Source organism: Pleurodeles waltl, chromosome 4_1 (genome assembly GCF_031143425.1).
Source record: "Pleurodeles waltl isolate 20211129_DDA chromosome 4_1, aPleWal1.hap1.20221129, whole genome shotgun sequence".
Lineage (NCBI taxonomy): Eukaryota > Metazoa > Chordata > Amphibia > Caudata > Salamandridae > Pleurodeles > Pleurodeles waltl.
The window spans coordinates 213,503,638-213,569,226 of record NC_090442.1 but is presented as its reverse complement, the minus strand read 5'-3'; the positions used below and the strand labels follow the sequence as shown (position 1 = coordinate 213,569,226).

General features: G+C 46.5%; 1 long non-coding RNA gene across 1 annotated transcript; it reads right to left on the bottom strand.

Annotated features, from left to right (window-relative positions):
* Window positions 1–32,960: 32,960 nt before the first annotated feature.
* On the bottom strand, window positions 32,961–43,707 carry LOC138287592 (uncharacterized). Its single transcript, XR_011202241.1, has 2 exons — window positions 42,807–43,707; window positions 32,961–36,810 (listed from the first exon to the last, which is right to left on the bottom strand). It is a non-coding gene; the product is annotated as an uncharacterized lncRNA (long non-coding RNA).
* Between the last annotated feature and the right edge of the window lie 21,882 nt (window positions 43,708–65,589).

The following is a 65,589-nucleotide window of genomic DNA, read 5'->3' as shown; positions in this document are numbered from 1 at the left end:
ATGTTCCCAGTAAGCCTTGTGTAACCAGACAGCTGCACTATCTGGCAGGCTTCGACCTAAAAGTGAGAGCTTTAAGGCAGCATTTAACTAAGGTCAAAGACTCTTGAGTTTTTAAAATTTCATTACAACCTCTTTCAGATTGTAACTATTTGATCCAAAAAGAAATGCTATTAGAATTGGATCTAAAGTAAGGTACTGGAAAGACAGATGAAGACCTTTTTGTGAAGTCATTTGTAAGCCAGGTCATAAAGTGGATCCTGTAGGAATGGGACAGCCACTAAGGCTAAAAAGATCAGTTCATGCTTTATTTTCATTAAGCTGTAGCTAGCTCCCCTTTATTTAGGTTTGTACTGCCATTTGCTGGAGTTCCACAACAGAGTTGGTATCTATCTATCTATCTATCTATCTATCTATCTATCTATCTATCTATCTATCTATCTATCTATCTATCTATCTATCTATCTATCTTATTTCTTATTTGTTTTGGTGCTTTTACTGCACAAAATGCAGTGCTAATGTACGGCATGGTCCTATATCACCATCTTGTCATTGCAACATTTATATTTTATATATATAATTCACTGAAATAAAACAAAGGCTAGAGGGACATTATAGTTAAGTGAAAATGTAAGTTAAAATGTATTATTTTAAACCAACTAAACCACTGAAACTCACCAAACGGTGCCAAAGTTATACATGTGGCCCTAACTAATTACTGGCTTCTTAGAAGAACATAAGCTCCTACATCCCACTCAGATGGGTTTCAGACCGCAACATAGCACGGAAACCGCCCTCTTGGGAGTGACAGAAGAAACTCTACAATAGCTAGATACCGGTGGCTATGCAGCAATTATCTTATTAGACTTAAGTGCAGCATTTGACACAGTTGATCATAAAATCCTTCTTCAAAGAATTGAGAAGGTAGGTCTTTTCATGTTTTGGATAGGTCTTTTTTTTCTGATATCCATTCCTTTAGCTGCGGTTCCACAGGGCTCCTCTCTAAGCCGCGCTCTTTTTAACATTTATATGTCCCCTTTAGCTAAAATTGTGGAACCCTACGGTCTCTCCGTAATATCTTATGCTGATGATACCCAGCTGGTTTATTCTTTTAGCACCAGTGTAAACTCTGATCAAGAAGCGCTATCCTCCTGTCTCACAGACATCGCTAGGTGGATTTCAGACAGTAAGCTTAAACTAAATGATGAAAAAATTGAAGTAATGTTGGTTGGCAACTTTACCCTGTTTAAATCTCCCATCTCAATTCAAGATGAACTGAAAAAACTTCCTCCCCAAAAGGAAACTATAAAAAGCCTAGGAGTATGACTGGACTTCCATTTATCGATGGAACAGCATGCAAAAAAATGAGCGGCTTCTTGCTTCAATCTTCTAAGAATGCTCAGAAAAATCTTAAAATTTCTCCCTTTTCCTGCCAAAAGACTTATTATTCAAGCCCTTATATTATCCCATCTAGACTATGGGAATGTTATGTTCCTGAGTTCACCCATCTGTGTATTAAGGAGACTGCAGATAGTGCAGAATGCGGCAGCCCGGCTACTCATGGCCATCCCCAGAACTGCATTGGCAAAACCAGCCTTAGCCTCCCTTCATTGGCTTCTTATCCAGCAAAGGATTAATTTTAAAGCTTTGTGTATGGTGCATCGTGCTCTTCATGATAGGGTACCTTCTCTTATCAAGCGTATGATCACACCCTGCCAAGCGTATGATCACACCCTGCACTCCCCAGAGATCCCTTTGATCTTCATCTGCTGCTCTAATTAACACCTGCCGTGTTTAAAAAACAAGATTGGGAGGTAGGTCCTTCACATTCAGCGCAGCTAATCTATGGATCTCCTTCCCCTTGTCACTCCAAATGGACAATTCCAAACTCTCTTTCTAAGGTAAATTGAAGACTTTACTCTTTCCATCATAAATTTCCACTGTGGTGCCTTTGTTCTCTTTTAGTGCTGGGAGACCTTCGGGTAGCCATGCGCTTTATAAATCTATTAAACTAAACTAACCTATAACTTCCCAGTGGCGACTGTCGGTGGGTAATAATATAGTGAAAGCCCTTGCTGCTCAGTTCTGTAGTAGGTACAACTTTTAAATATTTCTTTTGTTTGCCAATGAAGAGTGCATTCCAATACTCAATCTACAGCAGTTGTTTGTGCTGGCAATGGTATCCCTAGTATATTTTGAAAGAAACAATCGTATAACATGTAACTATTTCCGGCACTATGTATTTGTTGCAACTTGTACATTCATGAGTAGATGGAGCATTTTATGGGTCAGAGCAGCTTCTGAAAGTAGCTGAGGAATGGCTCAAAACTGGGCTTGTAAGAGGTTAGTGCGAGCACCTGTTTCTAAATATTAAAATAATGTACTTCAGGCAAAGAGAAAACATGGCATTTGATACCATCTACTGGTCTGACCATGCAAGCTGACTCATTACTAATGAAGATGGCAGGATTACTTGCCCTTACAAATCTATAAATACATGTCGCTGAAGGAGAGCGGGCCCTGGACTATGCCCTCACTTCACCTGCTTGTGACAGCTCTTCTCTAAACACACTATGCTGAAGTCATATTATTTCAGATCTATTGCTCACTCGGGCAAGGGTAAAGGCCAGAAGGCCAGAACTAGCTGGATCAATGGGAGTGATGGCCAAGGCCTACAAACTGGGCTGAACTTTGAGTGTGTAGAGCTTGAATAATCTAAAATCAGCCTTAAGTATCCTCTCTTTCAAAAAGAAATTAAAAGAGGTCAATAAAAACATGAATGAGTATAAAGAATACCTTACTCAACAAAAAATCTCAAAATTTCAAAAGGATCTAAATCGGTTCTCACAGGAGAAAGTGTATCCTTACACTAGACCAGATTACATGGCTAAGACCAGTAACATGTCGGACACTTCAGCAGGCAGTAACACCAGTTCGGATAGTGACAGTGACTCAACAGGTATTACATGACAACGTCGTGGATGTCACAGACAGCGTCTGGGAAGGTGGAATTATCCACCACAGATCCCTACCTACCCCCTGTATAACAACCAGCAATGGGGATGGCCAAGTCAGTATGGACCCCCACCCCAATATCAGGCACCCTTCTTCCAACACCCAGCACAATGGTCATTGCCCGAACCACCTCCGCCTTTTTTAGACAGAGGCCAAGGAAGGGGCAAAGGGAAAAGGAAAGGGGTACATTGGCGTCCAAGAGAGAATTTCCCAGAGACGGAGGTACAGCGAGAAAATGCCCCTGGGACAAGCAAAATGTAGTGACCACTAATGTGGCAGGCCCTAATGACAACATCATCAACTTGAGCGACAGAATAATTGACACTTTTGAATCCAAAGCATTGAACAAAGGTCTCAGCTTTGTCCCCACACCCAAAATAGACCTGTTTAAAACGTGGACAGAGCTGGCAGATCTGTTTCGCAAAATCCGCCTCAAAACCTTTTTCCTAGACAGAAACTTTGTTGAACCAGAGCGAAATACAGGACTATGCCCGAAATCTACCTTCTGCCCTACCACAGGACAGATGCCACCCGAAGTCCTAGCCTTTGAAAAATCAGTGTCCCGCAAAATCAACGGGCTTGCGGAGACATTGAATAAACCATTTAACAACATGAGTTCGGGCGAACTGCCTGCCCTGAAACGTCTAACAGCCAACCCCTCAATCTTAATCAAACCAGCAGACAAAGGTGGGGCTACGGTTATTCTACCTCACAAAATGTGCAGAGAGGAATGCCTCCGCCTGCTTGAAAATACCCAACACTTGTCCCGCGATCCAACATCAGATATCCAGGAAGAAATCTCCTTCCTGGTGACAAAAGGAGTGAACAATGATTGGCTCACTAAACACGAAGCAGCCTTTTTGATACAATCTAATCCCAAAATACCTTATTTGTACATACTCCCCAAAGTACATAAAAGAAAGATCCCGCCTCCAGGGAGGCCCTTAGTGTCTGGGATTGGCTCGATTCTTGAACCACTTTCTAAATTCTGTGACTTCTTCCTGCAACCGCTAGTGAAACAAATTCCCACCTACTTGAAAGATACTACCGATGTCCTGGTCCTGCTAAACTCTGTGGCCTTTGATAAAACTAGGGCACTCTTGATTACACTAGACATTGAATCCCTATATACGAATATCCCCCAGGAAGCAACCCTGGGTGTCATATGCGACCTCCTGGAAGCCAACAGAGGGGTATCACACACACCCCCTGAATTTGTACTTGATCTGGCCCACCTTGCACTAACAAGGAAGTACTTCAAATTTGAAAATACCTTCTATCTACAAATTCAGGGGACTTCAATGGGTAGCACCTTTGCCACGAGCTTGGCCTGTCTGTATGTAGACAGTTTTGAGAAACAAGTGGTTCTCAATGATGACAATCCGTTCCTTCAACAGATCAAATTATGGAAACGATATGTAGACGACATCTTACTGGTTTGGACAGGTACCAGAGAAGAAGCCTTATCCTTCTCAGACTGGCTAAATACGGCTAACCCTTTCCTGAAATTCACCATGACTATAGGCGATAACCAACTGCCATTCCTGGATCTACTTATTTATGAGAATAATGGATCCTTAGCTACTGAGGTCTACTACAAACCCACGGACCGTAACAACCTTCTTCATTTTCAGAGCTGTCACCCTAGGTCTCTTAAGGAAAACCTCCCTGTGGGACAGTTCTTACGCCTGAGACGGAATTGCTCGAATCTTACAGACTATGCAAAACATGCCAACAAACTTTCTACCAAAATGCAAGAAAAAGATTACCCCACACACCTCGTCAGAAGAGCCAACAAAAGAGCTCGCAATAATAACAGAGATCAATTGTTGCAACCACGCCTCAACAAACCCAACTCGGAACAGATAGTGTGTGTAACTACATTCAACCCCTTGTCCAACAGGATCCAAAAAATCATCAGAGATGACTGGAAGTTCCTGGCATCTGGAGGCCTCCCTTTTCAACAACCGTTGCAAGCCTATAAAAGAGCCACAAACATACGTGACATGGTGGTCCATACTAGACCCACTGTTAAACCATCCGATAAACAGACAACACTGTTGCATCTACCACCCCCTACTGGACACTATCCATGTGGTAAGTGTAGTATATGCCGGTTTACACAGAAATCTACAACGGTGAACCTCGGTCTAAAAACCCTGTGGGTTCTTAAGTCACTTACTAACTGCAACAGTAAAAATGTGGTTTATTTGATCAAGTGCCCCTGCCAGCTAAAATACATTGAAATGACAACGAGGAAAGTGGGCACCAGAATCTGCAAGCACAGGAGCACTATCCGCTGCAAGCGCGACGCAACTAAACTCACAAGTCATTTCATTTTGAACAACCACTCACAGGATGATTTATCTTGGACTGTTCTAGAACAATTACCACCCACGACCATCAATATGACACAGAAATTATTTTTCTACGAACAACGTTGGGTCTGGAGACTACACTCAGAGACACTGATGGCCTGAATGATGAGATTCCATAGTTTTCACTTAACAAATAATTTGGTCCGCTATAATTTTGACAGACAGCAATACTTTGCCTGATAACCAACCTGCAGTGCGGAAAAGTCGCCCACCGCCTTCTTCACCCTCTGCACACTCTTTGGTGCTTTTTTTTTCTCCCCCTCTATCCTTCTCTTTCCCCTGTTGCTCTGTTTTCCCCTCCATCTCTCTCCGTCACCGCTGCCCCCCTTATACCTCTCCCTGGCCCTCCTTTTTTCTGTGCCTCTCTTTGCTTTTCTTCCCCCCTTTTCATTTCTTTCATCCTTTTCCTTCGCTTTTTTCTTTTCTCTTTTCTCTTTCTCTTCCCCTCCCCCTCTTCTCCCGCCCCCCATCTACCTTCATACCTTTCTGCCCCAATCCGTTCTTACCAAACCCCTGGGCTTACCCTTTCCATTTCTATTTCCCCTTCTCTCTCTTCGTTCTGTCTTGTTCTTGCCCTTCCCCCTAGTCCTTTTTGTTTCCCCTTTCCCGTTCTTCTTCTTCTTTTCATCTTTCTTTTTTCCTTTTTTCTCCTTCCTCCCCCCCTTTTGTTAGCGCCTCCCCCCTTCTCTCCTTCCACATTATTTTCTTCCAGTTGCCCCTCCCAAAAAAACGCAAGAGGGTAGACTCTACCGCCGGGAATGCTGGGAACTACATTCCCCAGCATTCCGTTGGTGGTGCAGCATCGTGTGACGTGCTGTCACGCGACGTCGCTCTCCCGATGCCGCGCACCGCATCCGGCTACACAGCCGGGGCCGGCGGCAGTGATTGCGCATCTCGGCGCGCTGGCCCATATTATCTTAAATTGATACACCTGGGCCCTTAACGGTGATTGCGCGATTTGACGCGCTGGGGCCAATTATCTCTTCCCTTCAAAACCGCCTTTCCCCTGGACACTTCACACAAGCGGTCCATCGAGGGGACGGTATAGGCGCAGAGTGAGCGCCCCCTTTGGAGTTGTGAGTCGTCGGCCCCCGTGGCACAGATAAAATCTCTCCTGGTTATCTTTAATTTTTAATTTTTAATTTCTTATTTCCTCTGCTGCTGTGCATTTCATTACTATTAGGCTGATTTAATCGTATTTCATTGCTTGGTCTTCCTGAGACAATATGTACCCCATGGTGGGACCCATCACCTTTTTTCCTAATTGCCTTGGTCAGATAGAAAGCTATGTAGTTTATATATTGCCATTCCTTTTTACCATATTTCATTACTCTATCCATATAGTGTGTGACAATAAGGGAACTCTCCCCCTCCTGGACACCTGGGGCTAGTTGCCTCCAGGTTTAGGGTAAGAATATGTTTCTCCCCGTTTTTAGTTTTGTTTCACACACGTGTGCTATGCATGTATTCTGCTTTCTATGTCACGTGTGTGTTTGCTTTGCTCTGGAGTGTTGTTTCACAACTCTGATGTGTGCTTTATTCCCCCCAGGCCTACCCAAGATAATTCCTTGCGTAAGGTAGGCCCCTGACGTTCATTGCACATTCTTCCACCTACTCTCTCATTGCACGGAGTATGTTCTTGTTCCCTCATATTATATGAGACTCAGGGATCCTCGGCCCTGACGAATGCCCGAGACCTTCCTTGGATCAATAGAAAGGGCAGAAACATGTTGGCCATTGAATCTTAGCTAGGCGACCCTGTGAGTCTCTGCTCTCACAGAGGTGTCCCCATTTTTGTTTTTAATCACACCAACAGTCTCCGACATTAAAGTGTACTCTCACATAGGTGACTGTTTAGGTGTTTTTAAGTATACCCCTAGGTTAGCTGGATCCCACACTCTTCCAGAACAGTGATAATTTACGCACTCCCTCCTGTTCTTTTAACAGTGAGGTTGAGTCCGCCCAGGTGGCACTGTCCTACCTGGGTGGGGCTAGGTGGTCATATGATGAAGCATGACACTATATAGTGTGTGAGACCACCTAGTCCGTAAAGGAAACTTTCCTCCCCCCCCCTGCTTCTCCACAGTAACCACCAGTATCAACTTACCTAATAGGGTGTAAGACCTACTAGGAAACTTTCCACAGCTTAGAGCTCTCTTTGAACCCCATACTTCCTTGTGTGATTTTGGTTTGGAATTTTGGGAGATCAGTACGGTGTCGTTCCCCTTTGGGGATATATATATATAGAGGTTTTTTTAATATCCTCGAATCTCCCTTACTCTCCAGTTGTGTTACGAGAGCTTGAATCTCCAACAGGGGAGTAGCTTGGTCAATATTGTTAGGGGGGAGTAAGTCTGAGATTTCCCAACAAACAATTAAGTGCCCCCAACTAAAAAGAATAGGGTGGGCTTATGTCACAGGACAGTGGTAATTCACAAGGTCAGGGGCATTACTTTTCAGCTATTTGGAAAAATGATGTCATCCAGTGTGGGACTTCTGTGGGATAGTTTGGATTATGTTGTCTGCTTTAGTCCAGTTCATCCTCCTCCTCCTCCTCCTCCTCCTCCTCCTCCTCAGGAGAGCAGGCTAGCATAAGCCAATACCAGGCCTTTCAGTAGCGCAGATTGCATGTGCATGAATGATGAACACTTTTGTGATACACTAACAGGCACTTTGAAAAATCTACACTACCTTCGGACTTAGCTCCAGAGGTCCAACTCGTGTCCCATCATGAACACTCGCCCACCAATAGAACTCACCCTCACACCTGCAAGTGACTGGGTTCACATAAGAGTCATATGTTGCATGAAAAATCTACAGAAACACAGCATGTGGAAAACACAAATACTCTTATGGAATGAGGGAATGCAAGTAGAAGTTAAAATGTAGTGCAAACAGGGGCTGCATCGCTGTTCTGGATTACATCAGCCCTTCCACAGTCATTGTTGGGAATCTGAGCATTGTTTTTGCCTATAAGGGACATGAATTTAGGACCTGATAGGGATTCATTCAAAATTTTTCAATTACTTCTGCATTTGCAAACAGGCAGGACCCGACTCACTTAAAGCTGTGCAGGTGGTACGGTGGTATTGAGGTGAAGTGAGTGCCGGGCAGTGGGAAAGTCAGGTTGACCCTGCCTGCGCATCACACACATCTTCGTGAGACACTCTGCAATCCCAGGTCTAGTCTTAGAGGTGTGCAAGCTACTCAAATCTCAAGGCAGATGTCTAGCTCTGAACCACCTCAAAGTCTTTCTTGGACCCTTGAACCCAAAATGAGCTAAACTTTAATGTGGCATCTGCCTGCCCCAACATTCCAACCTTAATGACAATGTAGTGCCTTTGATGTAAAATGAGTGAAAGAAAGCGATACCCATCTAGTAACTGAATTGCACAATGTGAGAATTTTGTGCAGATGCCGGCTTCCCCGCTTGAGCAAATTGTATGATCCTAGGCAAATATTTGATGTCACCGAACCGCCTTTTTCTTCATTATCACAAACGAATCCCTTCAAGTGGATAAGTTCAAGAAGTGTGCTGTATAAAAACCTCTTATGTTTAAAGGGCTATAATATTGCTCAAGCTAGAATAAGAATCTATGCCTCATAAGGGGCACACATGAGAAATGACCTGCCTCCCATTCAGTAGTGGAATTGTCGTCACGGCGGGAGAAGGCATGAATATTTCTGAGTCTTTTAAAACTGCTACTTTTAATAAATGTCTCTTGATACTTAGGTGAAACACATCTGTATCTTAAGGAAAAACACTTTTTTAAAGTTCATTTATCTTATTTTTACATGATGTTTGTTTAATTACTTACACGCCAAATAATTTCATGTCTTTTAGAGCCAAGCCAGACCATTCGCTCAGTTCTGGCTCGACTCTCCCTGTTAATGTGTTGGCTGACTCTCCTCTGCCCAGTCTGCAGCAACAGTAACTCAATGTCACTGTTGTTGCAGACCTTCAATCTGATTGACACTGCAAGCCCAAAACCAACTTGGTAATTATAAGAGAGGGCCCCACCCATACATCCCTACAGCATAGACCCCCACTCCTCTGAAGCAACATCCCTTAGCACATATGTGACCATCGATGTGTGCGTTCTAAAGAGACGCCAAGGATTGGATGTATGAACAGCCCCTATGATACACTGATGGCACATCGAGAATCTTGCACCGCCTTCAACCTCTTCTCCAGAGCTCTTAATTGTGCCCAACACATCCACCCCGCTTGCAACATGAGCACACCTAGATACCTAGAAGTAACTCATTTCACAGTGCATGTTATAGAAGAATAATATGTTCCATGAAAAAACTACTGAAACACATCAGGAAAACGAAAATAGTCATAGGGAAGGTAAGATGAAATAAAACATGCAAAATATATACAGGGACAGGTTCCCTGACATGGATTACCATAAGGGTTTTTACAGTTTATGTTGCATGTAAAGTCAAGGACAGGTTTAAAGGGCCTGGTAGGACCTGTTTAAAAGTCCGTTTTTAGGTCACAGCCTACCAGACAGCACAGATGTCTGTTTTGCTAAATACATCTTAGGGACATTCAGAAAGCTAATGTGGGAATGCATTCTGCCAGTTGCTTGCCATTGGCTTTGTGGTTTGTAACTCACGTTTTCTGCTTTCCATTTGCTGGCTTTATTTGTTTTAGGCTGCCAGCTTGAGTTTGTACCTTATCTTGCCCAAACCTTATTTACAGTGTCCTTCCGATAGCTCCCTTTCTGTAAACAGGCCTGTAAATCTTGTTCTTATCTCGTCATATTTGCTGTGCATTCACGAGGTCAAATGACAGGTGCAGTGTGAGAGGGTGCGTGTTTCTTTTCTTTCTCTGACTTCAAAGTGAGAGGATTTATATGACAATCTTGCTGGATACTGGGGCTAAGAAAGAGGTTTTTTTTTCTAGCACATGACAGCATTCAAATTAACTGTGTGTAAGTATTTTGATATATATCAGAATTAAGAACACAAATAAGGCACATCTTTTATTATTTCTGAAGTGAGTTGGAAACAAATAGTTTAATAAGATCAAAACAAATTACACAAGGTGCTGCAATTTCCACACCTTTTCGTCTGTGCACTGTGCATGTTTATTATTAACACTGTGTGTCTGTGCAAATGTAACATATGGGAAACTCTCAAGGTAAATTTTGAAAAATATTGGAGCAACTCCAGGCAAGTATTACACCCCACCACTTTCAATCATTATCAGCCACCACTGGTGGGATGTATGGTTGTGGACATAGTCGCCCCTGTAAATGGTTTTCTGCTTATTTCTTTTTACATTCCTGGCAAGCATTAAAAATGGTAAATTTGGTTGTAAGCTTATGCTGCCAAACCCATACCGCACACAGCCTTCGGCCCTGCAGCGAACCCCCGTGTGCTGCCAACCCCATGCGAGGTTGGTTGAGTGTGTGTAATTATTTTTTCATTGGGCTCTGGATCCGCGGATCTCCCAGGGATTTAGACTGGGGGTCATGCTGAGCCCCAAAGTGGATCAGCGGATCGGCCACGAACACTTTGTGGCAATTTTGTGCCCATGAGGGGTCCCTGAGGGACCCCTCCATCTATCCTATGGGGGTAGCATACCCCTCTCCTGACCCCTTATCTCACATTTCACTTTTATTCCCCCCCGCACCAAACTGATAAACAAAATGGCAGCCACAAATTTCTCTCATGTTGCAGCCAGCTAGTCAGAGCCTTGCTTTGGCATGAGGATCTGCTACAGTGGATCAGCATCCCTAGATGTCTATATTTCTTTTCCCTTTAATATCTTCAAAACTACTGAATGGATTTACACAAAATCTAAAATAGGGCTCTTTCTGAACCAAGAGCTAGCTTTCTGCCAAATTTGGTATAATTTAGTCCAGCGGTTTGGGCTATAGTCATGCCTAAAATCCCTATGGGAAATTGCATGGGGAAACACGTTTTGGGGCCCCCCCACACCTGTTTTCTCGGCCCCCAGTTGACGAATCACCCAAAAACTCTCAAGTCAGCAGCTGAAGTGAGTTGCAAGCTAGTTTTGAAAATTTTATGAAGATTCATCAAATGACGCAAAAGTCACTGGAAAAAACAAAGGCTGTGGTGATATTATAGTTAGGAAATAGAATTAAAAAAACGTAGAAATTCGCTAAAAACCAAAGGTTAGAGGAATGTTATAGCTAGGTTCATATTTTTCATGCACAAAATCATAGAAATTTAACAGTTATAGATATACTTGTCTCAAGACACTATAACTTGTGGTCCAAGGTAACCGTAACTTGATATATATATATATATATATATATATATACATATATATATATATATGTATATATATATATAGTAAGAATTCCTCAGAATTTTGCTTGCTTTGCTTTGATGAATCTCCAGGAAACTTTGCACACCTATTGTTTTTCTACATTGGCTGATGATGCAAAGGTTCATTGTGATTAGTTAAGGGGATGCAAAGAAACAAAGGGGTCCCAAAACATGTTTTTCCACCAATGCATTTTCCATAGACTTTCTAAACAGACACAGCAGCAACATGGCTGAATGGATTTACATGAAATTTGCCAGGAATATAGCTTATAGTGTGCAAAGGACCTTTTCTGTTGTTTGTGTCACGGTTTTCGGCGGGTCTGATCAGGACTCTGGTTGGGACACCCCTTGAGGTCACTGAATATCCTAAAGAGGTAGTATACTGGGGAAGAAGAGCAGCTAAAGGCATACACGGAAAGGACAGCTATGAACAGGCACAGGAAAATAAAAGCAGAGCAACCCTTGTGTGAACAAACAGGAAACAGATTACTAATGGACAAACACTTTGGGGTTGTACACAGAGTAAGGCGCAGAACCTCCCACAGTGACAGGGAATCTCAATGCCTCTGTGCAGTTTGCTCTTACAGATAGTAACCCTGCCAGCCCCATAGAAAGGAGGCAGCAGAAGTGATTCTGTCTCTGGACCCTAGAGCACAGACAAGGAAAGTACTTACATACACAAGACACGCTCTTGTGGGTCCAGCTGGAAACACAGTGGCGATTCCTGAGAAAACAGCAATAGCACACTGTCACTATTAGGCACGAAAGACAACGTATAACACTGGACAAGGATGGGGGCTGGAATTGCCTCCTGGAAACCAGGAGCAACCCTAGAACAAAGGAGGACACTTATACACTGATGAAGACTGATAGAACACTTACCAGACACAAATAACCAAGAAGAAACAGAAACAGAAGGGAACAAACTAAGAGGCAGAGGCAAGAACTAGGAACAGGCTCAGGCTGAAGCAGGACTTGAAAACAGGGCGCAAACTTCTGGCTGGGACAAACAGAGACAGGACTGGGAAACCGAGAGCAGGCTCTGGCTGGAACAGGCAAGGACAGGGCTGGAATACAGGGAGTAGGAAATGAGCAGTAAACAGGACTGGGAAACAGAGAGAAGGTTCGGGCATAAACAAGGCAGGAGCAGGGCAGAGAAACAGGGAGCAGGCTCTGGAAGAAACAAACAGGTACAAGGCTAAAAGATAGGGGGCAGACTCTGGCTGGAACAATCAGGAAGTGGGCAGAGAAACAGGAAACAGGATCAAGCTGGAACAGCACAGGAACAAAACTGGAACACCATCCGAAAAGGGGTCTGTAACACAAAGGAATCAAACTCCAATGCACAACGAGGTTCTTGAGGAAATGGCTGCTTATAAGCAGTTCCAAGCTGGGCTGCACAGGAGAGGTCTCAGGTGTGTGTAGTTTCAGACCCTTGCAAGTCCTGAAAGGGGGAGGATCCAGTGAAAAGGAGCAACTGGACTTCATCCATAGAAAACAATGGGAAACAGAATCCGGGCTTTCCTGACTACCAGGCTGTGCATTATGGGATTTGCAGTCCCAGGAAGCAAATGTAGTACTACACAAGTGTACCATAGAGAAAAGAGAAACAAACAGGAGTCAGCAAGGGACTCTAGATAAGTGTTTAAGGTGATTCCCAGGCTTCTCACAGTCCCCTTACAGCGCCCCCTAGAAATGGGACGACAGAGTCGTAACAGTTTGATCTGAATTTGTTTAAAATCAATCAATCAAACATGATTTATAAAGTGCAGGTAATCACCTGGATGGTATCCAGGTGCTGACAGCATTGTTGCTTCAGGTGGATTCAGTTGAACAGCTATGCCTTGAGTCCGTTCCTGAATTCCAAGAAAGTGGGTGAGGTCCGGCGGTAAAGGAGGAGGCTGTTCCAGGACTTTGCAGGGAGGTAAGAGAAGTAGCATCCTCCTCTGTTGCTTCGGTGGATGCAGGGGTGTGTGAGATGGAGAGGGAGGTGGAGCACAGGTGTCTGGAGGGCTGGTGGAAGTTCAAGCAGTGGTTAGTGTATACAGGTCCTTGATTGTGAAGGGCTTTGAAGGTGTGGGTCAGCATCTTGAATTGACATCTCTTCTGAATGGGCAGCTAGTTGAGCTTCTTGAGGTGTGGGATGATGTGGGTCAGTTTGAGGAGTTTGAGAATGAGTCTGGCCACTGAGTTCTGTATGGTCTGCAGTCTCTTGAAGAGGTGTAGATTCCTATGTAGAGGGCGTTGCTGTAGTCCAGACGGCTGGTGACTAGGGCTTGAATGACGGTTCATCTGGTGCTGACGGGAAGCCATTTGAAGACTTTATATAGTATGCGAAGAGTGAGAAAGGAGGTGGAGAAGTCTGCGTTGATCTGGCATTTCATGGAAAACTTTATGTCCAGGATAATTCCGAGGTTGCGAGCATGGTCTATCAGAGTGTGTGAGAGTCCTAGTTCAGAAGGCCACCAGGAGTCGATCCAAGGGGAGGTGTTGTTCCCGACGATCAGTACTTCCGTTTGTCTGTGTTGAGTTTAAGGCAGTTATTTTGCATTCAGCTTGTGATGGTGGTCGTGCACAGGAGGAAGTTGGCCCTTGTGGTGGAGGGGTCTTCGGATAGAAAGAGGATGAGCTGGGTTTCTGCATAGGATATGATGTCTGGTCCATGTGTTTTGGTGTTGTTGGCCAGGGGGATCATGTAAGTGTTGAAGAGAGTAGGGCTGAGGGACAAACTTTGAGGGACGTCACAGATGATGTTCTTGGGTTCTGAGGTAAAGGTGGAAGGTGGATTTTCTGGGTTCTTTCAGTGAGGAAGGAGGCAGTCAGTTTGGGGGTGAGTTCTTGAGTTTCCTGGGGCCGACAAATGTTTTTTTGAGGTTTTACTTCTGCATGTTCCCACTTTTGAGGGAAGGTGGCCATAGGGATTGAAGTGTTAAAAATGGTGATGAGCTTGTTGGTGATCATCTTTCTCCCGAGGTTGAACATGTGGTGGGGACGGAGTGCATGATGCCTGAGGTGCTTTGTGTAGTGAGCTGGTCCCAGGTGGTGATCAGCTGGTCAAGGTTTGTATCTGTGCGAGTGAGGACGCTGAGGATTTTGGAAGCGATGGGTTGGGGTTAAAAGTGTTGTAAATCTTGTTGTGGAAGAAGTCTGTCAGGGTGTTGCAGAGTTCTTGGAAAGGGGTGATGTTGTTTTCAGTGGGAGAAGGTTTGGAGAACTCCCTGACAACACTAAAGAGTTATTTGCTGTGGTTGAAGGTGGCTTCATTGCGGTCAGCTAGGGTGTTCCTTTTTGTCTCTGTCAGGAGTTGGTGTTAGTGGTTGAGGGATGTCTTGAGGGTAGTACGGTCTGTGATCTCCTTGCTGGTGCATCATTTTCTTTCTAGTCACTCGCAGTTGCCTTTCATTGTTCTCAGTTCCATGGTGTACTAACTGGTCTGTTTGGTGGATCTCCTGAGTTTGATAGGGCAACTCTTTTAGCACAGTCAGTGATCCAGGTGGAGAAGTTCTTGACAGCCTGTTCTACATTGGTTGCGGTGTCAGGGTGGGAGGTAGTAAGGGCATCCGTCCATTAGCTCTCTGATACTTTGTTCCATTTGTAGTGTGTGGTGCTCCACAAGCTTAGAGATGGTGCTGGGGGATACTGTGATTATGAAGTGGATGATGTGATGGTGAAGTGGATGATGGAGTGGTCTGTTCAGGTGACCTCGGTGCCATGGCTGTACTTGATTCTGTTGTTGGCTGTGAAGATGGGGTCAAGTGTGTGTCCTGTGTTGTGTGTCAGATTGGTGACTAGTTGGATGAGGCCGATGTTGTTCATGCTTTCAAGGAGGTTGGCTGTGTTGGTCATCGTGGGGAAAATTGAGGTCCCTGAGAAAGATGTAGTGTTTAGAGTCAATGGCAAGTGGTGCATGAAATCAGGGATGGCGTCGCAGAACTGGCATGGTCCTGGAGGTCTGTAGATGAGGGTGCCTTTGGCGGTTTTGCTATCGGTTTTGAGATGTTCCATGACCGTGGTGGTGTCATCTGTTGCAGTGGGTGGTTTTATTGTGGATGATGGCAATTCCACCTCTGAGTTTGTTGATGCGGTCCTATCTGGTAGCCATTTCAGAAAGAATAGATGATGGATGCTGAACAAATCAAACATTTCCCCCAATCACAGATCTGGACCTAAATCCATTGTTTTTTTGCTCGCCATCAGGGCCGTAGGCACAGGGGGTGGGCCTATCAGAGCCAGGCCAGCCTCTATTTTCTGCTGCCCCCCTCGAATTCAAGGGCTCAAGCCAATTAGTTTTTATAATTGCACTGTTGTGTTTTTTTCAGATGCATAGTTGCACTACAGTGCGTGGTCTCCCTGCCTGCATGAGAATTGAACATCATGTTTCAGCCTTCTCTTTGACCTGGTACTAAAAAGCAGAGGTCTACACTCAGGATTGCTTTTCCTGGGGTGCGTGCACAGAGTGCTGTGGCAGACAGCAGTTGCACAGCGCATACTTGCTGATTTTTAAGTTTGATCCCTCCACCACACACTGTTGTCTGCTTGTTGAGATGAGCAAGGAAAATGAGAGTCTGAGCAGAGATGTTGGCCAGACTGTGGGGAGAGAAAGGGAAACAGTAACTTGGACAAGGAGAACTTTAAAGCACGTGAAGTACCTCCTTGTTTCTCAACAAGAGTAGTCAGAAACAGGCATGTTTAAAAGAAACTGCCTAATGTGGATGTAGTGAAGTAGAAGTAGGACATGGCTATACTGTATTGCACAGTACATACAGCTGTTAAGGTTGAGAGCAGAGTGAAGGTAAAGCGTGCTGCTGCCTTGGCACAGTTTAGACCAAGATGGGAAAATGCCTCTGCTAGGCATATTATAGAGCCCAAGGAAAAATTGTTTGTCCCTGCAGCGTACTGGTGCTGTATTTATCGGTTTGGACAGTGCAGATTACCTCAGCGCACTGGACGTAGAGAGCATGGCATGCTCCTGCAGTGCAGTGCACATTACTTCAACTGGAGGCAGAAATTACTTGATATGCAGGAGCAAAGGCCTGGTGTGCTCCTGTAGTGTAAAAACACTTTGATGCCATTCATAGTTCTGCAGTACACAGGTGACAAGACAGGCATTGGTGACTGGCCATGCTTCTGCTGTGCCTTTACATTTGTACTTGATTGTGTTTATGCAATGCCATCATCTATGAATAAGAGGCAAGTCCTGTAAAGTACCCATATTTAATTCAATTGTAACCTCCTACTCCATCATGTCCTGCTACATACCTTTTCACCAGATTTCCAGACAGCTTTTGGACTGCAGAAACACAGGCTCTGTTGCCTAGTCACTTTCATCAGCAGCACAAGTATGACAGCACCAAGGCACAATGTTCAGACAATTCCTACTCCAATGTTCTCACACAGGTTAGTAGCTACCAGTGGTGCAGCAGGCGCAGTGGACTGGGGCCCAGAGTTGTGAGCAGTCAACTGGACCCCATTTGTCCATTTATTCTATCCTACAATGCACAATGAGGGGCTGTTTCCATGCTTTCATTAGTGCCAATATTACACTTGCTACACCACTGAGCTACTACACATAGCATGTTGCCGAAAAAAGTGCACAGGCTCCTGAACATCATTCAGTGATACACATCTCAATAAAGTTCAACTGTCATTACTTCCATTAGGCTAGCAGCTCTCACATTTGTCACAATAATACCAGAAGTCCAGAATCATTTAAGTAATGGACAACCTTCCAAGGCACCCCTTGCAAAGCGACCATGTCCTCATCGGTCAGACATCCTACAGGTCTGCATAGAAATAGAGTATTATTTTCATAAAGTTGACTTCAGGGCATGAGCATTCTTAATTTATTCCATGATGTCTGTCTTCTTATGTCACCAAACTTCTTCTATCTCACCCCATTCCCTTTATCCCACTCTATCTAATTCTACATGTTCCTCTTACTGTCTCAGCTGTTACTTCCCCACCTGTTTACCTCACATCTCTCAATTCTATATCAGGACCGGAGGCGAGGATTATGCAGATCTTTCTTCACTTTTTATTAAAGAGCAAGTTCAAAGTTAAACAAAGAATACACAAAAAAACTACAAGTTCCATGAGGCCGCCGCCATGTTAACCAGTGTCCAATGAGGATCCGTTCTCAATGCCGGTATAAATATCCCCGAGTGCGTCATTCTTCCTCTTTCTTCACTGCTTCAGTCAGATAAGTGCCTCTCTGCCTCCCAGTTATTACGCTTCTATTTTGTAACAGTATTGTTTGTTGCTTAAACGCACGTTTCTCCTTAGGTTTATTCTGTTGTAGCAACAGGTGTTGCTACGAGTGTGTCTCCCGCGCGGGAGGCGTTCCACCCGAGCGCTTTCAAATTTCTTGTGGAGACATGTCGGGCCCGACAGAGGACGCGCGCTTGCATTTTAACGCGCGTTGAGAGCTCGTGTGTTTTTCTAAACACTCGGTGCTCGGTTTCAGTTTCTTTTTGGGCATTTTTGCTTTTTTCAAATTTGTTTCCCTACCCTGTGACACCATTTTGGTAGGAATTAACCCCTTTTGGGAAGACTTTTTCACAGCATTTGCTGCCTATTTATTTTGACAGAGGGGGTAGGGAATACCCTTTGTATAATTTTATAGGGTGTTCTCTGTCACAATAATTTCTCTGAGTCTCAAGATGCAGTCCTCTCAGGACCATGAGCCTTTTGCTAACATGTCCCCAGGTGAGGGACCCTCTCACCGTACCCACCCCCCTGGGGTGGATGCCCTGTTCTCGCAGGCTATTTCTCACGCCCTTGCCCATCTTAAAGAAAGCGTGGCTAGGCTCACAGAACAGGTGTCCAAAGGGACGGGCATGTTTGGCGTGACGGGAGCGGAGGGTGGAAACTCTACCCTATCAGCCCTCAAGAAATCGCACAAGCATGACGCGGGGCACCTGGACGATGTTGAATTTTTGTCAAGTACCTTCTCCAAGAGTGCGCACGCGCATAAGCGTTTACCCTCCCGGGAGGGCTTGCTACCCGGTGCAATTGGTGACAGGTTTCACCACATATGGAATCCTGATATTGGGTCACCTAAAGGCATCACTGGAGACTCAGATGATGATTCCTCATCTTTGGATGATAAGTCCGGTCGCCCTTGGCGCCCCGGAGCTGCCATACCAGATCCTTCTGATCCGGGAGATTCTGACTCCGATATGTTTGAACCGGATGATATTTACCATCCGCGTTCCTCGGAGTGGCGTCCAGACCACAAGGTGGCTGAATATGTCGCCAGTAAAATTAGACAACCTCTTGACAAAGAGGTGCGTGCCCGTTTACGGGCGGAATGCCCACGCCCGTCTTTGTTGGATAAAGTCGCTTTCACGCCTGATATAGACCCCAAAATGTGTACCTTTTTTGCCAAGTACACTAAGGACCCCAAGAAGTGGATTGACCAATCCTGGAGGGCATGCCAGGATAAACTCCTCGATGTCTTGGGACCCCTCACACAGATAATTAAATTGGCGGAACGTGCCAAGCAATCAAACACACCCCTTCAGACAGACATTGTAGCAGGATGGGCCCAGAGAGCTGTCCGTCTCCTGGGCAACGCAAACTGTGCCATTTCGTCTGAAAGTCGCAGGTCTTTCTCATCAAAATAGACCCCAAATTAGGGGAGCTTTCTAACTCGGAGGCAGGGGCTATTGCCCAAGGCAATTTAATTAGCGACCCTTTTGTTAAAGAATTGGGAAAATTCATTGCCACTTTTTCTGCTCTCGACAAGGCCCAATCATCCATCAAAAAGATCTTCACCAATAAGGTTTTTGGCGGGGCCGGACGAGGCTGGGGTCGCTCTTCCGGCCGCCACTACCAACAAGGCCCTGGTTCCTTCCGGAACAACGGTTGGCGAGATGGCGGACAGGGAACTTTCTTCCCCAACAGAGGCCGGGGGAAAGGTAGAGCTAAAAGGAGTGCACGAGGAGCAACTAATGACCCCGGAGGACCTTCTGGTAAGGCTTATCCCTTTTTCGCCTCAAAACTTTGGAGGGAAATTACGTTTTTTCAAGAACAATTGGAGTCGCATCACCTCCGACGCCTGGGTTCTGCAGACTGTTTCCGGTTTTCAGATCGAATTCTGGGGTACCCCATCCCAGGAGACGCTACCCGCGCCCATAGTATTTTCAAAGGTGGATTCCGAGCTCATAAATTTAGAAGTTCAGGCTCTCCTTCACAAGGATGCCATATCCTTCGCATCTCTTCATCCCAGAGGTTTCGTAAGCAACATCTTCTTGGTAGAAAAGAAGGACAAGGGTTTTTTGCCTGTTATCAATCTCTGTGCCTTCAACGAATGGGTAGTTTACAGGCATTTCAAGATGGAGGGTATTCATACGCTCCGCGATCTCCTCTTACAAGGGGACTGGATGGTTCGTCTAGATCTCAAGGACGCATATCTCACCGTCCCTATTTTTCCTCCCCATCGCAGATTTCTGAATTTTCGCTGGAACGATCAAGTTTTCGAATTCACCACTCTCCCCTTTGGTCTCTCTTCAGCACCATGGTGCTTTACCAAACTCCTCAAACCCGTGGTGGAAGTACTGCGGTTACAAGGCATTCGTCTCATCATCTATCTGGACGATCTTCTTCTGATGGATCAATCCAGGTCTCAACTCTTATCCAATATGAACACAACTATTGCTCTTTTGCAGGATCTGGGGTTCGTGATCAACCAACAAAATTCAGAACTTACTCCGGCCCAATCGTTGGTCTTCCTGGGTTTCCTCATAGATTCCCGGTCAGCATCCTTCAGTCTTCTGACCCCAAAGATATCCAGGATAAAGAAGGAACTAAGAAAGGTCCTTCGGCGCGACAGGATTTCGCTACGTCAGTTAGCCAGAGTAGTGGGCCTGCTTTTCTCCTCAATTCAGGCCATTTTTCCAGGCCCCCTCCACTACAGAGCCCTTCAACGTCTGAAGGCTTTTCACCTTCGACGGGGGGTGACATATTCCGAACTAATCTCCCTTTCTCAGGAGGCAAAGACGGAATTACATTGGTGGCTAGACCACATGGAAGCGTGGAATGGCAGAGCCATTTTCGGGGCCGCCCCAGACCTGGTGATAGAATCGGACGCCAGTCGCCAGGGATGGGGAGCACGATGCGGGGACATCTCGTTTGGGGGACGCTGGACCCCGCAGGAGCTCACCATGCATATCAATTGTCTGGAACTTCTGGCGGGGTCTTTTGCGATCAGATCTCTGACGAGAAACCAGATCTCATGTGTAGTGCTACTACGGATGGACAATGTGTCTGCGGTGCAGTACATAAATCGTTTGGGACACACACGATCAAGGGCCCTAGCGGAGCTAGCGAAGGACTTTTGGCATTTTTGCCTACGGCATCAAATCTCAGTCACGGCAGATTATCTTTCGGGGTCCCAGAATACCTGGGCAGAGTGGAATTCCCGGTTTCTCACAGATTCCAGCGACTGGCAACTAGATCAATCGATTTTTCAGGCGATCATGGCTCGTTGGGGTCCTTGCTCAGTGGACCTTTTTGCGTCCAGGTGGAATGCTCATCTACCCCTATACTTCAGTTGGCGCCCGGATCCGGGAGCTGCGGCAGTGGATGCATTTCTCCAGAACTGGGGGCAACTTCAAGGGTATGCTTTTCCCCCCTTCCTTCTTATCCCACGAGTTGCAGCCCAGGTTCGCCGTCAGGAAGCAACAGTGGTCCTGATAACCCCCTGGTGGAGGTCCCAAGCGTGGTTCCCGACTCTGCTGGAACTCTCTTGCGAGTGTCCTATTTGTCTCCCGGTCTTTCCCTCGATTCTCCGGGACCCGTCAGGCCTTTCTCACCCCCTGGTCCTTCAAGGCCATCTAATTCTCATGGCATGGAAGATTTCAGGTCTGGTTGGCAGGACGGCCGACTTTCGCAAGAAGCTAAAAAGTTAATTGCACAGGCCTGGGCTCCTGGAACATGCAAACGATATAGATCCGCGTGGAATAGATGGTCTCGTTGGTGTGTGGGCAAACATTGCGATCCCATGGGGGCCAGTATTACCGACATCATCAATTTCCTTGCAGAATTAGCTGAGTCCGACCTGGCTTATTGTACGATCAATTCTTTTCGATCAGCTATTTCAGCGGGTCATCCCCCTCTTGATAACCGCCAGATCGGCGAACATCCTTGGATATGTAAACTTCTCAAGGGTATTAGACTCTCCAGACCTCCACAACCTAGGTATGCAGAGCTCTGGGATGTAAACATAGTTCTTAATCTATTATCCTTGTGGCAGGATAATCAGTATCTGTCAAGGAAAGAGTTGTCGGCCAAGCTAGCCATGCTTTTGTGCCTCATCTCATGTAAGAGGGTGTCGGATGTCAGAGCCCTGGATATATCGGCTCGAGTGTTTACGGCCAGAAGGAGTCACTTTTACTATTTCACTGAGAACGAAGAATAAAACCAGGTCAGTATCCTATCCAGCTTTTCCTAATTCCCCAAAATTATGCGTGATTAGATGTCTCAAAGTCTATGAAGAGGTGACAGTGGAACTTAGACCTCCAGGTGAAAATCAATTGTTGATTTCCTTAAAGAAACCGTTTAAGGCAGTTTCTTCTCCTTCCATTGCCAGGTGGGTCAGATGGATTTGAACCAAAGCAGGTATCAATATTCAGGTGTTTGGCGCTCACTCTACCCGAGGGGCCATGGCTTCAAAAGCCATTCAAGTGAGGGGTAGATTAGAGGACATCATGCATGCGGCTGATTGGTCTTCTGAATCTACTTTTAAAAGGTTTTATTTTAAACCAATTCATTAAGCAGCCTCATTGGTGGTGGGTAAGCTTTGAACTTGCATAATCCTCGCATCCGGTCCTGATATAGAATGCAAAATTTCCTAGCTATCGTGAAGGAAAGTTTAAATTCTATTAAGGACACGGAGGCGAAGATTATCCCACCCAATACTACTCACGAGTTTCCCACCCGAAGAATTATAACTTCGTATTACGGTGGTATGCTTGTGTTAATGCTCTTATTTATTTGTTTCCTTGATCAAATTTCTGGTTAACATTAAGCTGAGTTAGTTACTATTATAACTTTATTTTTTCCGATTCAAATATCTACGACTTGTAAGAACTATTCAATTTTTGTTGCTTGAATACAACATTGCCATCTCATTTTCAGTTTTTAATTACAACATTTTTTTCGTAGGATCCGAAACTGCAACCAATTGAGACTTCTAGGATTCCTTTCGCAGTGAAGTCGAGGAAGAATGACGCACTCGGGGATATTTATACCGGCATTGAGAACGGATCCTCATTGGACACTGGTTACCATGGCGGCGGCCTCATGGAACTTGTAGTTTTTTTGTGTATTCTTTGTTTAACTTTGAACTTGCTCTTTAATAAAAAGTGAAGAAAGATCTGCATAATCCTCGCCTCCGTGTCCTTAATAGAATTGAAACTTTCCTTCACGATAGCTAGGAAATTTCGCATTCACACCTCTCTACCCTAGTTCTCTACACCTCTTTCACAAGCTCACCTCTTTACCACAGTAGCACTCGCCCATCCCAGCCTATTTCTAGTCCTCTCTCTACCTTGCCACAATCTACCTCACCTCTGTCTCTACCTCATTTCTCTCTTTATCTCACTTCTTCACCTTGTCACACAGTATTTAAAGTAAATAGCTTTCAGACGTACTACTGAGAGAGGGGCTTACACTCCACCCACAAGTTGTTAGACTTGAATTCAGCATTTGTTTGGGCCAATGATGTGTGCTCCTACTGAAAAGTGTACCTGTATTGAACATTTTGCTTTGTGTGAAACCTTATGCTCAGTACAGTAGGACTAAATTGGTTGTGGGGGCATGATAATGGTCAAGACCTTAGACCTGATCTGTTATTATGAAAAGGTTTTGAAAAAGACAGTCGGCCTGGCATATTTATTGTGAAAAGCATATGTTAAAGTTCAATATGCATTTAAGGGTGGGTTGTTAATACTCTGTGTTAAAGCCTGAGGAGAGGTATTTTGTTACATGGAATCTTACTGATTATTGTAGAACCTAAGGGTTCTGGTACTCCCTCTGACAAAATGTGGAGATAGAAGTTTTGCACTGTAATTGGGCCCTCTAAGGAGAGATAGTATTTTGTCTTTGCCAATTGTAATTTTGTATACATTTGTAATTTTATAACTGTATGTCTGAAGAATGCCTTGTAGGAAAACTTCTTCTCAATATAGTAGGCCAGAGCATGGTATGGTGACAAGCCAGTGATAAAGGCTATTGATCTGATTGGTTCATTATAGAAAGTGTTGTCGAGTGCCAACGATCTGATCTATTTAATATGTAAAGCTGTAACAAAAGCTGTAGGCTTGGCTTATGTATTGTGAAAAGCATATATTAAAGGTAATAGGCTCTTAACTGTGGATTTTTATAACATTGTGATATGGGCTGTAAACAGGTATTTTGTTATGTGAAATCATTCAGCTTACTGTAGGAAGCAAGGGTTTTGGTCACCCACATCAGACAAAACCTGAAAGTAGAAGAGGTACAATGTGACATAGTTGTAGGCCCTTTTAAAAGAGGGTGTATATTGTTTTGCATAATGTAATTTTCTACATGTTTGTAATTTTACACCTGTATATATGTTGCCAGCTTATGTGTACTGAAGTAGACCTGTGTTTGTTATGGTGTCAAGACAATGGTAAAGAATATAAGCCATATTTTTTCATTGATGACCATTGTTTATCATAGTTTTGATCTGTTTGTTATGGAAATGTGTGATAAAAACCAGTAGGAAGGACATATTGTGAAAAGCATGTTCTAAAGGCAATAGCTTTTTAAGTGTGGGTTGGTATTACGCTGTACTAAAGCCTGTTAGTAGAAATGTGGTTAAATGGAATCAGACAGATCAAAGGTTTTGCTGTGGCTGTGACCTATTTGAAAGAAAACCCTGCGGATTGAAGATTTTTGCATGATAATTGATGTTAGAACCTATTAGGAGGGTTTTTATACTGATCCCAGGATGGTTGTTTCGAGTTCAGGGATGACCTGGTTTGGCAATTTGGGCTAGACTGTTCCAATAGGGATCAGGGCCGAGACTGATTTACATATGGCTGGGCCCAAACTGGGGCACCATGGTGGGCAAAAAACGATGGATTGGGAAATGGTCGGAGCGATTGCCAGTGGCTGAGATTAATTCAAGCATTCCATCCATCCCCTTGTTGTTTTTGCATTTGCCATCCTAAGTGCACTTCGTATGCCCAGAGGTGGGTCCTGGGCTTACTGTGCCACTGGATTCAAGCTAGCCTACCAGATGAGTGGTGATAACCTGAAACCAGTCCCACAATGCTTGTTTCCGGTCCAGGGAGGGCCTGGAAGTTTGTCTGGACTGTTCCCATGGGCAGTAGGGTCTGGACTGATTTGCAAATAGCTGGGTCAAAACTCAGGTGTCATGGTTGGGAAAAAAGATGGATTACGATGTGGCCAGAGAGACTGCCAATGGCCGAGATTAATTCAAGTAGTCTATCCATCACCTTGTTGTTTTTGCATCTTGTAGCCATTGGGCATTGTTGAGGCTATGACGGGACAGATGTGGGGTTGAGCCAGGTCTCGATCAGGAAGATTACATCGGGGGTGAGGGAGGCGATGGTGTCCCAGACCTCACCGGCATGCTTGCAGAGACAGCAGAAGGCAGTATAGTTGTTCTGATGTAGTCGTGGTTGGCGTGGTGGCTGTTGTCATGTGAGCGGGTTTTCCGGTGTGGCAGGAGAAGAGACAGTTGGGACAGAAAAAAGGTCCTATGGTTGATCGTGGAGAGGTGCAGCAGCCATTGTTGCGGAGTCTGGGAGGAGGGAGGGCGCCGGGTGGCGGTGGGTGGGGCAAGCGAGAGGCAAAACTGGGCAGGAAGGAGCAGCGCAAGAAAAAAAAAAGAATCTGGGTGTAAAGTGATTTATTGCACACAACAGGCACAATCAATGGGACAGCAAGGCAAAACAACAAATAACTATGCAGAAACAGCAAGACTGAAAGACAAAAATACAAATAAAACTGGCTAACCAACAAGGCAACTGCAAAGCAAAAAGCAAATCAAGTCGAACAAAGACAAGCAAAATGAGAAGTGGGAAAAAGGCAGCAGAGCAAGGTGGGAAAAAGGGAGTCCTGCTGACGAGGCAGCCACAGGGGAGCTGTTTTCAAGGACCTACTCAATGGGGTCGCGCTGCAACCTCCATTAAGTAGGTCCTGGGAAGGGTGCTGGGTGGTGATGCAAGCGGGAAGCAGTTGGCAAAAACAGACGAGAAGGAGCGGCGCATGCAAGGCAAAACAAAGAATACTGGGGGAAAGCAATTTATTGCACACAACAGGCACAATCAATGTTACAGCATGCAAAACAATAAAATAACAATGCAGAACACCAGTAGAGCCAAACAATGAAACAGCAAGGTAAAACAGTTAGCAACAACAATGCAAATAAAACGGACTAAATAACACTGCAACGCTAAAAGCAAACCAGGGTGAACAAAGGCGGCAAAACGAGAAGCGGGTAAAAGACAGCAGAGCAAGGTGGGAAAAAAAGGAGACCTGCTGATGAGGCAGCCAGGGAGGAGTTGGTTTCAAGGACCTTCTTGTAAGCAATACGAGACAAAAACTTAGGCCCAGATTAAAGAAAAGTAGCGCTTCATGTCATGAAGCTCCACTTTCCTTGCAGCCCATTGCACCCCCCTTATGCCACCATGTATGCACCTTATTTGATATAAGGCGCACCATGGCACAGGTTAGCAATCATAGTGTCATCATTCTTGACTCAATTGTTGTACTTTGCAGGATTAGCACCAAAACTGTTGACACTAATCCTGCAAAGTACATAGAGGCCCATTATAAATAATAGTGTGCCTCCTTTTAACGCCTGCTCTGTGCAGGCATTAAAATGCTGCTAAAAATGACGCAGTGGAGTATCATATATTCTATGGCTCCATTTTCCCAGATCCCCTAATGGGGGGACTCCCCCCTTGCATACATTATGCCTGGCACAGGCATAATGTGGCACAAGACTTTACAAAGTGGCACAATGTGTGCATTGTGCCACTTTGTAAATATGGTGTGACGTTTGTGGCACACTACTGCCACATTAATGTAAAAAGAAATACACTAATGTGGTGATAATGGGCGCTAGGCCCTTCATAAATCAGGGCCTTAGTGATGTATTGGCCCACAGTATATTAGTACCTTTATGGCACGGCATACCACTGTACATGGAGATGACAAATCACAATATTATGGGTTAATGAAAGCCCATACGTAATAAACCAGCCATATTGTTTAGACCAGCCTTTGGGCTTGATTTAGAGTTTGGCCCATAGGATATGATGGGATCGTAATACAGCGATGCAATATCTGTCACATTTGTGACAGAGTAACCCCATCTGCCAAACTTTCAATCAGGCCCTTTGTCTTTGTTCTGTGTTTAATCATGAAATATAGCTTATTACTCTTTTTCTGATGTATAGGAACATATGATGCAGTCTAGAAAAGTCTGAGGAGTTATAGAAAAGTTGTTATTGATTTACATTTTTTTTTAAACGTTTGTGGAGTACGTTCTTGAACCTATCTAGAAAGTACAGCAGTAGTTATTGAAAAAAAAAAAAATGTTGACAAACTAAAATAGATGATTGGCAGTTAGCAAACTAGATCAGACCAACAACTTAATTTTGAAAGAGGACTATTATTGGCTTAAATACATTTTGGGCTACTAATGTAGCACAATACTACCAAAAAACAAAATGAGGTAAGAAATTACACTGGTCAGCTGCAACTAACTATTAAAAGCATTTGACACACACGTTTGTGTTCAAATGACAATGAAAACAAATAGAAAACTTGATAAGAGATAAAATTAAAAAGTATTATCATCATGATGACAATACCTGAAATTGGATACCTTGCGCATTATGATCCAACTAACAAAGACATTTTGTAGACAAATATGTTGAACACATACTACCCAAGCAGAAGTCCATTGTTAGAAAAACTGTGCCTCTATGAAGATGCTCAATTCTATACCTTAAGAAACAATGTGATTAAGTTAATCAACACTAGTAAATTTTTAATCCAAGGTGCCAATGGTGTTTAATACGTCATAGTAAACCCACTCTTATTAATCATTGTAAACTATGTTGTGACACAGTAGAAAAGAAAGAATTTTACTATTTACCACTTCTTCAGCTATTCAAACCATGGAACAAAGTAGAACTTATAGGTCCCTTTGAATGTTTTGAAGATGTGATAAAGATTTAGGTGGTCATTACAACCCTGGCGGTCGGTGTTAAAGCAGCGGTAAAACCTCCAACAGGCCGGCGGTAAAAAAAATTGAATTACGACCGTGGTGGAAACCGCCAACATAGACAGCCACTTTAACACTCCGACCGCCAAGGCGGGACAAACAAACACCGCAGCGGTAACCGCCAACAGACAGGCGGAGGACAATGTACTGCCCACAGAATTACAACAGTCCAATCCGCCACCTTTTCCGGGGCGGATTCACCGCGAACAAAAACACAGCGGAAACAGGACTTGGAAGGGGAAACGCTCACCTCTACACACCCCACGAGGAACCAGAACACCATGGAATCAGAACTTCAGATACTCCCAGCCTTTATCTTCCTGCTCCTCTACCAGGAGCACGAATGCCGGCGGCGAAGACCACGTGAGTACTGCACCTACGACACAGGGGAGGGGGGAGGGAAAAAACAGTGACACACACACACAATACGCAAAACCCCCACCCCCACCCTCACCCACTACAACACACACACAAATACAGCATGATACATTACAGTTACACCCCCCACCGGAAAATGCAAGGACAAAAGGAAATGAGTCGAATAACTGTAATATATTCAATTACATAAATGAAAAATATTTACATATATATACATTTACACTATAAACAATTATATTCACCAAGAACACAAGTCCAAGGGATTCCACCATCATAGTCCGTGGACCACTGGGCCCAAAAGGAATGGGAGAGGCCCACACTCAATACCCAAACAAGATGGAGAGAACACTGCTGGGGCACCTGAGGGGGAAGGGAAGGGGGGCACCTCAGCCGTATGAGTGGACGAGCCAGATCCACGAGGGGGCTCCATGCCTACTGTTCAATCCTGGGGAGTGCAAAGCCACAGTCTCTCAAGTCTCTAGAGTGGATGGGTTGCCCACTGTTCAATCCTGGGGAGTGCAAAGCCACAGTCTCACAAGTCTCTACAGTGGGTGGGTTGCCCACTGTTCAATCCTGGGGAGTGCAAAGCCACAGTCTATCAAGTGGATAACAGAGTGCTTCATCCTGCCAAGGACAGAGGTAGTGGATGCCTTTCTCCACTGGTTCTGGTTCTGGAGGGGGCTTGGTGCCCAGAGTGCTTCATCCTGCCAAGGCCAGAGATAGTGGATGCCTTTCTCCACTGGTTCTGGAGGGGGCTTGGTGCCCAGAGTGCTTCATCTTGCCCGTGGCGGCCTCAGTAGCGTTGTAATCATTGGCGCTCACTGTCCTGCGGTGGTGCTGGCGGTCTTGTCTTGGGCAGCGGTGCTTCTGGCGGAGGGGTCCTAGGCAGCGGGGGTGGTGGCGGTTTTGTCCTGGGAAGCGAGGCTGGTGGCGATCTTGTTGTGACGCTCTTGTCCTGGGCAGCGGTGCTGCTGGTGGCGGTCTTGTCCTGGGCAGCGGTGCTGCTGGTGGCGGGGTCCTGGGCAGCGGGGCTGGCGGCGGTCTTGTCCTGGGCAGCGGTGCTGCTGGCGGTGGGGTCCTGGGCAGCGGTGCTGCTGGCGGCGGGATCCTGGGCAGCGGTGCTGCTGGCGGCGGGGTCCTGGGCAGCGGTGCTGCTGGCGGTCTTGTCCTGGGCAGCGGGGCTGGTGGCGGTCTTGTCCTGGGCAGTGGGGCTGGTGGTGGTCTTGTCCTGGGCAGCGGTGCTGCTGGCGGTCTTGTCCGCCGTGCTGATCTTCCCAGACTTGCCGGTTTTACTGTGCCCCTTCCCCACCTTGGATGGTGTCGCAGCTGTCTCCACACTCCCAACTGTACCCCTGGGAGCGGCTTTGGTGGCTGATTTCTTTCCCCTCTCCCACCGGGCACTGGCCAACTTTTTATGCTTGACAGGTGGGGGACTGTCCATGCTCTGGCTCCTTGCCACACTGGCTGCCCTGCTGCCTGGTGCACTCCAGAATCCGGTGACTACTGGCACCACTGGTCCCGCCGAGGTGCTAGGTTGGGACCTGGAGAGTTGGGCCCTAGGAGACTGAAGGGGTGGGGGAGGTGAGGGAAAGAGGTCAAGGTTGGCCAGGAAAAGCTTCTTAGGAACACTGGGACGGGTAGCTGGAGGGGGTTTGGGAGTGGAGGAAGAGGTAGTGGTTGTAGGAGGTGTACGTTTGGTGTCTTTGGGTGAAGGTGCATGGGCTGGAGGCTGTCGTGAGGTGGATGGCTGTTGGGTGGGTGTGTGGCTCCGTTTGTGTACCTTGGGAGGTGGCCTCACAGACACACTGGGAGAGGACACAGGGGACGTGTGAATGGTAGTGGTGGTGGTGACTGCACGTGAGCGGGGTTTGCTGGTGGGTGTGCTGGTGATGGACGTAGTGGCTGAGGATGTAGTGCATGCAGGTGTGAGTGGAGACGAGACAGGGAGGGAGGAGGGAGACGAGGAGGAGGGGGACACAGTGGAGGCAGTGGATGCTGGTGTGTCTGCATGTGTCTGATGCTTGCGTGAGTGCCTGTGGGATGTGTGGTGCTTATGTTTGCCAGAGCTTCCCTTGCATGTTGAGGTGTGTGCATGCTGGTCTGATGGTGTGCTTGGGATAGGCTGAGGTACAGGGGTGTGGGTCTGGGTGGAGGAAGTTGGAGGGGGAGGCTAGAGACAGGGACAATGGCTGCCATCAGTGCTGAGGCCAGAGTCTGAAAAGCTCGCTGAAGGGCTGCCTGACCAGAGTGAATCCCCTCCAGGTATGCATTGGTTTGTTGCAACTGCCTCTCTACACCCTGGATGGCATTCAAAATGGTAGACTGCCCAACAGTGAGGGACCTGAGGAGGTCAATGGCCTCCTCACTGAGGGCAGCAGGGGTGACTGGGGCAGGGGCTGAGCTGCCTGGGGTGAAGGTGATGCCCACCCCCCTGGGTGAGCGGGCACGGGGCAAACGCTGAGGGGCTGCTGGGAGGGCGGTGCTGGTGGGGGGGGGGTGGCGGCTGTACCTGTAGATGCGGGGGGCACAGATGGGCCCACCACCGCAAGAGAGCTCCCATCAGAGGAGGAGTCCGTATCGCTGGTGTCAGCTCCTGTCCCCGCCGTGGAGCTCCCCACGCCCTCCGTCCCACTGGTGAATTCAGACTCCGTAGCGTCGCCCTCCAGGGCCATGTGGGATGCAGCTCCCTCCTGCTCCGGTGCCACTGCTCCTCCGCCTGATGATGCTAATGTACACAAGAACAGGGAGACCACAAAAAGGGAGGGGGAGACAGAAGAAAGACATGTTGAGTGCATGCAATACCTCTACCGTTGGCGGACACGACAGACACAGAAGCCCCCTGCACTACGCCGCACACTTGGAGTCCACTATTCAATCCCAGGGACATGGGTTACAAGGCTATGCCTGATTTCTGCACACATGTATGTCACAGGAGCCTGACAAGGTGTAGTTGGCACTGTACACAGGTGGGGTGGGGTGCCACAGGGCCTGCCTTAAGAAGGGTCCTTGCCTACTAAACTCGCCCTGGCCTAGGGGAACCCTCAGCCCTACCTCCCCCACCCACACACCTACAATGTGTGCTGAATCAGCAGAATGAGAGTGTACTCACCCCCTTGTGGCTTCTGTGATGCCCTCAAGCACCCATCCATCTCCGGGTACGCCACTGCCAGGATCCTGAACATTAGGGGGGTCATGGTGCGACAGGCACCCCTCCCACGTTGGGAGGCCGTCCCCAGCTGGGCCTCCGCCATCTTCTTGCTCCAGCAGCGAATGTCCTCCCATCTTTTCTGGCAGTGGGTGCTCCGTCTGTGGTAGACCCACAGGGTCCGGACTTCCTTGGCGATGGCATGCCAAATGTCCTTCTTCTGGTGGGTGCTGACCTACAGGAATTGTACAGGGGAAAAAGAGAAGTAATTACCATCTGCACCGTCACAGTCATTGGCACGCATCCCTACCCTTGCCATGACGCACATGCACTCACCGCATCGTTTCATGCACGTCTCATTCTCCCCCCCTATCTTTCATCCACCCCACTCCACACAGGCATTGCCCATACAGCATGCTCACAGTGTACTTACCTGTTTGTCTGGAGGACCGTAGAGTAGCGTGTACTGGGGGAGGACCCCATCCACGAGTTTCTCCAACTCCTCTGTGCTGAAGGCAGGGGCCCTTTCCCCAGACACACGAGCCGTTGTCTCTTCCAGACTGAGGTCACAGCAGCACTTGCAGTGTAGTTCCTCTCAAAGATCAGGTATCAAGTGATTGAACAGAGAGAAAATGCCGGTCACGTCCGCAGCGGTGCGTACCGTCATTGGCTCCTGGGACCCATAGGGTCCAATGTTAACCAATGCAGGATTGCGCCACGGTCTTCGACCGCCTACCACAACAGTGTACAACGCCAGCGCAGTTACCTCATATCCCCCTGTCCCACTTTACAGGTCAGGCAGCCGCCATTTCATGGGCCCACATGGCATTATTTTGGACTACGTCACACATATCTAGGCCTTGCCTAAACACTCATACAGGCAAATTTCGATTTGCTAATATTTTAAGAGTAAGCTGTGTTTACGTACCTCAGAGTTGGTTGACTCTCTGCTCGCTGTTCTCCTCCATAGGCACTGTTCGCTGGGGCATGTGAGGAGATGGCGGCATCCTCCGGTGTACAGACCGCTGGTAGACCTGTCGACAATGGAGGAGCGACATGTGATCATCACCTACAGGCTTGATCGTGCCACAATCCAGGAAATGTGTGCCCAGTTGGAACCAGACCTGATGTCAGCTATCCGTCATCCCACAGGAATCCCCCCTCAAGTGCAGGTGCTGTCAGTACTCCATTTCCTAGCAAGTGGGTCTTTTCAAACAACAGTGGCCATAGCATCAGGGATGTCCCAGCCTATGTTTTCCAACATGTTGTCCAGAGTGTTGTCTGCCCTGCTGAAACACATGCGGAGCTACATCGTTTTCCCTCAGGTGGAGGATTTGCCTACAGTGAAAGGTGATTTCTATGCCCTGGGACATATCCTGTCAAATGCACATATTTGCAGATACTTACAAATGCATTTACAAAGGAGTTTTGACACGGAGAGCCGGAGTGAAAAATCAATGACCAAAGGTCTGTTTATTTTTGCTGCAGCAAAGAGGACAGGTTTACCACTGGCATCCCAGGCCCGAAGTAAAGTGTGCTGACATAAAGCGTTTAACAGTGATATTTATACTCATACATCAAAGGATACATAAAATGTGTAACTAATGATATACGTCATACAGATATTTTAAGGAGTTAATCAGTTTCCACACACTGGTTCCATTTCCAGCCTTGTCCTTGCCTCCCTTCTGCAGCTGCCTGACTCCCCACATTCTTGAGACCCTTCAAAGGATTACGTGGTTCAAAGGTATAGATATCAGCCTTTCCCTCCCCAAAATACCACAGCCGAGGTCAGTTAGTTATTTGAACACACAATTATAATGAATACAGTGCCCCAGTTAGGGAAAGAAACCAGCTGCAAGCCTATGGCGTGGAACCAGGCTTATTTTACCTAAACAAATATACATAAGATAACATATGTGATAGACAGTGCGTTCAGAGACAACAAAAAGCTCAAACTTACACGTGTAAAAGAAACGAAGCAATTCAAAATGAATTCTAACAATCGACCCTTTTTGAGTTTTTTTCTTCTGAACATAATAAACGTTTTGAATAGTTCTAAATTTCCTCATATATGTTGAATTTTACTCCCACTTCATTGAAATTTGCATTCATGGGGACATAAACAACCGATGGGTATGAGCAACCAGTATCTGTAGTGAGGACAGTAGGGTCAATAGCCATTAGGGAAGTTATCTCTTCTCTCTGCATCATAGCTCGATTGGTTTCTAGTATTTTCACTGGCGGAAGTTTACACAATTTTAAACAGGAACAGAGAGCAGGTAAGCACTGCACTAATAAACAACTTAATACAATAGCTATTATTATAAAAAGTATGTCTTTAAACAACCAGCCCCACCCCCCAAACCAAGACCATAACCATGATAAACTCCAATCGCCTCCTTCATATTGGCCCCCCTTTTCAAATACCTGTACTGCTTCTTTTATTTTCCCAATATCCAATTCTATCTCTGATGACTTGTTGACAAAATAACAGCACTTTTGCTGGTACTGATGTTGGATTAAAACACATACTCCTCCTTGTTGTACTGTAATCAAGTCTAGGGCAAGCCGATTTTGTATCGCCAATTGGGCTGCAGAGTTTATCTCTACCTGTATACTTCCTATGGCCTCTCTGGTGGCATTAAATGCAATGGCTAATTCAGCTGACATATTCATCATTGCCAGTTGTAAATCGAAAATTCCAAATCCGGGAATAAGAACATGTAATACTTGAAATACCCAGTTCTTTCGCTCCTCCAGTATGGGTGTCCCTCGTTTGTACCTATGTGCAAAACTCCCCATGTTAAGGGGCTGGGAAGATGATATATTTGATATCACAGTAATGTTGGGTGCCAAATATGCCAGTGAACATATCCCTTCCCAGTTTAGAGGCAGTACTTTATATGCAGTTCTTCCACATACGAAGTACATGCCTCCCTGGATTTGTGAATTTATAATGCTGTATTTTATTCGAGGCAATCCTACACCCTCTGGGGTGTCATGCTCAGAATTATTGCAATATTTGTAATCTTCCCAGATTGTATTTAGCAATGATACATTTGCCCAGGGTGCAACATATGAACATCTAGCCGTCCAGAGGGGGCCAAGGAAAACCCGGGACAATATTACAGGTGAATTTTTCCCATTTCTATCTTGTTCTCTGGAGGGATCATATAACAATCCTTCTGGATCTACTAGAATCTCATTTTCTCCCACAGTCAGGTTCCAATAATTCACAGTGTAATTTTGATGAGTCCCATTAATTAACGCTGTCCAATTTCTGTCTATTTTCTCCTCTCCTTCAAGATCCCAATTCCCTGTCTTTATATCAAATAACAAAGTGTAAACACACTGTTCAGGAGGGATCTTTCCCATGTATTTTGCCTCTGGGTTTTGCCCATAAAAATAGGTACCAAAACATATGGGAAACATTTTAAGTGTGGCATTCTCTTCAGGCATCGGGGAGAGCTTGTATTCTGCCTGGGTATTAGGGAGCACCGCACACCTAGGGTACCATTGGTATTCTTGTTGGTCACATCTCCAAGTGGTATTTGGTACAAGACACACTTCCCCTCTTTCATATTCGCTTGGCGATACTGGTACTTCATAAAGGCCTATAGGATCCTCGGGGTGTCTAGACAAGTGCCGGCAAATCCAACAGTCAGTGAGACTTAATGTCTCCGCTAATTTTCCATGAACCTTTATCAATGGATGTAAGGTAGGATTTTGCAACAATGATGCAACACCACTGGACATTATACATATTAACATAAGGGTCACTAGGTACTTCATTATGGTTTTGTAGAAATAGTTATAAGGCCACTCTTCCCTATTCTCTAGAGGGATATTTGTCCTGCCAAATGGATATATCTTCATAATTTTATTGTGCTCTTCTCCTTGGTCCTACAACTTTTCTATGATACCGTTTTACTCGTCTCAACCGCCTACGCGTGTTCAAAAATATACTCACACAATTACCAAATATGTAAATGCAAAATATTGATATCACTATACTAATAATCATATACGTATAGATACAGATAAGTGAATTTTTCCTTCAATGTTCACACCCACTAGGGTTCAGCACCGCCGTGCTTTCCACTCTAGCAGTTAGGCTGCACTGGTTGGTCCAGGACAATAGAGGTTGGCTTGATCCTAGGTCCCTTAGCTTCTCCTTTTCAAGTTTTAACTCCTGGTGAGTCTCAACTCCCAGTGAGTAAGTTGAAATACTTCAAAATTAATCTTCAGTATAGTTTGTCGGTTTCGTTCAGTGTCTCAGCAAAATGAGGGCGGAGGCCAGCAATTTTCAACCAGATTAGTGATGTGCTTGGGTATTAAACAGAAAAAGGGCACCTTTTTTTTTTTTTTTACCGCTGGGACTACAAACCGCACCAACCCTAATGGCTGGCCGCTTCCGTAGAACTGGTACTTGGGTTTTTTTTTTCTTTCTCGCCAGTCACAGAACTGTTAACTCCATTTACCCACTGATTGAATAGCGTTGCACAAGCTGCATCCCACTATACTTGTGTTCTCGTTGAGACAATTGTTCTGACCAATGTTCTGGTGTCGTTGCACAGGCTAGTCACCCGTGTTCATGCTGGAATTTTAGTCATCACAGTCATTTACAACCTCGTCGCCCAAAGTGTGCGTAACAACAGTGAGGATAGCTCGTTTTAATGCTGGTACATCAATGGCATCGGAAATGCCGGTGGCGGTGAAAGCGGGGAACTGTATTTCACGAAGGCAGGCGTGCCGTATTCTGCTGAGCAAAGGATTCCTGGGCCATTCAGAAGAGACCTCAGTTTGCAATTCCAAGCTAGGAGCTATCAGGGTGATGTAAATGTAGCTTTTCGTAGGGGTCACCACCTTACGCACCTTCAAAATTCTGTTCATTTGGATGGGCGAGGACGCAGGTTGTATCGATGAGTTTGTTGATCTTCAAACAGCAACTCTTCGTCACTGGGCTGTTGTGTCACCGCAGGAGCAGAAGTAGCACTTGAAACCTGTGGAGGTGTTTCCTGTCTCCCTACTTCGCTGTAATCAGGAGACAATGGTAATTCTGCTGTTAGAGTACTCTGTAGTGGAATTGGTGCACGCTTACAGTGGCTAGCATGTATCCAGTTTTTCCTTCCTTCCACTTTCACCGCTGTCTGTGTTGCAAGCAGTACCTGGGCTGGCCCCCGCCACCTGGGCTGAAGACTGTTGGTTCTTTGAAAATTCTTTGTCATAAGCCAATCCCCTGGCTTAAAAGGGTGACCAGGGCCTTCAAGAGGAGTCGGTAGGCTGGCCTTGACCTGTTGGTGGATCAAACGCAAATCTTTAGTCAATTGTTTACAGTAATCTACAAACAAAGGATATTGCACTTCAGAAAGCTTCTTTGGTCGTGGTACCCCCCAGATATTGGCTGGCCTCCCCATGACAACTTCATAGGGGGATAATCGTGACTTGCTACTGGCAGTCATCCTGATGGACATTAATGCTAGGGGCAAAGCATCTGGCCATTTTAAGTTGGTCTCAGCACAAATCTTAGCTATTTTGCTCTTCAAGGTGTAATTATACCTTTCTACAAGGCCCGCTGATTGTGGGTGATTTGCAGCATGAAATCGATGTTTGATGTTAAGGGCGGTACAGACCTTCTCCATTACCTCATTAGAAAAATGACTGCCATTGTCACTCCAGACTAATCGTGGCAAGGCGTATCTAGGAAAATATTCTTTTAGTAATATTTTGGCGGTAGAGAGGGCACCATTGTCTTTTAATGGGTAGGCCTCTATCCATTTTGAAAACATGCATACTACCACTAACACGTATTTCAGTTTGTTACACGGTTCCATGTGGATAAAATCCATCTGTATAGCTTCAAAAGGGAGATCAGGAGGGGCAAAGTGGCCAGGGGGCGTAGGGGTCCCTTTTCCTGCATTGTGCACTGCGCACACCATACAACTTTTAACCAGGTTATTAGCAGCTTTGGATATCAGAGGATTACTCCAAACATGGTCCAAAGTTGTCTTGATGCCTTGGGCACTGATGTGTGCAGGACTGTGGGCCATAGTAACCATAGCGTGTACATAGCAATTAGGTAACATCCATCTTCTTCTGTCTGTGTCATCTGTGTAACAACCCTCACTGTCTAGTCTACCGTTCTTCTCCCACTGTTCCCTTTCCTCTGCTGTTGCTTCTGCTTGAATATCTCTCACACACTGCATGGTATTTTCTAATACTTCGTACTGGGGCTCTCCCTTGATGCTACTCTCAACATATGCATTGTCAAATGGTGCTCGTGCTGTTGCTTTCGCTGTAGCATCTGCAAAAGCATTTCCTCGTCCTATATCATCAGTAATTTTTTTGTGGGCACTACACTTAATGATTGCGACCTGACGGGGCAGACTGAGAGCAGTCAAAAGTGTCACAATCAAGTTGCCATGCTGGATGGTAGTGCCATGTGACGTGATAAAGCCTCTATTCGCCCAGAGTCGCCCAAAATTATGAGCTACTCCAAACGCATATTGGCTATCAGTGTAGATGTTAACACTAAGATGTTCACTTATTTCACAAGCTCTGGTGAGGGCAATTAATTCTGCAGCCTGTGCCGAATTTTGCGGGATTCTATGAGATTCAACCACTGTTTTGACTGTGGTGACGGCATAGGCTGCAGTGGTCGTACCATCTGGTAACTTGAAGCAAGACCCATCTACAAACAGCTCTCCCTGTGGGTCAGATAGGGGAGTGTCTGTCAAGTCTACCCGTCCCTTAGTTTCTTCCTCAGTGGCAAAAATGCAATTATGATCAAATTCCACATTGTCCTGAGGGAGGGGTAGTAACGTAGCTGGGTTCAAGACATTGCACCGCTTCAAAGTAATATTTGGACTGAACAATGTTAATTCGTAACCCGTTAGACGAGCACTGGTGAGGTGCTGCGTCTGTGTCTTGTTTAACAAAATATCAACGGCATGAGGAACCATCACAGTGAGCGGATTGCCACCAACAAACCCTTCACTTTGTTTCACTGCAGCTGCTGCAGAAGCCACTCCTCTAAGACAAGTAGGCAAAGCTTGCGCCACAGTGTCCAAGGTGGAAGAGAAGTATGCACAAGGGCGTTGTCTCCCACCTTGGGCCTGTGTCAAAACAGACAATGTACAGCCATGCTTTTCATGCACAAATAAAACAAATGGTTTGCTGTAATCCGGATTACCCAATACAGGAGCAGAGCACATCGCCTTTTTTAATTCTTGAAAAGCCTCCTCACATTTGTCAGTCCAAGGTACAGGAGAGGGCACATCTGAAAGTGTCAGAGCAGTCAATGGTTTTGCTATAAGTGAAAAATTTGGAATCCACTGTCTGCAAAAAGATGTAAATCCCAAAAATGCTCGGACTTCAGAAGGGGTGCGTGGTGCAGTCATTGTATGAACCAATTTAATTCTGTCTGGATGTAATCTCCTTCCCTCCTTAGAGAGGAGGTGTCCTAGATAGGTGACCTCCTCTCTACAATACTGCAATTTTGGAAGGGACACCTTATGGCCCAGAGGTGCTAAATGATGTAATAATGCAACAGTATCAGTCTTACATTGTGTCATGGAATCTGAGGCAATTAAAATATCATCAATGTACTGCAACAACGCAGAGCCTGTGGGTGGATTGAATTGGTCTAATTGACGTTTAAGACATTGACTATATATGCTCGGGGACTCAACAAAGCCCTGTGGAATTCTTGTCATCGCGAATGATCTACCAAAAATCGCAAAGCTAAACAAATATTGAGATTCTTCGGCAATTGGAATGCTAAAGAAAGCATTCTTCAAATCGATTACGGTGAAAAAACACGCAGAGGGTGGGATCATGGTGAAAAGACTATTCATGTCTGGGACCACGGGAAACTGGGGAATTACTATTTTATTAATTTCTCGGAGATCAATAACTAATCGATATACTGTGTTATCAGTAAATGATTGCTCACCATCTAATCTATTAGCATCATTTCGTTTCTTTACAACAGGAAGGATTGGACTGTTACATGGGCTGCTCACTATTTCCTTTATGACACCTGCATGCACAAGATCAGATATGACTGCCTTGAGCCCTTTTTCGCTTGTTTTAGGTAATTTGTATTGAGGAACACGAGGTAACCGGGCACCTGGTTTGATTTTTATTACAATAGGGTCGATATCCATAATGCCTACATCATTCTTGCCTTTGGCCCATAAGCGAGGGTCTATTTCCTGTAGCTCTGGGGGTAAGTCGTATTCCTGTGAGAACATGCACCGAGTTGGGGAAACACTATCCATAGTTACATAGACACCATCCATTGAACAGTGAATAACTGCATTTAATTTCTTTAACAAATCTAATGCAAACAAGTTTTCATTGCAACCTGATGTTAAAGAGAGTGGCGTGTGTACTGTAAATGGGCCTACAGTTACTCTCATAGGTGTTGAGATGGGGCTCACCACGGGGATTCCAGAAATCCCAATTGATGTGGTATGAAGCCCAGACAGGGGAGCCCCGGGGACTGCAGAATGTGCAATAGATGTTCTGGTGGCACCAGTATCTAGAAGAAACTTATGGCCCTCTCCTTCGATTTTTACATCAATGTAGGGACCATTTTGATCTACAGGAATACTTACTCGCCCCTGGCCCTGTCTGTGGCTGTCCTAATAATTGTAGGATTCAGAAAAGAAATCATCAGCATAATATTGTCGTTCAAATGCATTGTCAAAAATATTAGTGTTACGCGGGACCTGATTCTCATTCTGCGAATTCTGATCAGTTCTACCTCTTCCTCGTCCTCGTGCATTACCTGCCGCGTTCCCTCTATGAAGTGACATACTTTGTCTTCCTTCCAGTAATGGGCAAGTATCACGCCAATGTCCATCCTGCTTACAGTAGGCACATTGGTTGATATTTAATCGGCGGTCTTGGGGTGGTGCAGATGCACCTCGACCTCGACCCCTTCCCCGTCCCCTTGGTGGGCCACCCCTTTGCTGAGGGGTTGCATCCCGCTGAGGGTATGCCTGCTGTAATAATACCTTTTTCTTCAATTCTTTTACTGACTTCTCATTCTTTTCTAATTCTTCCTTGTACCTGCTCTCATAGTATTGCGCCATCTGCAAAATCTCTGCCTGTCCCTTCGTCATCCACGAACTCTCTGTTGCTTTTAATTTTTGTGATATTTCAGGTAGAAGGCCATTAACAAAGCGTTCTACAAATAGTGTGACACCTGTTACGGTGGCGAGGTCTTGACCGCTAAAATCTATGAAAGCTTGTTCAATTCGAGTAAAATAATCTGGGACATCTTCACCTATCTTCTGTTTATAAGTGGCAAGCTTTCCCCAATCCACAGTCTGAAGAGGTATAACAGTTTCTAACTTAGTCAATATCCGATTAGGTAAATCTAAAATATCCTGATGCGGCAGGGTTCCTGGTGCCCTTTGTGCTTCATGTGCTTCTAAACCCCCCCATGTATTTCCCAAAGTAGGTGCATCATCTACTCTTCTAATTTTATGCCAAACTTCAGGACCCAATAAAACACCAAAAAAATAGTCAATGTCTTTGAGTGTCATGGTTGTGGTGGAAATGGCAATTCTAAGGTCCCGATAGAATCCAGCTGGATTCTTTCGAGGGTCTGGCAAGTCTTTCTTTATAGCCATTACCTCCTCCCTTTTCCATGGTATATGAACAAATTGGGCCACCGGCACGGGAGCTGGTTGTCCGGCGGCAGTTGCTGCTGCGACTGCAGCTGCAGTGGGCATATCAGGGTGCACTTCCCTCATTGGGTACCCCTTGTCATATCTATTTAGAACATCTTCCCTGGCTATGACACAAATGCGTACTCCCTCATTTATGCTGTTACTATCAAGAATACAAGCCCTACTGTCCCGCCATAATTGGTTTAATTCTTGTTCATAAGGGAGAGGGGTAGAATCTGTAATACAAGACTTCCAATCCCTCTCCAATTTTTCAATCATATACAGCAGTGCTAATTGCTGTCCAAAATGTGACATCTGTTGTATTGTGTCCATAATATCGGTGTGGGTGTAAATAAGATGTGACATCCAGTTATCTGACTGATCCTTGATAACCCGTTTTTCCCAATCCCCAATAGTGGAGCGGGTACTAGGGGGCGAAATCGACTTCATAGGTGTGCTCCATATGGGTGAAAGTGAGTGAGTGGCTGTGCACCGTCGGCGTTGTCCATTTGGGGTATTAGGGGCAGGGGACATTATTGGTAACCTTGCAGTGTTGGCTGGTAGTGGTGGGGCAGGTGGCGGAGGGATTAGGACTTGGGCTATTTGGGTGGCTTGGGCTAGAGGCTGTGGTGGCTGTGGCACATGCTGCTGTAGTGGTGCACCTGGATTTCCCAAATTGTGCCCTTGCCCTTGCTGCTGTTGCGGTGCCCCCATGATAGGTTGGGCTACTGCAGGGGGTGTGTAAGGTGGAGGTGCAGTAGGGCTATTATCTAATAGCTGTAGCATTACCTCATCTTCCTCTAATGCATGTTTGGGTTCTGTTGGCTTTGATACATAACTTCCCTCCACCTGGGCCCTATGGACTCTGTCTTCAGACTCAATTCTTTTCTGGGTTTGGGAATGGTGGTACAGGGCGGCTTTCTGCATGATGGTTCTCCGGTTCTCCTTCTCTAACAGTTTATCTGACTTCGTTTTTCTTTTGGTGGCCTCAATTTCCCATTTTCTGTATACTTCAAACATATGTTGTCTAGCCTTTTTATGAAACAAACATTCCTGTAGGTAGGTTAGTTTCTTTAAATCAAAAGACCCATCCTCCGGCCACTGGAGGTCAGGACAATGTCTAGTATATTTGCGCCATATACTATTATACAAATTATTCTCTAAACCATAATCCTTTAACATGTCCCACCCTGGTGTTCCCTCTTTTGGAATGGGTTGCTTTTTATCTAAACGTGGCACATGATTTCGGCGAAAACAAAGACATAACCCTTGCCAACATTTCTTATTTCCCATATCTAACCTTTTAATTTTTCAAAATGCAACACGCACCAAATTTCAAAATGCAACCTGCACCGAAAAAAAAACCTTTTTCAAATGTGCACCAAAGAAAACCTTTTCAAATATTTACCAACTTACAAATTGCTCCAGGCCTGGGCAAATTACTCAAACAAGAAAAACACATGTAATACAAATTGTCAAATGGTACCTTGTACAAATGCAAATTTACCAAGAACTAATCATTCCCAAAAATGATAAGTTATCCAAAAACAATTATTCTCTCAAATGCAAGTTAAAGCAGACAAATAGCCAGCGAGGAACAGTCTTACCTGACTATCTGCTTTTTCCTGGATTTCTCTCCGGCCGCCCGTGTCAGACTAATCCGTCAAGATAAACACCGATGTTTCAGGGACTTCGCTGGGACATCATGAGAAAGCGGGGGGAAACCTGCCCGGTGGATAAGATGCAGCTGCTTCTGAAACTAAGTCTTTGTGCAGGGGCCCCTGGAATCTACACCTCCGGAACGGCGTCCCCCCACTGGCAGCACGTCTCGTGACAGAGCTACTGAAGATATCCACTGGAAGGTCCCTGTTCGGGCGCCAAAATTGTCAAATGCACATATTTGCAGATACTTACAAATGCATTTACAAAGGAGTTTTGACACGGAGAGCCGGAGTGAAAAATCAATGACCAAAGGTCTGTTTATTTTTGCTGCAGCAAAGAGGACAGGTTTACCACTGGCATCCCAGGCCCGAAGTAAAGTGTGCTGACATAAAGCGTTTAACAGTGATATTTATACTCATACATCAAAGGATACATAAAATGTGTAACTAATGATATACGTCATACAGATATTTTAAGGAGTTAATCAGTTTCCACACACTGGTTCCATTTCCAGCCTTGTCCTTGCCTCCCTTCTGCAGCTGCCTGACTCCCCACATTCTTGAGACCCTTCAAAGGATTACGTGGTTCAAAGGTATAGATATCAGCCTTTCCCTCCCCAAAATACCACAGCCGAGGTCAGTTAGTTATTTGAACACACAATTATAATGAATACAGTGCCCCAGTTAGGGAAAGAAACCAGCTGCAAGCCTATGGCGTGGAACCAGGCTTATTTTACCTAAACAAATATACATAAGATAACATATGTGATAGACAGTGCGTTCAGAGACAACAAAAAGCTCAAACTTACACGTGTAAAAGAAACGAAGCAATTCAAAATGAATTCTAACAATCCCCAACATCATAGGTGCCATTGATGGGACACATGTGGCCTTGGTACCCCCCCACAGGAGTGAACAGGTGTACAGAAACTGGAAGAGTTACCATTCCATGAATGTGCAGATGGTGTGTTTGGCAGACCAGTACATCTCCCATGTTAATGCAAAATTCCCTGGCTCAGTGCATGACGCTTAAACCTGCGGAATAGTAGCATCCCTTATGTGATGGGGCAACTCCAGAGGCACCGTGTGTGGCTATTAGGTGAGGACATGGACCCAATACAGTGGGAATAGTTGTCTGGATCTGTGGATGTCCCTATGAGATAGTGTGTGTCTAACAGTTTCCCTCGCCATTTGCAGGTAACTCTGGTTACCCCAACCTGTCATGGCTACTGACCCCAGTGAGGAATCCCAGGGCAGAGGAACGCTACAATGAGGCACATGGGCGAACTAGGAGGATTATAGAGCGGACCTTCGGCCTCCTGAAGGCCAGGTTCCTGTGCCTCCATGTGACAGGTGGTTCCCTATTCTACTCACCAAAGAAGGTATGCCAGATCATCATGGCCTGCTGTATGCTTCACAACTTGGCTTTGCGATGACAGGTGCCTTTTCTGCAGGAGGATGGTCCAGATGGAAGTCTTGTGGCAGCTGTGGACCCTGTGGACAGTGAAGACGAGGAAGCAGAAGAAGAGGACATCTACAACAGGAACACTGTGATCCTGCAATACTTCCAGTGAGGCACAGGTAAGAATACAACACTGCCTTCTACATCTGATTTAAATCTACTACCTCTCTACTGTCTGTCATTTTCACCCAGTGTATGGTCACTGAGTTGTCACTTTCCCTTACGATTTCACAGATGTGGGTCCCACTGTGTGACATCTGCTTTGTTTCCTCATGGACTAGAGCTGTGTGACATAGGTATGTTGACATTACATTTGAAAGAGCATTTTGCCACTGTAATTGCTAATACACTATTTCGAAATCACAGAAAGACTCCTGATTGTTTTGTGCTTTAAGGGTGTTTATTTAAGTGCTCAATATTGGAGGGGGTTGTAAAATGGTGAGGGGTGATGGTGGAGGAATGTCCATGGCAGAGTCCAGTCTATTAGTCTCACAGGTGCATTGTCCAAAAGGGCATAGGAAGTGGAGCTGGGGCAGTTTAAGGATGGACAGGGTGACAAGGTGGGACAAAAGGATGACAATCAGGGTGGTCTCCTTTCTTGGTGGGGGTCTTGGCATCTTTCTCTGTCTTTGTCCTGGATCTCAGGGACTGTTTGCGGGGTGGTTCTCCCTCTGCAGGGGGTGGGGTGCTGGTGTGGTGGTCCTGTGGCGCTGCCTCCTGTCCACTAGGGCCGGCGGAGGGGGTGGGCAGTTCATCGTCCAAGCTAGTGTCAGGGGCCCCTTGTTGTGCCACAGTGTCCCTCCTGGTGTTCACGAGTTCCTTCAGCACCCCTACAATGGTGCCCAGGGTGAAATTGATGGATTTGAGTTCATCCCTGAAGCCCAAATTCTGTTCCCCCTGCAGCCGCTGGGTCTCCTGAAACTTGGCCAGTACCGTTGCCATCGTCTCCTGGGAATGGTGGTAGGCTCCCATGATGTTGGAGAGGGCCTCGTGGAGAGTGGGTTCCCTGGGCCTGTCCTCCCCCTGTCGCACAGCAGCCCTCCCAGTTCCCCTGTGTTCCTGGGCCTCTGTCCCCTGAACCGTGTGCCCACTGCCACTGCCCCCAGGTCCCTGTTGTTGTTGGGGTGGTGGGTTAGCCTGGGTTCCCTGTAGTGGTGGACACACTGCTGCAGAGCGTGTCCTGGGGATAGAGGTATGGGCCCGCTGGGTGGGTGATGTGCTGGTGTTTCCAGAGGAGGGAAGATCTGTTGTGGCTTGTGCCAGTGTGAGGGGAACCAACTGTCCCGAGGTCCCAGATGGGCCGGGCTGGTCATCTAGATCCAGTTGGGCAGAGCTGCTGTCATCACTGTGGGCCTCTTCTGTGGGTGGAGTGGACATATCTGGACCCTCCTGTCCGGTGACGTTGGGTAGGAGCCCTGCAGGGGTGTAAAAACATGATTATTGCATCTGTGTGTGCCATGGTGTACAATGGGTGGGTGACCGTGTACCCCAGTGCTTGCATTCCTGTGTAGGACCTGGTGTGATGATGGGTTAGGGGTGTGTATGGGTATGTGCAGTGGCCATGCTTTGGTGATGGGTGTCCATGCTTTGGTGTTGCATGCAGGGCTTGGGTTTGGGATGTGTGTTTTGTGATATTCGGACATGTGTGAGGAGTTGGAGTGATGGGGGTGAAGGCGAGGGTGGGGGTATGTGATGGCATGCAGGTTGGGTGGGGGATGAAGTAGTAAAGATTTGACTTACCAGAGTCCATTCCTCCAGCTACTCCTGCGAGGCCCTCAGGATGCAGTATAGCCAAGACTTGCTCCTCCCATGTTGTTAGTTGTGGGGGAGGAGGTGGGGATCCGCTGCCAGTCCTCTGAATCGCAAAGTGGTGTCTTGAGACCACGGAACGCACCTTCCCCCGTAGGTCGTTTCACCTCTTCCTGATGTCATCCCTAGTTCTTGGGTGCTGTCCCACTGCGTTGACCCTGTCCACGATTCTTTGCCATAGCTCATCTTCCTAGCTATGGAGGTGTGCTGCACCTGTGATCCGAATAGCTGTGGCTCTACCCGGATGATTTCCTCCACCATGACCCTGAGCTCCTCCTCAGAGAACCTGGGGTGTCTTTGCGGTGCCATGGGGTGGTGTGGGTGATGTGTTGTGTGGTGTGTGTTGTGAGGTGTGGGGTGATATTTAGAGGTGTGTTGTGTGAGGTGCCTGGATGTTATGTGAGTGATGGTGTTGAGTGCCTGTGGATGCTAGTTTGTAGATGGTGGTATCTCTCTCTGGCCTTCAGTCGCAATTGTGGTCATAGGGGTTTGTGGGTGATGTGGGTGTGTGTTTTATATTGTTTTGGTATGTGTATGTGTATCAGGTATGCGTATTTCGATTTGTCCAATGTGGTTGTGTTTTGTAAATGTGTGTGTATTTTGAGCGCAGCGGTGTGTACCGCCAATGGAATACCGCGGTTGAAAGACCGCTGCGTGGATTCATGGGTCGTGATAGTGTGGGCGTATTCCTGACGGTGGAGGTTTTGTTATCGCCAGTTTATCACTGACCTTTGGTGTGGCGGACTTGTGTGGGTGTCTAGATTTTGGCGGATTCCGGGCTTTGGGTCATAATGACCTTGGCAGAATTCCGCGGCCGCGGCGGTGTGTTGGCGGTCTTCTGCACGGCGGTAAGTGGCTTTTATCGCCAATGTTGTAATGACCCCCTTAATATTTATAAAAATTACATTGCATTGTCTGAATTTCAGACACATTTACAAATACTCCATCGAGACATAGATGAAGAAAAGAATATTAATGCGGAAATTAAATACAATACTACATCTACTAATCATACTTCTACTTCCAGGACTGCTGACCCATTTGGACAGCCAATTATTGACACTGAAGCTTTGGTTACCACGGGTGAAGTTCTAAACGCAAACAACCTAGTGAAAAAGGACGTGCATAATTTAGATAACTTAGGTGTATATTTACTAAGATTTTGCGCCGTGTTTGCATCCCAAAAGTGGGGCATATCAAAATCTATTTTTAAACTATTTAGTTTACAGCACAAACATGTTCTGCGCTGGACAACCACTTGAAAGTAGAGTTTGAAAGTAATGCAAAGCAGCGCAAAGCACTGATTTGAATTACTTAACTCCAAGAGTGCATTCCATGGGTGGTGCATGGGCATTCGCATGCAACCACGCAAGGTTTTTAATGCAAAACCCTATTTACTAAAAAAAGAAAAGGGGTTTTGGGTCAAAAAATAGTGTCCGTTCCAACTAGGCGCTATCACTGAGAAATGGTTTTATTTCTCCTTTCTTTTCCAACTTTACACGTGTGCTACACTGTCCAGGACACATACAAAGTGGGGCATTTTTTAAAGTTAATTTAAGCAAGGTATTTTGTACTGGAAGGCTATCTTTCTAGTACAAAACCTATGCTAGACTGACGCAGACACCCTTGTGCTATGGTGCAAAGGCGTGCATGTGGCACACATCAGCAAATTTCGACGCTGGCGCTAGAGAGAGGGGAGGAGAGTGCAATATTTCTGTAAATATGACACTTTCCTGCTCACACAGTGCAGCGCAGCGTTTTTGGCTCCTGCAGTGCTCTGCATGATAATTTAGTAAATCTAGGCCTTAGTGTCCTAATTAAATAGTGTTAGATTTTTCATCCTTGGGTGGACTCCCTTAACTTTTTGCCTCTGTTTCCTAGGTTGTTGATGTGTGCTGGAGTCTGTTTTTGTTACTCTAGGCACTTAACCACTGCCAACCAGTGCTAAAGTGCGAGTGCTTCTGTACAAAATGTGTATGTAATTGGTTCATCCATGATTGGCATATTTGATTTAATAGTAAGTCCCTAGTACAGTGCACTAGAGGTGCCCAGGGCCTGTAAATCAAATGCTACTAGTGGGCCTGCAGCACTGGCTGTGCCACCCACATTAGTAGCGCTGTAAACATGGCTCAGACCTACCACTGTAGTGTCTGTGTGTGCAGTTTTAAACTGTAAATTTGACTTGGCAAGTGTACCCACTTGCCAGGCCTAAACCTTCCCTTTTCTTACATGTAAGACACCCCTAAGGTAGTGCCCTAGGTAGCCCCAAGGGCAGGGTGCAGTGTATGGTTAAGGTAGGACAGATAGTAATGTGTTTTAAATGTCCTGACAGTGAAACACTGCTAAATTCGTTTTTCACTGTTGCAAGGCCTGTCCCTCTCATAGGTTAACATGGGGGCTACCTTTAACTATGATTTAAGTGTAGATTCACTTTGGGACTGGATAGACATGTGGACTTTGGGCTCTCTGAGCTCACAATTTAAAAATACATCTTTTAGTAAAGTTGATTTTAAGATTGTGTGTTTGAAAATGCCACTTTTAGAAAGTGAGTTTTTTCTTGCTTAAACCATTTCTGTGACTCTGCCTGTTTGTGGATTCCCTGTCTGGGTTAGTTTGACAGTTGGGCTGAGCGCATCTCTCACTAGACAGTGACACAAAGGGAGCTGGGGTGTAGTCTGCCTTTCCTAATGAGCCATCTGTGCAAGGAGGGAGGGGAGGAGTGGTCACTCACACCTGAAAGGGCTGTGCATGCCCTCATAAAATGCAGTCTCCAACCCCTTGCTGTGTGTCTGGGGCCTGGGCAAGGCAGGATTTCACAAACAAGAGAGACTTTCCTTTGAAGTAAGCCTACTTCAAAGGGCAAAATGGGTATAAGAAGGGCACCCAAAACCACAGACTTTGGAACACTTCTGGAAACCAAGAGGAACCTCTGCCTGGAGAAGAGCTGAAGAGCTGAGGAAGAAGAGCTGCCCTGCCTGTGACTGTGCTTTGTGGAGCTATCCTGCAGTTGCTGCTTCTGCCTGTGCTGGAGGACAAAGACTTGACTTTGTGTGCCTTCCTTCTTGTGACGAACTCTCCAAGGGCTTGAATTAGAGCTTGCCTCCTGTTGTTTGAAGACTCAGGGACGGCAAAGACTTCTCTCTGCCAGCACCTGGAGCCTCTGCTGAGACTCCTACTCTGCCAAGTGGTGCCCATCCAGTTCCTGGGACCCTGAAATGAGAAGCGGGCAGAACAAGAGTGAGAAATCCACGCACCGACTGTCGTGCAGTGAAAAGATCGACGCAACTCCGATCCGCGGCTGAAAAATCAAACCGCTGGCAGTTTCGCGGCTGAAAATCTACGCTCGCCTGCATCGCAACTGAAAGATCGACGCACACGGCTGGAGAAACGACACGCAGCATCGCTGCCCAGAGGCTGGTGAGATCTCAACCATGCCGCATGGTTTTCGGATCATCGGATCATCGTGCGGCAGGATTTCGGACGCAGACATCGCTGGGCGTGTAAGAACAGCACAAGGCCTGCCCGTACCTGAGAGTGCGGTTCAAATCAAAGCATCACTCTATGGCGGAGAGAAGAAACGACACACACTGACTCAACTGAAGGAGAAATGATGCACGGTCTTGCTTGTGAGTGATATCGACGCATCGCAAGCCCTTTTTGATGCACACTCGCCAGTGCGGGGTTATTTTTGATGCACCCAGGTACATTTCCACGCTAACAGTGTTAGCGATGTGTTTAAAATAACATGAAGACTCTTTTTGGTTTTTAATTGACAACTTGACTTGTGTATTGTGGATTTTTTTCATTTTGGTCTTTCGTTGTCTAGATAAATATTTTATTTTTTATTTTTCTAAACCTGTGTTGTGTCATTTTGTAGTGTTTTCATTAAGTTCGTGTGTGTGTTGGTACAAATACTTTACACCTAGCACTCTGAAGTTTAGCTTGCTGCTCGTGCCAAGCTACCAAGGGGGTGAGCAGGGGTTAGCTGAGGGTGATTCTCTTTTACCCTGACTCGAATGAGGGTCCCTGCTTGGACAGGGGGTAACCTGACTGCCAACCAAAGACCCCATTACTGCTGACCCATTTGGACTGCCAATTATTGACAATGAAGCTTTGGTTACCACAGGCGAAGTTCTAAACGCAAACAACCTAGTGAAAAAGGACGTACATAATTTAGATAACTTAGGAGTATATTTACTAAGATTCTGCGCTGTGTTTGCATGCCAAAAGTGGCGCAAATCAAAGCTAAATCTTTTTTTTTAACCTATTTAGTTTACAGCACAAACATGTTCTGCGCTGGGCAACCACTTGAAAGTAGAGCTTGAAAGTAATGCAAAGCAGTGCAAAGCACTGCTTTGCATTACTTAACTCCAAGAGTGCATTCCATGGGTGGTACATGGGCATTCCCATGCAACCACGCAAGGTTTTTAATGCAAAACCCTATTTACTAACAAACTAAAAGAGTTTTCGGTCTAAAAATAGCATCCGTTCCAACTAGGCGCTATCACTGAGAAATAGTTTTATTTCCCCTTTCTTTCCCAACTTTACACATGTGCTGCACCATCCAGGACACATACTAAGTGGGAACATTTTTAAAGCTAATTTAAGCAAGGTATTTTGTACTGGAAGGCTATCTTTCTAGTACAGAACCTATGCTAGACTGACGCAGACACCCTTGTGCTATGGTGCAAAGGTGTGCATGTGGCACACAGTAGCAAATTTCTGCGCTGCACTAGAGATTCTGTAAATATGACACTCTCCTGCTCACGCAGTGCAGTGCAGCGTTTTTGGCTGCTGCAGTGCTCTGCATGATAATTTAGTAAATCTGGGCCTTAGTGTCCTGATTAAATAGCAAACAAAACGTTTAGAAATACATTAAAGAATCAGTAGATCACGAACTTCGACATAAAAATGGAGTATGTGAGTGTACTACTTATGAACCTACATTACAATATGTAAGTGAACAAGTAGGCACAGGGAAAAGCTTTGTTATTAAAATATTTACTTCTTACATGCATAAGGTTACTAGCTCTAATGTATCTTGTGTAGTTACTGCTCCTATCTGCTTAACAGCATATATTCTTACTACCTGTAGGGCCTGATAGCAGACTGGAATACTTAAACTTAAATACTGATACATGTCAAGAGCTTGGTAGAGTCCTTAAAAAATAAAAGTTTTGATTATAGATGTAAGTATGGTTTCTATCTTATTGTTGGTGTTTGTTCATCTTTGTTTGCAGGAGGTACTCAAAACGTCTTATGATTTGCTGTTTGGAGGCAAACATGTGATTGTCTTTGGAGACTTATTACAACTAACACCTGTAAAAGATGAACTGATTTTCAACAAACTTTTTGGAAGTACAGGCATTTCACATCAAGTCTCTAAGCGTCTCAGTAACTCCCATCACATTTGTGATCTCCTTTGTCGTGCTCCATCTCTCCACCATCTCTTGGATGCTTATGTGTGACCAGTGGAATCCATACTTTTCTTTCTGCTTCGCCCTTGCAATAATTTCATGTTATTTCACCACCCTCGGAATTTCCAGGACAGTGAGACCCTCACGGGTGAGTAGCTGCGCTTTACAAATATTGATTGATTGATTGATTGATTGATTGTGAAAGAGGAATAAGAGGGATTATTTTGGCCCACTCATAATTGAGGCCTAAATGTTAATCAGGCTCTGCCATTCCTTTGTAATGTGGCTCAAGACTAAGGGCCCATCATGAGTTTGGTGGTAGGAATAGCTGGCCGCCAATCTCGTGGGTATGAGGTGGCCGTCAACCCAGCTGCCTCACCGTATTACGATGTTCCCACTGGGCTGACCGGTGGGAACATTGTATTACGATGTTCCTGCCAATCAGCCTGGCACAGACAGTGCACATTCCAAGGGTGCTGGCAGGTGGGGCCCTTCACTGCCCATTCCCTGGGCATGGGCAGTGCAAGTGACCCTCTGTGGCCTCAGCACTGTGTTTCCATCAGCTTTTCCATGGTGGGGTTCCAGCCATGGAAAGGCTGACGGAAACAGGAGTCATGATCAGCACGGTGGTGCTGAGCTCAGCGCCCCCACGGCTGACAACGAGTGTGACTGCCATCGGCCCATCTGGGACCATGTTCCTGGTGGGGGTGCTGGTCCCCTGGCAATCCAACCACCAGGGTCATAATGTGGCAGTTGGACCACCTGGAGAGTGGCAATCCAACCACCACCACAGACTTGTAATAAGGCCCTAAAAGCCACAATGACATGAAAGAAGCCAAGCACTATCTGTGAGGATAGAAACTGAGGAGCACAAGAAGCCAGTATGGGACTTTAAAAAACACAGCCTTTAATGCTGGGATTTGTATTTATGTGCCCATGTCTGTGTAATTGCCAGCATGTGCTTGCACCAGTTATTTTATTTTTAGAATAAAGCCTATCAGCCAGCACAGCGGTCTGGTTTGCAAAGACTTCTTAGGGACATTCTAAAAGTTTCCCAGAAATGCAATATTCCCATTGCTTACCATTGGCTTCGTAACTCATAGTTGCTTGCTTTCTATTTGCTGGCTTTATTTGTTTTAGACTGTCCAGCTTGAGTTAGCTCTTCCCATGCAGCACAGCCTGTTCACTACCTGTTTATCACCACTCTTTGTGTTCTTCTACGAGTGCTCTATTTCCTGAAACAGGCCTTTAAATTGTGTTCTTGTCACATTTGCTGTGCAAAGACAGAGGTCAAATGTCAGACTCTGTCTACCAAGGGACATTGTTGTTTTATTTTTCCTTCTCTGACATCAAAGTGAGAGGATTTATGTGACAAACTTGCTGGCTACTGGGGTTGTGAAAGTAAAGGCTTTTTTCTAGCCCAACATTTAAATGTCTGTAAATGAACTGTGCAGATATTTTAGAATACATTGGAATTAGGAAAGCACAAATTAAGCATGTGTTTTTGTAATTGTGAAGTGTGGTGGAAACAAATACTTTAATAAGATAAAAACAAATCAATACACTGGGTGATGCCATTTCCACACATTATCGTTTGTGAACTCTATAGTTTTATCAGTAATACTGCATGTCTGTGGAAATGTAATAGTCATTTCAATTGAAAATGTGTTGACTGTAATGGCAGTGCGCTACCACACGATGCATACTCAACACTACTCCACTCTACACCACTACACTCTATACCCCTCCATTCCCCTCTACTCCCTTCAACTCTACACCACCCCATCCCAGTCTACGCCACTCCACTCTACAACATGCCACTCCACTCTGCGACACACCACTCCACTCCCGAGCACTCTACATCACTCTACTTTAAGACACTATGATACACCACTCTATGGCACTCTACTCCACTCTACGACATGCCACACCACTCTACTCTGACATTCTACTCCACTCTACAGCACACCACTCAACTATACTCTACAACAAGCCACTCCACTATATGCCACTCCACTCTACACCATGACACTCTATGATACAGCACTCTACTTCACTTCTATGACACACCACTCTAGAACACATTACTTCATACTATGGCACTCTACACTATGAGACTACTCTACTCCACTCAATGCCACTCCTCTCTACTCCACTCTGTAACACTTTACTCCACAGTTCACCACTCTATGCCCCTCCACTCTATGCCACTCCACTCTACGGCACTCCACTCTATAATACTTTACTTCACACTACTACACTCTACACCCCTCTGCTCTTCGACACTCTACTACACTCTGTGGCACTCTTTGACACGCTACTTCACTTTATGCAATCTCTCTATACGCCACTCCATTTTACATGCTGCACTCTACTCTACGACCCTCTACTCCACTCTACTCTAATTTAGGCCACTCCAGGGTACGCCACTCTATGCCACTCCATTCTACAACTCTCTATGCCACTCCACAGCACTCTACAACAGAGGTCTTCAAACTGTGGGGCGCCCCACCTGCCGGTCCGTGACTTAATTCCCAAGGAGGCACAAAAGCATCATAAGGACTTGTAAATTAAGACGGCCTGGAAGTGCAACCTTGTTTGTTTGGTGCATTTTCAGGCTATTTTTATTTGTAAGTGAAGTGCAGAAAAAGTGTGAAACTGTGAAATGTGAATCCTGAATGCTCTGGGAGCACAGCCAGTGAGTTAGATAGTAGATTCGAAGATGTGGCTAAAAAAGAACAAAATATTCAGTAACTACTTTGTTATTTTTTTCACCATCTGGTAACTAAACAAACCTAACACACTTTAAATGAAAAATAAGGGGGCGTGGCCAAGATGGCGGCGTGAGCGGACGCGTTTCCGCGAGCTCCGCCACCCGGGCCTCATTAAAAGCACTGTGACCCCTGTGCGCTGTCTCCTGGGTGCCCCTGCTCACTGGGGGGTGAGTGGAGACGACGGGCGTGTCGAAGAGGGGGTCCGGAGATTGACTGCGGACGAGCAGAGCCGGCGGCATTGGGCCTTTTGGCCCAGGCTCGCGCGCGCTGTGCGCGGCGAGGAACGCGGTGATGACAGCCTCGCGGTGAGGCCCAGCAGACGCGAGAGCCCGGGGAGGCCCGGCGGGGCCATTGGAGGTGCCGGGAGTGACCTGGCTGACCGGGTAAGAGAGTGGAGCAGCGCTGAGGCATGGGGGCCAAGAATCGGGACGCCCCTAGCGGGTTTTGCCTACGGACCCCGGGTGGCTATTGCTGGACTTGGGGCTGGTGGTGGAGCCCTGATTTGAGGTAGGGGCGGCAGAGAAGAGTGAACGACCTGCCCCTGGGCTCCCAGTAGAGGGGCCCTGCTTGGTTTGGAGTGGGGCCCCCGGTCGGCGGCGCGATCGGCCCACGGTGAACTCCTCGGGGACGGAGGAGGAGGAAGTGACCGGGCTGAGCCGGTTTCCGGACAGGGTGGCTGCAGCATTAGACCGCGGCCTTGCGTGGAGTGTGGAACAAGGAGCTTTGCTTTACTGACCTGGTTGGAAGCGAATAGTCTGAGGAGATCCCTGGTTCAAGAGACGTGCCGGGTGCCTGAACAGGCCCACGACCAGGCGGTTGAGGTCTGAGGCCGGAGGCTGGTATAGGAGTGGCAGTATCATGATGTCCTCTAAATCCAAGTGGGATCAGTCAGTGAGGGACATGATGACCAGATGCCAGCTGGCGAAGAGCGGACCCGTTCAGGGGTCTGCGGCGACGAGGGGCTGTGATGATCGAGGAGAGGTGGACGACGATGGGGAGGCCCCAGTCACTAAAGGCTTTCTCTCCTCCCTGTTTGATTTACTTAGGAGCGATCTGCAAGATCTCCGGAGGGGCATTTCCCAGGAGATGAAGGAACTGCGTACAGAGGTCACTTCCCTTGGGGATCGAGTGGCGAATGTGGAGGATGGTGAGATCTCTAGAGGGGAGGAGGATGAACACATGCAACAGGAGATAATACTTCTTCGCAAGCAGCAGGACCTTCTTCAGATGATAGTGGAGGACTTGGAGAATCGGTCATGACGGCATAATATACGCATCAGGCGGGCCCGATGGGAGCGGAGAAGGAGGACATAGGGGAGTTCGTCACGGCGTTGTTTCCGCTCTATCTTGGGTGCTGATGACTTAAGGGAGATTACGCTGGACCGCGTTCATCGTGTGGGCCGCCCCGGGGAGCCTGGGGGCCGTCCGCCTGATATTTTGGCATGTGTCCACAACTATGGACTTAAAGAAAACATTCTACAGAGAACCCGAAACTTGTCACAGGTACAGTTCCGTGAGCATAAATTACAGCGGTTCAAGACCTCTCGCTGCGGACATTGCAAAGGCGGAGAGACTTTAAACCTATTACAGAACATTTACGGGCCCACTCTACGTCCTATTCCTGGGGTCACCCCTTCCGCCTTATGTTCCGATGGGAGGACCAGTGGCATCAGGTGAAATCGGTGTTGGAGGCGAGAAGGATCCTGCAGCTGGAGGAGAATGAACAAGAGCCCGGGGCATCTGTGGAGGAGGATGGCGGGGGTCGCCCTCGGTGGCGGCGGTAGGAGAGGAAGAGAAAGCAACGGCGACCTACCACAATGGAGCAGGCGCTGGAAAGACAATCAGTACTGAGTAGCTTGGCTGCGGGGACTAACGCCTAGACGATGGGCAACTGGGTGCTGCCGCTGTGATTTGGGGTTGTGTGAGTTTTCGCTCGGGTCTTATGACCATATTAGAGAGGCCTGGGTGGTGGAGCCGCTGGATCCCATGTGATGAATCCTGATGGATCTACTGTCCCGACAAGACTTTACCTCTCTAAAGCTGTGTGTCAGAGGACTTATGTGTTCTAAGCACCTGTTGTGTGTTATGGTTGTGTTTAGGAGTGCTTCCTCTTGAATTCATATAGCTATTGATTTTGCTTGCTATCCCTATGTGAGGGACCGCTCCAGTGATGGTTCTGGTCCGTGCCCCTTGGTAGTTGTGCCTGCTGTAGAGCGTAACTGGTCTAGTCACATATGTCCTTTAAGTGTCTAAGCTTGAATGTTCGGGGACTTAATAGCCCAGCAAAGAGATTGGCGATCTTGTCTGGTCTTGAGCAGTCCGGGAGTCATGTCTGTCTCCTGCAGGAAACGCACCTGGTGGCCAAGGATACGTATAGAATGCGTTCAAAGTGGTTTTCTAGGCAATTCTGGTCCTCAGCCCCTACGAAACATGCTGGGGTGGCAATACTTTTGTTGAATTCCTTCCCTGGAGAGGTGATGGCCAAGCTTCATGAGGTACAGGGTAGGTTCCTGGTGCTCAGGGTGCGGGTGGGGGCTTTCCTCTTCACTATTGCTACAATATATGCACCTAACGTACAACAGGACACCTATATGAGGCAGGCCATTTCCCCGGTGCTCAATACCCCTGACAGAGCTATTTTAGCAGGGGGAGACTTTAACCTGGTAATGGACAATGAGCTGGACAGGTCTGGGCATCTGTAGGAAGTTGGCTCTGTATATACTATTTCAAAGTAAGAAATAGTGTGCACAGAGTCCAAGGGTTCCCCTTAGAGGTAAGATAGTGGCAAAAAGAGATAATTCTAATGCTCTATTTTGTGGTAGTGTGGTCGAGCAGTAGGCTTATCAGAGGATAGTGTTAAGCATTTGTTGTATACACACAGGCAATAAATGAGGAACACACACTCAAAGACAATTCCAGGCCAATAGGTTTTTTATATAGAAAGATATCTTTTCTTAGTTTATTTTAAGAAACCACATGTTCAAGATTTACAAACAATAATTTAAATGAAAGGTATTTCACTCAGGTATCTTAGGAACTTTGAATCATCACAATAGCATGTACAGTTTTGGCAAAAATGGCAATAAGCTATTTTAAAAATGGACACTGCAAAAATCAACAATTCCTGGGGGAGGTAAGTATTTGTTAGGTTCGCAGGTAAGTAAAGCACTTACAGGGTTCAAAGTTGGGTCCAAGGTAGCCCACCGTTGGGGGTTCAAGGCAACCCCAAAGTTACCCCACCAGCAGCTCAGGGCCGGTCAGGTGCAGAGGTCAAAGTGGTGCCCAAAACACATAGGCTTCAATGGAAATAGAGGTGCCCCTGTTCTAGTCTGCCAGCAGGTAAGTACCCGCGACTTCGGAGGGCAGACCATGGGGGTTTTGTAGGGCACCGGGGGGGACACAAGCAGGCACAGAAGGTACACCCTCAGCGGTCCTGGGGCGGCCGGGTGCAGAGTGCAAACAGGTGTCAGGTTTTCAATAGGATTCAATGGGGAGACCCGGGGGTCTCTTCAATGATGCAGGGGTAGCCACCACCTGGGCTAGGCAGAAGGTCGCCTGGTGGTCGCTCCTGCACTGGAGCTCAGTTCCTTCAAGTCCTGGGGGATGTGGGTGCAGTGTGGTTTCCAGGCGTCGGGTTCCTTGAAGCAGGCAGTCGCGGTCAGGGGGAGCCTCTGGATTTCCTCTGCAGGCGTCGCTGTGGGGATTCAGGGGGGTCAACTCTGGCTACTCACGGGCTCGCAGTCGCCGGGGAGTCCTCCCTGTAGAGTTAGTTTTCCGCAGGTCGAGCCGGGGGCGTCGGGTGCAGAGTGGAAATTCTCACGCTTCCGGCGGGAAACGTGTGGTCTTTAAAAGTTGCTTCTTTGTTGCAAAGTCACATCCCTAATCCTATTGGGGGAGGATTCCTAAAAGTCAGAGTCACCTCAGCTCAGGACACCTTAGGGGTTGTCCTGACTGGCCAGTGACTCCTCCTTGTTTTTCTCATTATCTCCTCCAGCCTTGCCGCCAAAAGTGGGGGCAGTGGCCTGAGGGGCGGGCATCTCCACTAGCTGGGATGCCCTGTGGCGCTGTAACAAAGGGGGTGACAAAGGCACTCTCCCCATGAAGCCAGCAACATGTCTGGTGTGTGGCAGGCTGGCAAAAACTAGTCAGCCCACACTGGAAGTTGGGTATGTTTTCAGGGGGCATCTCTAAGATGCCCTCTGGGTGTATTTCACAATAAAATGTACACTGGCATCAGTGTGCATTTATTGTGCTGAGAAGCTTGATACCAAACTTCCCAGTTTTCAGTGTAGCCATTATGGTGCTGTGGAGTTCGTGTATGACAGACTCCCAGACCATATACTCTTATGGCTACCCTGCACTTACAATGTCTAAGGTTTTGCTTAGACACTGTAGGGGCATAGTGCTCATGCACCTATGCCCTCACCTGTGGTATAGTGCACCCTGCCTTAGGGCTGTAAGGCCTGCTAGAGGGGTGACTTATCTATGCCATAGGCAGTGTGAGGTTGGCATGGCACCCTGAGGGGAGTGCCATGTTGACTTAGTAATATTCTCCTCACCAGCACACAAGTTGGCAAGCAGTGTGCATGTGCTGAGTGAGGGGTCCCCAGGGTGGCATAAGACATGCTGCAGCCCTTAGAGACCTTCCCTGGCATCAGGGCCCTTGGTACCAGGGGTACCAGTTACAAGGGACTTATCTGGATGCCAGGGTTGTGCCAATTGTGGAGACAAAGGTACAGTTTAGGGAAAGAACACTGGTACTGGGGCCTGGTTAGCAGGCCTCAGCACACTTTCAAATCATAACTTGGCATCAGCAAAGGCAAAAAGTCAGGGGGTAACCATGCCAAGGAGGCATTTCCTTACAGCATCGTTATGGGCAGACTGGTGCGCTGACTGCAGCGGGAGGCAGTGGCTGGTTGATTGTGGTCTGGAGGATGTTTGGAGGAGGGAGCACCCAGCGCTTAGGGACTATTCCTTCTACTCTGTGGCCTCAAAGACGTACACACGTACTGATTTTTTTCTGGCCTCTGCGGCGTTCATCTCTTGGATTAGAGAGACCTCAATCAAGCCCTGGGCCTTAACAGATCATGCACCTATCACTCTGGAGGCCAGTCTTGATATGGGGCGTGTGGGGAGTCCGAGCTGGCACTTTAGAGACACTATACTTCAGAGTAGAGCAGCTGAGGAGACGCTGAGACCCGTGATAGTGGATTACCTTTGCTTTAATGATGATGGAAGAGTCAGTATGGAGAACTTATGGGTGGCTCTAAAGGCGGTAGTGCGAGGGAAAGTGATGTTGCTTGCGGCTAAAGATAATAAAGCAAGGAAGGAACAGAGAGCGGTGCTTGAGCAAAAAGTGGCGGCCTTAGAACGCTCTCATAAATATACTGGAGCTCCTAGAGTGTGAAGGGAGCTAGAGAGGGCGCGTCAGCAGCTGAAAAGGCTGGACTGGGATAGGGCAGAATATGTGCTAGCGAGGCTTAAACACAAATACTACATAGGGAGTAACAGATGCGGGAAGCTCCTTGCGCACCGGCTGAGGGCGCAGCGCTCCGCTGCTGCCATAAAGATGGTACGCTCCCCCTCTAAAGGGGAAGTGCGTACAGACGACCAAATGGCAGAGGTGTTTGCAGAATACTATAGGGAGCTATATTCCGCGGATGCGAGGTGCGACGCGGATCCTGCTACCTTTCTCGCGGATAGCAAAATTACTCCGCTTGGAGAGCATGAAGCGTCCTCGTTGGACCAGCCTATAAGGGTGGACGAGGTTATTTTGGCGATATCCCGTCTAAAGAACGGGAAGTCTTCTGGCCCTGATGGCTTCACGGTGCTCTTTTATGAAACGTTCTGTCCGGGTGTCCGGGGCCCTCGCGCCTAGTATGCTGGAGGCTACCATTACGGGTATTCACAAGCCTGGGAAGGATCCAGAAGATTGCGCCTCATATAGGCCTGTCTCACTTCTGAATATAGACGCCAAGTTGTTTACTGGTATTTTGGCTCACCGCCTCAATCCCTACATGCCGTGCCTTATAGATTCGGATCAGGCGGGCTTTATACCTCACCTGCAGTGTGGAGATAATATAAAGTGCCTTCTGCACTTAATAGATAAAACTGGCAGATCGAGCAGGGAGGCGCTCCTCCTTTCTATTGATGCAGAGAAGGTGTTTGATAGAGTCCATTGGCCTTATCTCTTTCAGGTGTTGGAGCGCTATGGGCTGGGGCCTGGGTTCAGGACCTGGATTCAATGCATTTATCACTCGCCCAAAGCTGCGGTGCGAGTTAATGGAACTCTGTCCTTGCCGTTTTCGGTTGGTCGTGGAACAGGACAGGGATGCCCGCTCTCCCCGCTGCTATTTGCGCTGTATATGGAACCCTTTGCTCAGCGCCTCCGTGATAACCCCCTAGTTACTGGCGTCAAACTTGGGGGCGAACATCACCTTATTAGTCTCTATGCAGATGATGTGATTCTTACCCTTGCAGAGCCCATGGTTTCGCTTCCAGCCCTTATGGTGGCCCTGGAGGAGTTTGGTCAGGCCTCTGGATTCCGTGTGAATATGCAGAAGTCGCAGGTCCTTGGCTTATCCATTTCTCCTGACCATGCGGAGGTTTTGAGGGCCCGTTATCCCTTTATATGGTCGACATCGCAGGTACCCTATTTGGGTATTGAATTGGGGATCTCTGCGGTGAAGACGGCAAGCTTGAATTATACCACCCTAACTCGGGAGGTACTGCAAGACCTTGGGATCTGGAGGAAGCATAAACTCTCTTAGCTGGGCAGGGTGGCGGCGGTGAAAATGACTTTGCTACCGCACATACTCTATGTCTTTCAGGCACTTCCCCTGACTCCTCCGTCTCGAACGATAGCGACCCTACAGTCCGCGATCTTGAAATTCATCTGGGATGGACGTCTGGCGCGGCTCCCGCGGAACACTCTATACCGCTCTAGAGGGGAGGGGGGACCAGCTGTTCCCTGTCTTCTGCGGTATTTCCAGGCAGCCCAGTTGCGCTTTCTTTTGGAGTGGAGTAGGCCGCTTTCTGAGAAACACTGGTGTTTTATGGATCAGGCGGTGGCGGGGTCTCATATGTGGAAGGAGCCCTGGCTCCGACGTCGACACAGGGCACGTGGACTTTATTCCTCCCCGATCACGGGAGCGACCATCCGTGTATGGGACGCAGTGGCGCGACGGCAGGGGCTCACAACGTTTCCATCCCCTATGTCACCAATTGGTGAGAACCCTGACTTTACACCCGGCCTACAGGTAAAGAGTTTTCGCCGTTGGTATGATGGGGGCTGTAAGAGGGTGGGGAGTCTTTTTGATGAGAATGGGGTGATCCCTTTTGATCAGATGCGGGAGACGTACCGATTGACCGAAGCAGATAGGCTATTGTATTATCAAGTACGTCATTGGGCACTTATGCCGGCGAATAGGGCTATGATAGATAGGCAACTAACCCCGTTTGAGAGGTGGATACTCAAAAAGAAGGATGATAAGCGGGTGATATCGGACCTTTATCGATTTCTGCAGGGTGGGGAGAGCCCTCCTAAATCTAAGGGAAAGCAGAGATGGGAGAAGGAGCTGGGGAGGGAGCTCACTGAGGAGGAGTGGGATAATATTTATTATAGAACTCATCATACGGCCCATAGCGCTGCGGGGACAGAGACAGCATATAAGATAACTTCCTATTGGTACTTTACTCCAGTAAGGATGATTACATGGGACCCCGCTAAGTCCGGGCTTTGTTGGAGGGGGTGCGGTAGCACGGGCACGCTGGTACATCTCCTTTGGCATTGCCCCAAACTACAGCGATATTGGACGAGCATATTAGATGACATCGATAAGGTGTTTCAGACAGAAATTCCTAGCTTCCCATCATATGTATTGCTGGGCCTACCTAATCTTCTCACGTTTTCCCTTCGTTCGTTGAAGGGGCGGCAGATGGCACTGGCTCTCAATGCTGCCCTGCAGATGATTCTTGCCCTATGGGGCTTGGATAGGTTGCCGACGTATGGGTCTTGGCTCCAGAAGTTGTGGTTCATTCTGGGGATGGAAAAGCTTACTTTAGCTTCCAAACAGTGGGCGACATTTGTACGTTGTGGAGGCCTTTCTTCCAGATCTTATCTACAGAGTTTACCAAGCTGACGTGCCCAACACACCTAAGAGTCCTAGGGCTGACCCGAGAGGTTTAGTAGGATGATATGAGCTATGGTCTATGAGGAGGGCGGGGACAACAGTGTGAATGGAGCGGTGAAGGTTTGGGGCAGGAAGGAGGTGAAGCATGCAGGCGAGGAAGCACAACAGTTTTTTCCTTTTTATGTTATTTTGGATGTTAGCCCGGTGAGATCCAGTTTGTGGTGCCCTTCCGGTCCTGAAGTCAATATGAGTCATAGTGGGCGGGGGTGATGTTCCCCCTCAGTGGGAGTGAGGATACGGTTGTATAACTTTCAAAGTATGTTCTGGGGTTTCCGGGGCATGTCACTAATGAAATGGCTGGAGGATTATCACTATGCTTTGTATTGTTCTTCATGTTAAAATGTCAATAAACAGATTTGATCCATAAATGAAAAATAAATGCAAGTTAAACTAATCAGTGGAAAATTTACTCTTATACATTATGAAACCACAGTTAGCTAATGTGATCAGTGCAGGTGACTGCGTGACCGAAAAGTCACAGAATTGAATCCTGGTTGGCCCAATGGAGAAAAGTGAGGTTTGTATGTTTTTGGTGCTATGAGGTGCCAGTCTGTGGTAAAAAAAACACTGTGCATATGTAAATTGTTATTTGTAGCTATATATTTTATTGAAAGTAATCGGACTACACCTAGAAGCATTTTTACAAGTGTCCATTAAAAAGACACGCTCGAGAACTCCACTGATAACACGTTTACATTACCCCTGCAGAAGAATAAAGCTTTGACACTCCAGGTGACTCCATCTCTGAAAGCCTATATTAAATAGCTCCCAAGCAACCTTTATGTCTGGCACTTAACCAACTGCACAGGGTCAAGCAGTATGAAGGGCCAAATACACCCAAGACCACTGGAATTATGTGGCAGAGGAGGGCTGACTTATCCAGCAAAAAAAGCCAAATGATGTGACGTAATGCGGCACATTTTGTGATTATAACTTCGTTTTTTATTTAATTTTTTAACATTTGTTAACACTGTCAGGGTATGGGATCCACCTCAGAAGTACCAGTTTAACACTAAACTACAGTAATAATAAATAGAAAGGTGACCGGCCAACCTTTGTAAGGGGCCTTTTACTGAGCAATATCACAGCACTGTGTGCTTAGTAACTTTTGATCTGTTTGAGCTAGGAACACGTTTTTGTTAAAATCTATAGATTATGCATCTGATGATAGATTATGTGGCAAATCCATGATAATGCAGAAAACACAGTGGCCGACTAAATCTCAATTGTGGCTGTTTTACCATCCTTACTTACTTGCAATAGTAGCTACTGCATATATGCTGTTCTGGTGTTGCTTTGGGCCTCAGAGCAATGGCCCACAGAGGGGAAAATTGAAGCATAGGGGATACCTTAGTTTGGGAGTCAGAGAGATGATAAAGAGGAGGAAGAGGGCAACACAGGAGTCTTTTTTTTCAACAAATGGCAGAGGAAACAGCCCACATCACAAGGCAGTAGCTATATTAGTGAAGCAGGTGCAGCAGCACTGTGGTTCATGGGTCTGAGAGACCCACTGGCTCACAATTATAAATGTATTTTTGTAATAAAAAACTATGGGGGGGGAGCATTTTCATTGGTAGCATTTGAGCAGAGGGCAACTATGCTGCAAGTGGTTGGGGGGTGTGGTGGTGGGTGGGGGTGGTGTCAGGGGAACTGGGAAACCGGGTTCAGGTCCCGGCATCAGCTCAACATTCTGTGATTCTGGGCAAATTACTTAATCTTAATCTGACCTTGTGTAATGTAACTGGTGCTCATGTAAAGTGTTCCAACACCTTTAGGCTGAACCTATGGTACATAACACTCAAAATAAAGGAAAAAGGGACAGTGATTCTGTTTTAGGACTGGAGTGATGATCAGGCATCGCAAGGAAGGGGTGAAAGAGGCAGAGGAGATACACTGCTACTCAGAGCTGCAGGTATCATTACCACATTTGGTGCAGTTGCATTGGGGCCAAGGAGTATGAAGGGCTCACAACACCCAAGTTATCGGAGACACAGTTTTTTGGGCAATTTCTGTTTTTATTTCATGACTTTCCCCTTTATAAATCTCAAATTTATTGTAGATTATGAGATACCAAAAAAGTAGCTATGAAATTATCTTACAAGCTCCGCCCCTGAGCTAAGCTGTGCCTCGCCCTCTCTCCCAATCCTTGCTTTAAAGTTTTTGAGGGGGCCTCCGACTTCAAAACAATTTGGTCTGTGGGGCTTGGAGCAAAAACGTTTGAAAACCTCTGCTCTACAACATCCAAGCCACACCACAACACTACTCCACTCCACGATGCTCCATTCTATGGGACTCCACTCTACGGCACTCTACTCCACTCTATGCCACTGCATTCTAAAATAATCTACTCTGACACTGCTCCAATCTATGCAACTCCCTCTACTCCACTCTACGTCATTTTACTCCACTCTACTCAATGCCATTCCACTCTGCGACACTCTGTGCCACTCCACTCTACAACACTCTACTCCATTCTACTCCACATAACTCCACTCTATGACAATCTGACACTCTACGTCCCTCCACTCTATGCCCCTTCACTCTACTCCCTCCACGACCCTCTATTCCACTCATACTACAACACTTCACTCTATACCACTCCACTCTATGCCACACCACTCTACTCCATTCCACTCTACTCTGACACTCTACTCCACTCTACACCACACCACTCTCTGACACTCTTTTAAACTCTGACAATCTACTCCACTCCCTTGTGACATTCTACTCCCACCACAACACTCTACTTCCTTCACTGTACTCCACTCTATGCCACTCCACTGACACTATACTCTATTTTATGCCACTTCACTTTACGACAATCTACTCCACTCTACATCATTCACTCCACTCAATACAACTCCCTCTGTTACTCCACGCCACTTTACTCCACTCTATGCCACTCCACTCTATGACACTCTACTCCACTCTGCTCTACTCCGACACTCCACTCTACTCCCTCCACTCTGTGACTCTCTACTCTGTCCACAACACTCTATTTCTTTCACTTTACTCCACTCTATGACAATCCAATCTCTGACACTCTACTCCACTTTATACCACTCCACTCTATGA